Source organism: Hyposmocoma kahamanoa, unplaced genomic scaffold, assembly GCF_003589595.1.
Source record: "Hyposmocoma kahamanoa isolate Upper Pololo Valley unplaced genomic scaffold, ASM358959v1 92, whole genome shotgun sequence".
Lineage (NCBI taxonomy): Eukaryota > Metazoa > Arthropoda > Insecta > Lepidoptera > Cosmopterigidae > Hyposmocoma > Hyposmocoma kahamanoa.
Window position 1 is genome coordinate 5,974,078 of NW_020654748.1, and position 72,089 is coordinate 6,046,166.

Consider the following 72,089-nt stretch of genomic DNA (forward strand, 5'->3'; position numbering starts at 1 on the left):
TTTGTACCTAATATGGACATATTTTTCTTTACGTACTACAGAGAACCTGCTAAATAGTGATTTTGAACTAAAGCCCTATATATCTACTAAATTCATATTTATCCCAAAATTTGCCTATCGCTTAGCGGTTTAACGAGTTGCAGCGCCGCCCGCTGCCCCGTCAGTCGCCATCGGGCCCTTGTCTACGTTGGTTCCGTGTGTTCTTATTTTGTACATAGTAATTTTGCGCGCGGATTGCGAGTCGCGAAGGGCGACCCCCCACACCGTGAATTGATAAGCGTATTGTAAAAATTTGAAACAAATACGTAATTCCGTAAAAGGAAAGCTCTATAAAATATAGGGTTATTGTTTATGAACTCGAAACATCTTAATAGGTTGATTATTACTAATTACATGTTTCTTACTACGTTATGCCTTCTTATTGTTTTCTCGTTATTGCGGAACGGTTACACGATCCATGGTCACTGGTTAACAACCCGTATAAGAAGTCTGAAAGATATATAAGAATTCCTTGAGTCTCAAACATTTCGATTTTTTCAATAACGGCTAACACTTATTTGATATTATGGTAATGATTACTTCGTAGCCTAATTTAAATAAATGAAAAGTAGAAACACGGTTAGGTAAACTATTATCCATTGATTTGTTTTCCAAATAAATACAATTATTGTTTATCTTTATATCTACAAAAGAAATGCGTAAAATTGTATTCAACTCAAACAATTGTAGTTTATTTTTAAATTTGATAGTTTCTACACAAAATGAGATATCATCATTTGTAGCTTACGTCGACTACTCCTCATGAAATATGGAAAAGTTTACCAATTGACCCACTTCGGGTGTAAGTAATTACGTTAATACGCCGTATAGATATGATAATAATTATGATAAAACGACACTAGTCACATTATAACAAATTGATTGGACTATAATTACTCTGACGAACGGCTTGAAAGTGGAAAAATTTTTTTGTTTAAATAATGAGCTACAGAGACCTGCCACACTAGCGTCTTTCTAGCGTACCGTCTTGCCAACGTACGCGCAGTCTTCTCCCGTTCTTTCGATTTTGGCGAATATTACTAATTTGACAGTAATTTTATCACACTCTAAATAGTGCCTAAGTACACATAAACGCGATACGACGTCGCGTCGTGCTACGACGTAATATATGTAAGTGCCCTAAGGGCGTACGCGACGTCGTACCGTCTTTATATGTAAGAGCCCTTAGGGCATGGTACGACGTTGCGTCCTAAGGGCTCTTACATATAAACACGGCACGACGCGACGTTGTAAACCCTTACGTGGAGTATAGTTACAGTCTGTGAAAATATTATTGCATAGCGTTCTTACATGAAAGTATTATAAATAAAACAGTTTTTTATTCTATGACTTTCAAGATTATAATATTTGTGTGGTATACATTTATTTCTCTCATGAGTTTGGGTGTAATTTGTGGTTGTCTATGTGTGCCTCCACGGTACCCGCGATACAGTTTCCCTAGTGCGGGGCTATGTTAGTATATATATAGTATCCCTAGCGATATAGTTTCCCTAGTGTGTCGCGCCACTCGCGCTAGTCGCGCTCAGTCGTGCTTGCCCAACAGAATTCAATCAAGCAATCCAATTAACGCTATACACAACATTTCACTACAAACAGTACTATAATAGAGGGCTGTAGCTCAGGATGCGTTGCGAGAGGTACTTTTAATAATATAAAACCGGGATCATCTTAAAACTTTGGTTTATTTTACCATTTTACATGTTTAGGGTTACAAATCAATAATCTTATTAATATTAATGTCAAGATCTTCTTATTTCATTTCTTCGAAAGCATTCTAAATACAAACTAACTCATTCAGCCAGCAATTCTACTCATAGAGTACAGCCTAGTCTACAGTACACAGTAACACCTAGAAAAATTTTAGTAGCAGTCTACTGCTACCTGGACAAGTACGTGGAAAGACCTGCCACCTTACCTATTTCTGCCGCCAAGCAGTAATGGTCACATTACTGTGTTCCAGTTGTGAAGGGTAATGGTGCCGATGAAATTACAGGCACATAAGACTTGTCAACTTATGTCTCAGGGTGACGGCCGCAGTGGCGGTGCCCCCAGATCTTTATGATTTAAAGCTCTGAGTAACACTGTAACTGTTATGGGCAGGCCTGTGGCTTACTACCAGGCTGACGACTTGTTCGTCCCGTCATTTGGTATTATACAAAAGAGAGTAAACTGCTTATTTAAATATAATTAACAAATAAATAAATAAAAAAGAAAAATAATTAAGCATAACAAAATCAAGAGCGTGGACTGAAATGTAGGAATCTTTTAAAACTGTCATAAGTCTTGTATTATACAGATCATGGTCAGAACAGATAATTATCATTGTAATACCTACGCATTCTGGTTCATCAGGTTAAGAATGTGGAATACTGGATAGCAGCGTTTACTCATAGTTATTACGTACGTACAAATTACATTTTATAGAAATATCTATATTTTCAGTCTTCTAACGCACGTTTAATAACACACGGACTCTAATTACAATACATACGTACAACACGTGAGACGAAACTATGTATCCACAATTACACTTTTTATGATTTATGATTGGGTTGAAATTCGCATTGTATTTATTAACGTTCGCCGATGTTATTTACTCTTAAACTTACAAAAATACCTTTGTATAGCCCGGTGTACTTACTTACCAAAATTAAATTACGGGGAAGTAAACTGTTTAAAAGTTGTTTTTAATATTTCGGACAGTTATTGAACAATAGTAACGCTCTTTGATTTGGATAATTCATAATACACGGAAGCCAGAAGCAGCTTGATAAGTAATTGCTGATTACTGATTCCATTACATTGAATATAGTTGTTATAAGCATTATTTAGACACATACTCGTAAATATTTCTCACGTTGCATTTAGATAATTATGCCATAATGAGTAACACACATACACGAACACAATATACAGTGTGGAAAAAAAATGTATGTAAAGCATGAGCTGAGTTTGATCCTGTTATATAAGCTTTATTTTTCTTGAAGTTGTTTCAAATACAGTAGCAGTAGAGGTCCTTGTGAAAGAGTTCGTCCAGGGAAGTAGTGCCACCTTACCTATTTTTGCCGCCAAGCATTAATGTGAACATTACTACGTTCTGCTTAGGAAGGCTAAGGGTGCTGGTGAGTTTACAGGGAGATGGGACTTGCCAATTTATGTCTCAGGGTGACGAGCGCAGTGGCAGTGCTCTTCAGATCTTTGTGATTTAAAGCTCTGAAAGGCACAACAACTGTCATAGATAGGCGTGTCGATTATCACCAGGCGCACGACTTGTTCGTCCTGTCACGTGGTACACATAAAAGAAGGGTACCCTTATCTGGACTAGATTCTGCAATTAGATAGAAATAACTTCGAGAAGGAAGCTAAAAGGAGGATTTAGCTGGGCAGCTTTTGGTGTTCTCGTCACCCATATCTCAAAGCTTATAAACAAAGATTTTCAATCAGTGCGTTTTGCCCTTTAAGACATACGAAGCCGAGACGTGAGCCCAAAGCCATATCTATCGAAGAACCCATTACTGATGGGGGAAGCGAGTTCTTGAGTGGAGACCATGTCTGGGCAAACGTAGTTTAGGACGCCCTCTGACCAGATGGAGGGTCGATCTTTATTTGTGTCTCAGGGTTCCGGGTGCAGTGGCAGTACCCCTCAGATCTTTGCGATTAAAAAGCTTTAAGTGGCACTGCTAGTGTTATAGACAAGCGTGTCGCTTACCAGTAAGCGTATGAATTGTCAAAAGCTTTTTATTCACGCTATGGTGGAATAAATATAAAAATATGGTGGAAAAGGTTTTTGAAATTCGTTGAATTCACTACGTGTACGCTCAGCAAGCTCTAAATAACGTACAATTATCTTTACTATGTTCTGTATTATACGGTCAATGCAGTGAAAACAAAAAAACTCTTCAGATAGGAATTTTTTGTTGTTTATTTTCTGCACTATAGAAGGTTTGTTATTCTGTGCGATTTGCCCAATGGAGACAATAATTGATAATTGGAATAAATATGTTGAATAGATTTTTAAAGTTTATGGGAACGGTCTACTACTACCCTAAACGTTACCGGGTTAGGTTATAATGTTAAAAAAGTTTTTTTGTATATAATACCAAGTCCATTTCCGATTAAAGCTCTGAGTGGCAGTTGCTGTACCATTGAGCCTGTCACCCTGAGACATAACTTGTCAAGTCCAATGTGCCTGTTATTTTACCCTTATCCTTCAAAATCTGAATACGTTGTTCTCACATTACTATTGTACTAACATAAATTACATTTTCATAAATGTACTGTGAGGCTAATGTAAGAATGTTAATTTCCTTAAACTTATCTCTCAAAGATACTTTGGGGCCCAGATTGTAAATTGCCCTAACTGCACGTTTCTGCAGGACAAAGTTTCTATTGATATGACAGGCGGCATTACCCCAAAGCAAAATGCCGTATGTCATTAGACTGTGAGAGTACTTGTGTGGACAAACTCTATTCAAAAGCAGCTCTACATGTATATCATACGAATAATTTGCAGTAACGTAATCATTATTACATGTCTGAAAGCCCATTTATAGGCTCTGATGAAAGTTCCATTTTTTGAGTTAGCGTAATGTTAATTGCTGGTACAGAAATGTTGAATATAATTAGTGGTTGACAATAAAATTAGGCAGTCTATGTACTGCTCTTAAATTCAAATCTGGTTAAAAAGGGCAACAAAGACTTCTTATTAAAGTAAGTTTGAAGTTTCACGGGAGGATGTCAAAATCAAAATGTTCGATATTCGATTGTTTTTCATTCCATTCAAAATAATGAATGGAAATTTTGTGTAGGCAGTTGAACATTTATTCTGAAATTGAATATGCGAAAAGGCCTCCATAAACATGAGTAGAGTCATCTCATTATTTAACAGCCTGTATAGTGTTTCAAAAACCGATTTCTTAAAATATAATGTTTATTTGCTAGAATACGGTAATTACAATTACATTAAGTAAAATTTTGTACGTTGTATTCAAACTGCCAGCTCGTACGAAAATGTTAAAGGAATTTTCATTAATTTTGTGTAGTTTATAGGATTTCAAAGAAACCTAATTAGTATTTCTAAATTCTAAAATAAATTCTTTATTACTGTAGAAACAGTGCGTTACACGCCATTTTGTAAATTTTTCGTAGCGTATTAATTTTGTTTTGTAAATTATTGAAAATTACTAAAAAATTGAAAATTATTACCATAAAATACATGATAAAATAGTCATTCATTTATTTCGAATATGCAAGCAAGTGGCAAAAGATAAACTTAGAACAGTATTGTTATACTAACCTCTTAAATTTTTTTGGAAACGATGAAAGAAAGAATAAATGAAAGAAATATTCTTTATTGCATTTTAAAACATTTCAATGACGAAGCAGCTAATGTACAAAAGGCGGCTTTATTGCTAAGTAGCAATTTTATCTAGGTACTTTGATTTAAAGTTTTTCATTTAAACTTTCACGATTTTCTCACACTATTTGATTTTTAACTCGGGACTTAATCACGTATAAAACATATTTTAATTACCTCAATGTTTTGCAACGTCCAACGTCAGTCCCTTTGAGACCAAAGATCAATCAATCAAGCAATCAAAGAATGTGTTTAAGGAATTTTTAGTAGCAGTAGAGCTGTCTAAAGTAGTGCCACTTTACCTATTTCTGTCGCCAAGCGGTAATGTGAACATTACTGCGTTCCGGTTTGGAAGGGTAAGGGTGCTGGTGAAATTACAGGCACGTGGGACTTGTCAACTTATATCTCAGGGTGACGGGCGCAGCGGCAGTGTCCCTAAGATCTTTGCGATTTAAAGGTCTAAATGGCACTGTAACTGTTATGATAGACGTGTCACTTACTACCAGGCGCACAACTTATTCGTTCCGTAATAAAAGTTAATGTAATGAAAGTGTTTCCAATGAATACACTACACATTGAATACTATAAATGTGTACATATAGGTAATAATAAAATTTACTTAAATACTCTTGTACGAATATAAATAGTAATAATAATAAGCAAATAAACATAGGAAAATTAAAACATTATGCAAAGAGAGAAAAAAACGGCTTTTGGAGATATGGAAATATTCTTTAATACGTCGTTTGAAGGAATCAGTAAACGGGATCGTCGAATAGGTTCAGATAGAGAATTTCATTCTTCCAATTAAATTAATGTAATTCCAAACAGTATATGTAGAGAAAGTATATACCGTAACGCATACTTCTCTCGGTTAACTGTGGTAATCAATAAAATCAGTCAGAATGACGAAATGTTGACGTAATTGTGTTCTGCGTAAGAGTCAATTAAAGAATCTAAAAACGATAATTTGACACACTTCCACTGAAGATAATCTATCAGAGCTTCATGCATCAATTGTTTTACAAATTAAAGCCAGGGTGCGACTAAAAATGATCTAACATCAATAAAACAACGCGAAATTGTAACTGGAATTATGAAGCGCTGGTTTGTGGTGGAGATCTTATATAAACAGCAAGCATGACCGGCGATCGCGCCATTATTATCTACGGTAGAGTCAGCACCGACGCAGCCGCGGTGCAGCGCGCGAACATAACAGTGTTGTGCCCTGTTTGACTATTGGAGAAGTAGGAATAGCCGTCTGTTGATGTAATAGTGAATTTTGTTTGGAAAATTTCAAGAAGATGTGGCGGCAGATTATCTATGTAAGTTTTTCCAGCCAGTTTATAAGCTATTGAAATTTTATATTAAATATAAATTAAGATAAAATATATATAAATAAAGAGCGACTTGGCGCCGAAATATTAGGAGGCCGGACCTCAAATGAAATGGGAAAAGGGCAGAAAGAATATGAAATATAAATTAATACTTCTATGATTCAATTATAATCGATATCAAGGTCAGTTACTAAATCATAAATACGAACTTTTAACTTATACAATAAGATCACGTACTTTAATGACAAATAAGTAAAAATATTACATTTCATAGAAAATGAAACTATTTTTTCGGATCAAAATAACGTGTATTTGTTTTCTCACGATCATGGGACCTGTAAAGGGGCAAAAAATTTACGCGACATAGATTTGAAAAAAAAATTCCTATGTGTAACAACTCGATAAATACCTATTGCTATTTATTGTAAGAACTTAATAAATATTATTCTCATTAAAAACTATTTTACCGAGTTGGTTTTTAACTTAGTTGGGAGAACGCTTACCTCCTCTGTAGGAGACTGTTAATTACAAAGGAAAATTTCACGTTCTTAAACTCTTCACAAAAATATTTATGAAGTATCCAATCGCAATCGAGCTAGCTACACTATACTATACACGGTATATTTAGCGAAGACCCACTTCCTGGAACGTACATGGATAGATGATGATTTCACTTTTTGTTATTAGGTTCTCATTGTTCATAAAAGGGCATTGCCATACAAAATTTGATTGCAATTTGATATACAAATAGCGTTATTAGTTTCACTTTCATTTCTCTCACCGTTTAACAGGCACAGCGAGAGTTTATTAAAACTTTAATGCTCCGTTAAATAGAATTCTGTACCCAGAACCACCTTGACAATCTGGTAGTAATGTTCCGGGCTTAGAAAGTATCCTTATGTAACCGGAGACAGTAGGTAATAAATAAATAAACAGTAAATAACGCGCACACATTCATAGCTCCGTACTAGTCAAATCCTGCATCGCGGGTGCCATGGACACACACATAGACAACCACAAATTACACCCAAACCCACGAGAGAAATAAAAGTAGGCCACGTACCCGGGACCTCTGCGTGGCAGTTGAGCATGGTAACCGTTCAGCCACAGAGGCAGTTATATTAGACAAAATCGCTTACTTTGTCCTGATCCCAAATTAAGTAACTTAAGCACTTGTGTTATGGAAATCGGAAACAATGACGGTACACAAATACCCAGATTCGAGATAATACAGAAAAGTTAGTATTTTTACATTGATCCCGCCGCGAATAGAACCCGGGACCTCAGAGATAGCGACACCATAAAAACCGTGCAAACCATTGGACAGTGGTAGGTTATATTCGGTTACCTATTAGTAGTCCGAAATGACACCTTCCAGAAATAACGTTTGGTCGAAATTTCATTACCTCGAAAGGAATTTTGAGAGGAAAATGTTTTTTCTTTTAAACCTAACTTAACCTAACCTAACCGAACCTAATCGAGTCTTTATGATAAACATTCAACATATCCTGAAAGAACAACTGCTTCGTTATAATTTGGTTTTCGGTGTAATGAAAAACTATCGTTATTTCGGACAAAAAATGTTCGACTTTGTGATAGGTTACCGTTATATTCCCGTGGGACTTAATTTTGTTTTATTTATGTAACGAAAAAGAAATTGAACTAGACAATGAAATACAATATGACAGCTGTGGAATAGCCTAGCATTATGTTTTACCTCGTTGTATGATTCTTTTGGTCAACTACCTGAACGTATAACGAAAACAATCAAGTTTTGTACGTGTTTCCTTAATCATAAGAGACAAAGTTGCAAAAATTATGATTGGCATCATTGAATGAACTTAGAATAAGAAAATAATTTTCTGCGTCCATACACAGCATTTTGATGTGTTATACTTATAATGTCATATACATTAAACAGATTAATCTTAAGTTCGCCCATTATAGATACCTTTAAACTGATATCGAAAGTAGCCTAACCTAATGAGTAAAATGACATCAATAACTTTTTTTAAATAAAACTAAAAATATACAAAATTTGACGTTAAAGTTTCCCATATGTTTAATATGACTTTCGCAAAGGGGCTTTAGTTTCGGACAACTGCTTTGAATACAAAATTTTGTACTTACTTAAAAATAAAAATCACTTTATTTTATTCAATTGAAAAATAGTTTTATTACTTTATTTATAGCAGTTTCGTTATCTGTAAACTTATTGTTACCTCTATAAGTAGGTCAGCCTCTCTACGAATGTCATATTAAATGTGTGGAAGCTATTAACATTAAAATTGTGGATGTCTAGATTTATTTTTTTAAAGTTATTAATGTCGTTTTACTCATTAGATAACAAACTTTTACCTTTTATATTTACGGAATACTCACATGGGCACACTTAACACTTTTTAAAAATTTATTATTTACAAGCTATATATCGATATTTCAGAAAAGAAAATGAAAATTTAAATATGTTTTCATTTATGGCTTCTTGTATTTATAACTATGTTTACGTAAGAACTTCGTCTTGGTGAATAACAAAACTTTGAGTACACAGATCGATAGAACAACTTTTAACCTAACTTCATCAATAACAAGTTTATGATAAAAAGCTTTTACCCAGTTTCTTTCTCCGATATATGATATCTTTTTTTTTATGAGACCAAGTGACGAGACGGTCAAGTCGTGGGCCTATCATAACAGTTGCAGTGCCATTTAGAGCTTTAAATCACAAAGATCTGAGGCGCGCTGCCACTGCGCTCGTAACCCTGAGACATAAGTTGACAAGTCTCATGTGCCTGTAATGTCACCAGCACATTTATCTTCAATACCGGAACACATCGGTCACATTACTGCTTGGCGGCACAAATAGGTAAGGTGGCAGTATTTCCCTGGATGAACTTTTTCACAAGGAGCTCTAAAGCTTGTAAAATCTGTATGTATGCATTAAATTATATGTATGTATTAAAATTTCAAACGCAAGATCGCTTCAAGGCATAATCAAATTCAAGAAGGAACTCAATTTCTTTTATCTATGTAAAAGGATTCAAATTTAGATAACAATCATTCAAAACAAGTCGTACATTGCGTCATTACTTTTTGTATCGAAAAATATTCTTGACAGAGGTAATAAAAGGTCTCTCCAAGGTCCGGATTAAGTGATATTTATCGTTAAGCCACAAACGCCAGAAGGCCACCTGTGTTTGAGGGCGTACCCTCAGTAATGTTTATTTTCCCCATCGCCTTCAGCTATTTTCAGTGATGTAACTCCACTGGGAGATGGCCCATAGGCTATTAGCATTAAGCTAATATAAAGATATACATCTTATTTGTGCCAGGTAAAGGCTGGCATGCTACTTAAAGACATAAAGATTATATTACTATTCTGTTGTAATGGTTTAAACATGAAAATATGTCATGACATTACTCCGGTTTTTAGAAAAGAAAATGTCAGATACATTCAAAAACCGACGACGTCTGTGGTCGAGCGGTTTGCACACCCGTTTTCATGGTAAGATAGATCCCCGGTCGAGTCAATGTAGAAAACTAACTTCTCTATATTTTCTCGGGTCTGGGTTTTTGTGGTTCCGTCGTTGTATTCGATTTCCACAACGCACTTATTGTAGTTACTTACTTTGGGATCAGAGCAACGTATGTGATGCGATCTAATATTTATTTATTTATTTTCGTACAACGCTTTGAAAACGTGTGAATATTTCAATTGGCCTAGGCACTATCTTTAGTGGAAACCCGTACTCAGAACTACGTCGTTTTGGAGTCGACGCATACCGTACACTCACGTATAGTAGTGCAATTAAAATAAGGCGAACGAGCGTAAGAGCGTACTAAACTTTTGAATGACGCTTCAAAATTAACGTTCGCAAGTTTCCCATTTCCTTGGAATCCTTTCCGTGTCTACGTGTTTCAAGAGGTTCGATGTTCCGATTTTAATGGCGATGGAGTTAAACTTGGAGAGGAATTTCTACGATTGCGAGAAAATTATAACTATGCAGGAAACTCGGATATAGCGATCACTTCCCGGAAACCTTCATAATGTTTCAGAAATTGGGTGTTTTTGGTTCACTTACAGTTATTACAATACGTGGGGCGCACTATAAGTTTCCGGAATGAATAAAAAAAAATACCGTAAATGGTCAGAAATGAATTTATTGTTTCTTAAAATATTCTCCGTTAGCGTTAATGCGCTTTTTCATACGAATGAACCAATTTTGAAAACATTTATGCCACTTCTCCGTGACAATCTCTGAGAAACATATTTTTCATACTTTTCGACAGCCTCTTCAGGTGATGAAAATCGTTGTCCGCGTAACTGGTTCTTAATTTTTGGAAATAAATAAAAGTCATAAGGTGCCAGGTCGGGACTGTACCCGCGATGGCTCATAAGGTCAACGTTGTTCACCTTCAAAAGTTCATTTATCTGTCTGGCCGTGTGAGAACTGGCATAATCGTGGTGCAAGATGATACGGCGTTTACGGTTATTTTTACGGAGTTTGTCAATAACTTCCGGCAAACAAATGGTCGTGTACCAATCACTACTCATGGTACAATGATTCTCCAAAGCTACAGTAGCCACGTGTCCAGTTTTGTTAAAAAAAGAAGCAATCTTCCGCTTAGAGGCACTTTGAGCGCGCGCCACTTTGGATGGTTCAGCTCGTCTCTCAAGACCCATACGCTTGATTGATGCTTTGTTTTGGGATCGTAACTACAAATCCATGTTTCGTCACCTGTTACTATGTCCTATACCAAATTTGATGCCCCTTCGTTGAATCTGGTAAGCATGGCATTGCAACAAGTCACGGGATCCGTTTTTTAAGCCTCAGTCAAATTGTGTGGGATCGAAAGCACAGCTTTTTCACACCCAAATGTTTGTGTAGTGTTGATTGTATTTGACTCATGCCTATGCCTAAAGATGCCCGAATCCCATGGTATGTCACATGCCTGTCCGTTTTAATCATACGGCGCAAAGCATCGATGTTTTTGTTGTTCACAGCAGTGGATGGGTGACCATCACGAAATTCGTCACTGAGATTCACACGAGCGAAGCTCCGCTGAGCTGTTAACTTACGCTTAAAGTGGTAGAAAATCACACTACGAAAATGTTCACGAGTTAAATCCATGGTGATCACTACATCTAAAATGACGCTACAATGTAAAAATAAGTGACAGTCAGATGAAACAAACTGTATTCTACAGCCAAAGAGTTCCATTTTCAAATATTGTAATTATTTTTTAAATATTGTTTATGCAAGTGGCCAGTTTCGGAAACTTATAGTGCTCCCTATGTATTGCATACAATAAATCAAATGTGGTTAAAGATCTTATATTTGCACAACTAATTGAGGTTAACAGCGCAAAAGTGTTTTTAATGATACATAGTGTTAGGACGAACAACAAGTCGTGTGCCTGGTGGTAACCGATACGCCTGTCCATAACAGTTGCAGTGCCACGCATAGCTTTAAATGACAATTATCTGAGGGGCACTACCACTGCGCCCGTCACCCTGAGACATAAGTCCCACGTGCCTGTAATTTCACCAGCACTACTATTTACACCTAAATTCACGGGAGAATCAAATGTAGGCCCGGCAATCGAACCTGGGATCTCTGCGCGGCACTCTGCAGGCATATAATTACAATCTTAAACACAACTGAATAAAACAAAACTGTACAGAAATTATTGTCTACGATATTGTAATTATTATATTAATAGTATTATATAGAGTAACAACTTTCATAGCCCCGCACTAGGTAAACCCTGTATCGCGGGTGCCATGGACACACACTTTGACAACCACAAATTAAACCAAAGTCATGAGAGAAATAAATGTACGGCCTACCATACAAATATTTCTTCCGAGCCAAGAATCGAACCCGGGACTTCAGCGTGGCAGACCAGCATGGTAACCGTTCGGCCACAGAGGTAGTTGTAGAATTTTGAATTGTTTGATGTGAGTTTATTTTGAATTATTAAGAAGTTTACGTGGCAGAAGTTGAGAATCAGTTTAAATTATATAAATTATTCTGTGCTTTATTCTTATGGACATACTTTAATAATTATTATTATAATTTTTATCCAAGCACAATGGCACCGGTCTTAAGAGAGGTCTAAAAATATTATGAATTTTCTTATTATGTGTTAGCCCATCACACTTAAGTCTTGATCGATACATATACTCGTAGATGTAATAGGTAATTGTGGTGCTACTGTATAGTATTTAAAAACCCTAATGAACAAAGTAATAATAATGAATAAGAACTAAAAAAGGTGTGTATATTTGTGTGCTTGAGCGTGCGTACGTCCGTGTTTGCAAGTTTACTTAATTTTATATTAATAAGTATTTATAAAAGAAGAATGGCGAAAGCTGCCCCAATAATGACGTAGAGCCGTTCATGGACTTTGCTAGTATGAGTTTGCGTTTTAGTTTATGCCTAGTTATCAATATAATTTTGTATATTTTTAGAAGTCGGGAATGAAAAATTGTAAAACATTGTAATTTAGAATAGATGCAAGAACACAACGCAATTGATACAGTTCGACCATATATTAACTAACGTTCTTGTACGTACGTTTCATTTTAAAGATGATTGAATGTTTACCTACCTGAAGTATTGGCCTAATCAATAATTAATAGATTCAGGCGTTACTTTGCGGAAGTCCATGTTAATAAAAATGGAAGTAAATTAATTTGCTACTCCGCGAATCCAGTGAAGGTTAAATCGTACAAAATAGCTGCGCTTCTGTTGAATATTTTTTCATGCAGCTAATTTTCCCACCCTCCCTCCGCATAAAATTAATAAAAAAATAACACAAAACACGCTACTAACACAGAGCAGAGCAGTCAACAGCCCCTGAGGATGCCTCGTGGAGAGGCGAAACACGTGTCGGGTATATTTTTGGTGATGATTTATGACTATATTTGAGATTGTGTTATTTATTTTATTAATTTTATGCGGAGGCCTCCCTCCCTCTCTGGGATAATTAACTGCACGAAAAAATATTCAACACAAGCGCAGCTATTTTGCAAAATTTAACCTTCATTGGGTTCGCGGAGTCGCAAATACTTCAATTTTTATTAACATGGACTTTTTTACCTAATCAAATAATCAATTAAACAGTGACATAAAGCAAAAAATGAAACACAATGTGACAAAAATATTTAGACAATAGTTAAATGAGAGATAACGAAAGTTGGGAAGGAACGTTTAGACAAGAGACCTCCAATGCCAATGTGAATGTCACATTATTATTTTTTTTAACTTATTAAGGCTTTGGCAAAGCCATCAGCCTAAACACGAAGTTTACGTTTCTGTAAATATGGCCGCCACAAAGAGAATAGGCAATTTGAGGCGGTGTGGTTGGATTGACTCGGGATTCCTTAAAACGGGCCGCTACGGGTATTCTAGTTCGAGATTCGTATAATTTCGCGTTTTAATCTGCGATTAAGGCACAATAGCACTATCCTATTCCACTTTAAACTAGATTTCACAAAATAATTGAAAGTCAAAATAAAAACGAAACTTTTCCCTCCTGAGAACAGTGTGACCATTTGTGGCAGATTTCTGCTATTTGGGCAGGTTTAATTTTTATTCATTTTCATTGCTGCAGAACATGATAAGTTGTATTAAATGTGGCAGAGTTTGACAGATTTGGGAATATTCGGGAAGTTCTTTATTACTTTTGGGAACAAACTGATAACTTGTTGTTTCTGCTACTACGAACAAACATCTGAAGCGAAATACAGGACAATGTTATATACATAACCTATATCGACTTTATAACACCAGCTTCTACAGGCTGTACTCAATTAGCTTTTTTGATGTTTTGATAATGAATCACAAGTATTTATAGGTCTCCGTAATGGACGTCGTCAAAAACACTGGATCACAAAATACACGAGATGTCGCCATCCTTCTTTAACACAAATACGACAATTTTAGGTACTTTCTTTCAAACCAGGGAGTAACTTGTTAACCTAAATGCGTCTCTATGAACTACACCCAGAGTAACCTGACTATGAATAATTTAGAAAAACCCCTTCCTTGGTTCACCTGATATTCGAACATAATAATAATCGGAGTGCTTAACCGCTGAACCATTGCGGTCGTCACATGGAAATAAATAACACAATAAAGCCATTTCGTCTTATACTTAACCAAACATAAAGCCATACGAAGTGTCCCTCTCTTAAACTGCCAATGTGAACGCTATATGAGTGACGTAAGGTACAGTATTCATTACAGGAGTTTGACAGTTGTATAACTCCAGCTGTTGCCCATTGCACCTATACTTGTTATAGTAGTTATTATTAACAGTTCCAAATCCTTTCTTCCCTAAGTGCTAAGGGAAAGTCGTGGCTATATTTATAACGACAGCATTGTGCCTAGATATTAGCAGTTTGTATTGCAGTTTCACTTAGTAATATCGGCATTGAGTATCGCTGTATCGTAGTTTATAGACGGGTGGGTATCGCGTTACTAGGCTTTCTAGGGCACTCCTAGAAAGTCAATAACGAATATCTGTTCCATTAGCAGAGTACAATGCGATAGCTACACAATACCTGGAGGCTGACAATGCTGGTTTAGACTTTATTAACAGACTACTAGAAACTGGGTAAAGATAATAAAATACCTCTTGTCATAAAAAATAAAGAAAAGGAACATAATTATGTTTACAAATTTTGTAATTTACGGTTTTTTTTATCATAAATCGATAAACATATTAACTGCCTCTGTTTCGAACGGTTACCATGCTGGATCGCCACACAGAGGTCCCGGGTTCGATTCCCGGGCCGGAGAAATATTTGTATGATCTACGTCTATTTATCTCGTGAGTTTGGGTGTAATTTGTAGTTGTAAATGTGTGAGTCTATGGCACCCGCGATACAGGGTTACCCTAGTGCGGCGCTTAAAAAAAAGTCGCTCTCGCGCTAGTCGCGCCGTCGTATTGGCCCCACAGAATATATTTATATACAAAACCTATTGTACTTGTAGAAATATAGACCAGCAATCCAAATAAAGGTATACACAGTACTTCAGTACAAACACGAAACATTAACACCTAGAAGAGTAAACTCACTAACCTAACCTAGAGACCCATTCTACGGAAGCGAGAAATGAGTGTGTGCCTTATTTATTTATTTATTTATTATATAAATAGATAATGATAATAGATAATGTATTTTAGTAAAGTAAGTTAAGCTATGGTGCCCTTAGAGGGTTAATCATGGAGCAAGTAATAACTTTAAGACCTTATTCTGTACAATATAATGCAATAAATGATATGACAAAATGATATGACGTGATTAAAGTACCTTCAGACATCTAGCTTATAATTGATGAGTCATAAAATAGAAAAATAGGTTTCTATTGCTTATGGTTTACTGGCTTCGGACAACAGTGGATTGAAAAGACCACAAAGAACATAATAATTTTCTGCTTTATTATTTAATAGAGTGATTGATAGACTTTATCCTTTGTTTTGTAGTTTGGCTGACTTGTATTAGCCAAATACCTAAGACATCTTTATAGATTGTTATATTTTTGTTGCATTTTTTCTGATCTATTTTCTAATTATTTCTAATTATTTCTATATTTTTGACGAATTGTTTTATGTCATTTGTGACAGAACGCAGTAGTAGAACTCCTTATAAAAGAGTTCGTCCAGGGAAGTACTGCCACTTACCTAATTCTATAATTTATAATAATATCAAGCGACGGGACGAACAAGCCGTGTCCATAGTAGTTGTAGTGCCAGTCATAATTATAAATCACAAAGATCTAAGGGGCACTGCCACTGCGCCCGTCACCCTGAGACATAAGTTGACAAGTACTATGTGCCCAGGGACACAGTATCGAATCAAAAGTATCGATACTGTAGGTACTTATGAGTAGTATCGCATAAAAAAGTATCGTAATCATGAACTATCGATACTTTTGTCCTGCAGATAATAAAACACATGAATTTGTCTTTTTTATTTATGTATGATTTTTAATTAAAACAAATAATAAAATAATTTGATTAATTCAATCAATTGACCAATTCAATCAATCGTCATTTCACAAAATTTGTGTTACTTAAATTTCCAAATTCCCACTCCTCCTCTGTACAATCACTTAAAAACAAAAATCTATTTGGTGACGGTCTGTTTCTCGTTTTAATACTGGATTTCCTGCTTTTAAAAACAAACGTTTTGAAGAAGGGATAAACTTCTTTTAAAGAGGCAAATGGTATATACAGCCAAGTAATTTATGATAAATTAAAAAAATAAATCACTTGGTGGCTTGCGTTATGATATGAGGTGTCGTAAGTAGGACTTATGCAAAACGATACGATACTTATCAAAAAGTACTAATACCTGAAAAGTATCGAATGAAAGTCTCGCGTACAAAAGTATCGGTATCGGAGGGAAAAGTACTCGAAACCAAAAAGTACCGATACTTTTTCCGTGTCCCTATATGTGCCTATAATTCACCAGCACCCTTAACCTTCAAAACCGGAACGGAACGCAGTAGTGCTCACATTAGTTCCTGGCGGCAGAAATAGGTGCGGTGGTGGCAGAACTCTTTTACAAGGGGTTCTATTGTTACTGAATATTTCGTTACGTTGTGTACATCCCCTTAACAAGATGTCGGATAATAAATTAGGACCTAACTTTTTGCTCATCGTAATTTTTTTTTCATGTAAATGAGCTGCCCTTAAAATTTAAACCGAACACCCAGTATTACAGAAGTGAGGACCAAAACGTGCCTCTCGTAACTTTGCTTGTTAGTGATTGATTACGATTACACAACAACGTGGTTCAACTGACAAATAATCGAAATATATAATAAGCTTAGTTTGGAATCAAAGCCCGTCTAACCAACAATGGTAGTGTTGCACAAGTATCGATAATTTCGCTATCAATAATTTCACGATAGTTGCTATTTCCATCAGTCGAAGCAATGATATTACTCAATGGCTAGTATTTGGATGTTCAGATAAAGTTGGTAAATTCGGAATTATCAGCAATACCAGGAGACAATAATGATAGGATAGCTCCGTTGGTATTGTTGTTTATTTATCGTATTGCTCTTTATCGATACTTTCTCCAGTTGAGTGTACGGAAAGATTCGATAGAATTGTTAATAATAATGTAATTATTAACGATATCATTATCAATAGAACATTCTGTGTTAATATCAGATCTGATGGAATTCATTTAAATTAATAACGATGGAATTTATAAGTAATTATATTGGTACTATTAGAATGTAATATATCTATTCCTACAAATACTATTATGGTGTATTATTTACTATATAATATATTATATTATTGTATCTTGTCACTTGTTTTTTATTTGTCCCTGTGTTTTGTTAATGGGTGCAAAAAAATTATTTGTATTTCGCGGAAATTGTGAACGTTTATATTTTAAGTTGCTTTCAAATTAATATCTTTTAACAACATCGACTTAGTATAACCTTATTCAACATTAATTGAAAAAAATCGAAATTAAAGAAATAACATTTCCTTTCAGAGTTAGTGCCCAAACAGAAACAGTTGAAAATTTAAAAATTGTAACAGTTTAACATGGATTAAATCAAAGTTTAATATATATATATATTTTTAACTCAAACGCTCGAAAAACATGTGTTAACAGGAAACTAAAACAAATCAATGAAAATAAATGACAGTCGGGTAATTTATTTAAATTAAGTCTTTTGAAAAAATGTTTATTATTTTGGGCTATTTACTAATGTTCCGCTAAATGTATGTGTGTGTGTATATTATCGATATTATTTTCAAAGTTGTTACAATGGCATCTTTTCATCGATATTTTAACTAATATTGTGATGCACTACTTTGTGGTAAATCAATTATAGATACGAACTTAACACTCGCTATGCTATATTTTGACGAATTTAACTAACGTTAGGTGGACGTTTGGTGTATGCTAGAATTTAAGTCACATTTTAAATCAAAAATTAAAGTGACGCATTATTTATAAATGTCCTCGTCCTTGTATTATAGTCAACAGCACATTTTTTCAGTTGTACATACTTTGAACTTTGTTCCGTTCTCATCAAAGAATACATTTGCTTAGAATCACAAGTAGCATACTTATTAAAAAAAAATTAGTACGGTTGTGCTGTTCTGTACACAGTCAGGCAATACATACCGAGTTTGACGGCAGCATACTGTGTAGAATTAATTAAATAAAAAAAAACCTCTGATTTTATTTACTGTAAGTAGTGGAGGAATTGGATAGTCTGCAGACTGTCTTGGTTGTAGTACCAGATCAAGTTTGTCATATTTTGAGAACGTTACAATTTAAACCTGGTTGTATTTTTTTAAAGCGTACAGTCAAATATAATAAGTATTTAAAAAAAAAACCGACGTGCAAAGTTCTTGGAATTACATCTATTTGCCAAGTTTTATTGCAATTGTTTACCGAAAAGTCCGCGAAATCGGATTCATCCCTTAATTTGCCATTTTTAGAGGCGAAATTATTTTCTTCAAATTGAAATGGGATCAATACTGAGGTACCCTCTTTCCATCAAAAAAGAATCATCAAAATCGGTTCACACATCACTAATCACGTAACAAACTCAAAAAAATGCAGTCGAATTGAGAACCTCCTCCTTTTTTAGGAAGACGGTTAAAAATTGAACTGTAGTTTTGAAAATAATGGCCAAAAATAAAGATACAGCGAAGAATGTTACTGTACAGGTCGCCAACACACTCGGTTCATCATAATATTTTATACTTATACGCCCTTCTGGCGGAATAATTCGGTAGCGTCCTGAGTCTAGTTGCGTGCCCACCTGGGCTTAATTCATTATATGGGTTAAGTGGTTTATTCGTCCTAAGTTAAGAGCCTTTAATTTATCCTTTTGTCCGATGGCGCAGTCAAGACCATCAGTGGCTATCTGGTAAATGTCGTTTAAAAAAAAGGATCAACTGTGGCATTTTAGTTCCCTCAAAAGACTCTAGATGGCATTGATTGGTTTTACGTTAAATCGCAAATCACGGCTTAAGATGTTCCTTCGAGCAGTCGCTAAGGTACTCTGACTTAATTTTGTTGTGACTTCCGAGGGTAGCGTTATTGGATCGGATTCATGGAACTTCTCTGATAACAAATTTGGTACACAACATTGTATATTACGTTATCGTGGATACTACATCTCCACTATCGTCCTATATGGAAAGATTGTGTGAGATTTAACCTGGCATCTTGAAATATACTAAATAAAGCAACCGATATTGGACTTTGATTGGATTTGGTGATGTCATCGAACCGCGCTTACACACTTCACATATTGGGTCGAGTAGCTACTATAAAATAGTTGATTATTTTTTCGTAGTTTGAAAGGGGTCCTTGTAGTAAAAGTTGTTTGGTTTCACTTACTGAACATGTCCTTAACAGTATGTCAGCTAATAAAACAAGACCTTTTTCAGCTAAAAATATGACATTATCATTTTAAATTACGAGGACTGTTTATTAAATGCGATGACTTTAAAGGTTAAGTTAAAAACTTTTCGAGTTCTTAGGTTTTAGCGATTGCTACACATAGGAAATGAAACTGTTTTTCCGGATTTAAATCGCGTATATTTGTTCTTTTAAACAAACCGACGTTTTGGGCCCTTTACATGTCCCGTGGCCACGGTTGACCGTGTCAACCTTGTAAAGGGCTTAAAAAACTTTTATTTTTTTTATTATTTTTTAATCTAGTACCTCATACTAAGTTCAGCAGCTTTTTTTTGTTTGCTTGCCATTCGACCTCCGATAATATTACTGGGAGAAGTTTTATAGCGAAATGTGTTGTTTATAGTCTTTTTTTTTCACAACTTTACTCTATTAAAGTTACCATCTGTATGTATTGATATACATTGGCGACCCTGTCCGTAGTTAGTAACATACACATAGTTAATTTGCATTACTATCTTACTATTCTTACTTATTTACATATTACTTTTTCTTTTTTTTTGCTTATTATTTTTATTGTTTTTGTCGTATTTATTTATTTATGTTTTTTTTTGTTTCTTTTGTTTGCTTACTTATTTATCTATTTTTTTATCTTATATTGCTTCCTTTTTCTTTTTGTATCTTGTGCTTAATGGAAACACATGTATAATATATAACAGTTATATATTGACTTATATATCATTTTCAGGCTACGTTCTTGTTCTGATTATTCACTAATTTCCTACATTTATTACTTTACGTACATTTCCATAATATAAATATAGTATCTTACTATCTTCCAGGTCAGCAGCTTATATACTGCAGCTTATATATAGCTATGTTAGTTTTTTTTAATTGGAGTTAAAATTTAAGAAAGTATGAATGGTTAAGTCAGGTTCGAGGTGGAATTATTTTTGAAGATGAAGGAAATGGAAAGTTAAAATTTCAAAAGATGGAGGACAAACTGAAAAAATATTATGGGAAATCTACCCTCTCTCAAGAGGTAGTACACAAGTGGTTCACTGAATTTTCTTATGGTCTTACCACCACTAATAATGCTGAGTGCCCAGGAATGCCAAATGACGTAACAACCGAAGGTATCGTCAACAACATTCACGATATAGTTTTGGCAGACAGCCGAATGACGATACGCAAGATGTCAATTTTTTTTCATATTTTCACGAAATTTTGGGCGTGAAAAAGCTTTCTACAAGAAGTTGGCCGCGTTTGCTGTTAGTAAAACAAAAAGTTGTATAACAACTCCAACAAAAATATTTAGCCTTGTTTAAGCGCAACCCAACTGAATTTTTGCATCATATGGAACGTGGCGTGGCGTTGACGAAACATGGCTCTATCCCATACTCAGAAACGACGCAATAGACAAAGCAGTGGCCTTCTAAAGAAGACGAAAACGGCTTGTTGATTAGGTTTATCGGCTTTATGACATCTTCAATTTGTACATGATATATTCGCCTTGGTCGGCCCTTATTAAATCGCTCGCTCACTATCGCACTATAAATCTGTTTCGTCAATCTTCTTTCAGTCATACATTTTATGGAGAAATGTTAGACAAGATCCGAAGCTTACTATTCTGCTTTTTATATCGATTTAATTCAGAGTTATGAAAGAAACGATCTCATCTTGTTAAGAAAAATAGTTATTTGTTATGCAAGCGAAGGAACCTATGATTAGAAACCCAAAAATAGAATCCTGAGCGTAGTGAGGGGTTCAAGTTTTGAGCCACGAGACGCAAAACGACATTGCTGCCGAGCGAAACACAACTTTTAACCTCACTATAGCAAGGAAAATGGTAGATGAAAGAAAAACAGTTATGTAACGTTGCCAATTTAACGTCAACAATAATAAGAATAAAATCTACCAACGGATTTATATTACATATATCTGCCGTCCATTAACTAAAAACGGCTAAGTGACAAAATTTTTTTTTGAGATATAAAAACCCATAACCCAGTTTTAGAATATTGAAATTGTTTAATGATATTTCAGCTATGCATAGTTAGGGTAAGTTCCGATAAGTCGAATTAGTTACCTAAAAGAGAAAGTGCTCTATTTTTCTCTCTATCTCTATCTATTATCTATTTTATTTAAATCGGATATTTGACCATTTGTCACCCAGCTGCGCTTTAGTTAGTGGACGGCTCGGTGAAACAGACGCCTATATTTCAATGTTTGGAAAAAAAAAATGGATGAATTGAGTAAGTTAAAATATCGCTGGTTAAAGTTAATAGAGTGTATAGGGGATTATATAGGAAAATACATAATAATAAAATAAAAGTTTTTTTAACATATAAACAAGAGTTGCTTGTTTATCGGTTGAGAAAATTATACTTAATTTCTTGAGTCAATATCACAAGCATTATTAACGCGGTAGAGTTTTAAATGAGCACATTAATTATTCAATAAGTACTATGTAATTTGGTACATAATTAATTTTACCTTTCTATAGCATGCAACACGATTCTGCTTGCTTAATTGGTTTTGTATCATAGCAGACATCAATCTATCTAAAGGGTGCAATTAGGTTTTGTACTCCTAACTATCTGAAAATATTTGATATAAGAACATTTAAGAATGTTATTTAAAAAAGGAACTTGAATAGTGAAGCTCATTTATTATTTTGCTAATAATATTTCTATTTTCATATTCGTGTGAGTGGCGAGGTGAAACACGAAGTGGTATTTAGTGGGGAACCCACGTTGTCCAAATGTCATAAATTCAAAACTTTCGTATTAAAATATGTATTCTAATATGATTCTAATAGAAATTTATTGAGTGTCAAAGTGGTGTCAAATGACATAAAAAAGATGTACCTAAAGCGACAAATTATGGATGCGGGCAGCGCAGAACCGATCGTCGTGGAGTTCGTTGGGGGAGGCCTATGCCCAGCAGTGGGCGTCTTATGGCTGAAATTAAATATTATATTAAAATTATTGAGTATCACGATGTGTTATTCAATTATTTTTCTGAAGTTACTCCACTAGTCAGCCGTTGATAGCTGTAAGGGTACTGGCTGAGTGAAAAAAAACTTTCATAGATTCCTAACAGATGGCGCTACGGCAAAAAAGTCGTTAAAAACAAAAAAGAAAGATCTGCACATAGAAAAAATCAAAAGATCTGCTGGTTCGTTCCTTAGCTCAGTTGCGAGAGCGTCAGCACGGTATGCTGAAGGCTCAAATCCAACCGGCTCGAAGTAAATTTCCTTTTCGTATTAATCTTTGTATTATAATAAATTAAAGATTAGCAATATGAAATCTGGGTTCAAAGTGTTAATTATCATTGCTGATAATATCGCGATAATTATTTTAAATATATCTAGACGATTATCTTCAATATAATTACGTAAAACCAGCCAACTTAGTTTTATTTTCCTACATGTAAAATAATGAAATTTATTTAACACAACTTTTGTACGAAAAAGTAATATAAATCTTAAAAACAATAATTTGTTATGAAGATACCTATTCAAAGTGCAATAAATAATTCGTAAATTCTTAAATCCCGAAATAAAAATTCTGGGATTTCAGGGAGAGGTATTATCCACTGTATAATATATTACTTTCTCCAAGTTTACCTATACTTATATAAGCTACCTATTCTGATCTTTACGCTTTAAACAAATTTTTAATTCTAAAATTTTCTTTATTTTACATGCCAAAACAATAATTCCTGCATGAAAAATAAAATATCGAATGAGTACATACATACATTTGTGTTTAAATATCTGCCCAAATAATTATTACTTAGTGGGCTTAGTGGTAATGCCGGAAAGGTGGCAACATGAAGCTGATATTCAAGCTATCTATGAGTTATGTAGTATTGTCCTCAGGCTAAGTAAGGTCTTGTGTACAATCAAGAGCACATCAAGCTTGCCACTTTAGACTGGGCCTTTCTGGTACTATTTGTGAAGTTTGATGTACTTTTCTCTCTATAGAGGGTCAAGATATAGAATAATAGTAGCGTTTGTGCACTGTATCCGATCCGTATCAGAGGATCTCTCGTTCTCCGTCTGACATTCGTCCGAAACAATTACTGTCAAATAAGTAATACTCCATTTTTCAAACTAGCTGTCCAACCTGTAGGTTACAACTAAAATAATAATGCCACAACCCTACCCCGAGCGCCACCGCTCAGTGTGTTATTTTACCTTAGTTGCGGACATCCTCGTTGTATGTGGTTTTTAGAAAGATAATATTCAAACAACGTTCCTAGTAATACTCTCCGGGCTGTATCTGTCATAGTTTTAGAGAAACTTAAAAGATCGAGAAAAATCCATAAAAACCATAAAATCTGATTATTTCCTTTCCTGTACATGATTTTTCTTTAAATATTTCATGTTATGATAGAAAACTATGAAAGCGCCAATCACAAGCTACAAAAGTCCAAAAAATAAAAATAGCAAGCTATCCTCGAGCACAATTTTTTTTTTTCTATAGTTTAATCAATTTTTTCCGAAGACTTTGTTCATATTAGCGTGTTTTTTCAACTCGGATTTTTTAATTACAGTAATAAGTACATAAAAAAATTCAGATGCGACAAACACAAGAGACCAGAAATACTGAATTTTTAAATTTTGGGTTAGGGTTGTCACTGAACATTTATCCAGTCTGCAAAGTGCAATATTTTATATTCATTGAGTGTACATTACCAATAGGTATGTTATCGGAACAAGCCGGTGAATCAAGGAACAAGTTTTGACGTTATGATCAAGAGGACCATACACGAAAGTTGGATCGGAAAACGACCATCACAGACTTGTTTCACCGTGCACTGGAATCGTCTGATCTTTATTTATCCTCTTTGACACTTAGTACACGTCACAAACATAAAAAAATTCTACGTATACCTGATGAAGTTCTTCGCCTTCTAAGAGTGACCACGGAAAATGTTCGTTACCATCATTACCCATCAGCAGACATTTGTATTGAGGCTGCTGATATCACGCTAGCAACAGACGAAATCATTCTGCAATTCGATAATGAGGAAAATGTGTGAGCTTTCAGCATTTGCCAGGATAATTTATCTTTATTCACACAACGTAGTGCACATACGTGAATATTATAACAAAATATGCCAATACTATGTAACGTACATTGCTTTAAATTATTTTTGACATAATTACTTCAATTTAATTTATTTCACTTGATTTTAAATTTAACTAACGTAACTTAAAAAACAAATTATACACTTTGTGAGAGGGTTCTCAAATAGGGTTATTTTCATGGAAATCTAAAAAATCTTAGAAATGCTCCTACTCCGTATCTCCGAGATCTACCGAGATAAACGTTTACTTTTTCTTTATTCGATAGATACATTAATGTAGTATATTTTGAAGGTAAAAAAAATGCTAATTTAGTACGGTTAATTTTATATAAATATATTTGTAAAATTAACAAAATATTTTCAAAAACTTTTTGTGCGCTTTAGGAATTACGATTTTCACATTTAATAAAATTGAAATAGACAGACAAAACAAACCCTTTCAATTTATTTTTGTCTATATTAAAGATTTTTTTTAGGTGCCTAATAATACTTATAATGTGTGAACCAAAAAAATGGGACAGGTTAGTATCACTTATGCCATTAATGGTATAACTGGTCCTTCGGCAGAATCTCTTGTACATCACATACATGTACGAGTCGTAATCTAGAACTCTACTAAATGCTCAAGTCAGGATTAGGGTCGTATTTCCAGTGCTTGAAATCATACTCAAGTCTGCTCAAATCCTGACTTGAGCATCGAGTATAATACGGAATACGACCCTAAGGGTCGTATTCTAGAACTCGAGGACTCAGGACTTGAGTATTGCAGTGAGCACTGAAAATCATACTTAAGTCCTTGCCATTAGGGTCGTATTTCCAGTGCTTGAAATCATACTCAAGTCTGCTCAAATCCTGATTGAGGATTGAGTAGAGTTCCGGAATACGAATACGAGTATACTCGTATATCTCATTGCTAGATTTCCATTACACCTTTCTGTTACACCGTGTGTAGTATATAATTTCAATGTCAAGACAGTAACCCTTCAGCAACTATATGTAATTATTTAACATAATCTTATATCTACCCTACTATGAATTTACAGTGATAGTTATCGTAAGTGACAGGATTGAGCCGGGTATTCACTAGCGAGCTGTAAGCGCACAGTTGCACGACGCGAACGTTTCCGCGCGGTGTCCGCCCGGTTACCACGCTTTCACGTACATTACTGGCGAATCAGAATTCTATTTTCTAGGCAACAGCATTTAAATTCCTCGGAAGAATACAACCGTGCGGACGTCACTCATCCGCCCGCCGCGTAGACCCAGCCAGTTTCGCCCGCACGCCCGAGACGCTCATTTAAGTTAAAACGTAAAAGCTAAACAAATAGAGCGTGTTTTGCCATGACAGTTTGATGCACGCGGTCTCCGTGCGGTCGCGGCGTGAGTGCGATTAAATTCGTGTCGAATAAACGCGCCCTAGCCGTAACGTGACAGATATAGTAACAGGGCGAGGTTCTGGTGTGTATGCGTGAAACAGTCTTCAGTCACTGTCGAAACGAACGAAAGGGCTAGTTTCGTGCACAGTAACGGTGTTTACCGTAAAATAAAATATTCGAATAATGACAGTACAGATTATCCCGTTAATCTTAAAAAACATTGTCCCTTGCGACTTTGTCAAGACTATTGTCAGTAACAGCTAGTTTTATTTTGTTCCTCGTATTAATGTCATAACATTAATAAGAGGAACATAATAAAACAGTACAAAATGTAATTAATCTTTCACTATTTTTCATTAAAAAAAAATTACTTTTCTTAACATGAATAATATTTTAATAATGTTATTTGTAAGAATGTTAATATTATCTCTTTAAACTTAAGTCTCAAAGACGCTCTAGGGCCCAGATTGTAAATTGTCCTAACCGTAAGTTTATGCAAGACAAAGATTCTATGAATATCGGCGGCGGACCGTGAGCGCAACCCGCGCAGGGCAACTCGAGTGCACCATAAGATTATATGAATGTGTGCATACGTACTAGCGCTTGGCGGACGTGCACCTAAACAAACCGCGCTGTTATGTTTGCATGGAGTTACTTGTCTTATACTATGGTTCTATACAATAGGGAATTAGACTACTTTCGAAAGTATTTCAAATTGACCTTATCTAATGGATATACAGCCAAGACAAATATTTGTTCATTTACATAAATTTTTAGAAAACCCTAAAACTATGTTTTGAATGTAATAAAAAAAATTACCGCTACAACATCACAACGTTGATACTCAGAACGCGTGACGTCATTGGTAGCCAAACAAATTTGGCAATTTACGCTTACGGTTAGCGAGAATTTTATGTATTGATTGAGGACTGTCCCCAAACCAAAATTGTTCCGGGTTTTTAGTTTAAAAATGATTAAAAGTAGAAAAAATACAAGATAATACGCCAATGGTAAATAAGGTGACGTTTCTTTGCTTCGACGTCACGTGGTGTTTGATGTTTGCCTAACAGATTTAAAATATTACAATTTACTGCTTTAATGCACTGATTTAAAATACAAATCAGTATTATTTCACGTCAATATTGATTGAATTATCGTTCTTATTGTACAAATATTCTTTCTTACTTCATTTTAGATTTTTGTATGTAATTGTCCGATAATAAAAAACGCACTTTCTTCTATATAGTGACTATTATTAGTAGACATACTAGTGCAGCAACACATAAAGCCAAACAAAATACGCCTATGGAGTGTAAGGTAGTAGTACCTTAACCTATATTTCATTATCATGTTTAGGGTCTCAAGTTCTTATACAAAGAACACGTAATGAGACTCTCTGTCTAAAACTAGCCCCAGTGTATGGATTCCTATTAACAATATTTTGGGATATTTTCTATAAACTTAAACTGGTAATATTTGTACGCTTCAAGGTGGCAGAGAGAGAAAAAGAGAGAGAGGGAGAAAAAGAGAGGGAGAGTATAAAACAAGCTTAAAAAGCTATCAGTGGTCCCCTAAAAATCCCCTATCTAGTAGGTATCAGTGGTCCTCTAAAAAGGCCATACCGACTACGCATACTGCATTACTTCATGAAGTCTGAGGAGATAGTAGAATATAGGTACATCAAGCTAAAAGCTAAATACGCCCTGAGAGTCAAGCGGTTGGCGTCCCGCCATAACGTCAATTTTAATTCGTTTGTGGTGAAAGTACTGACCACAGTGCCGACCGAACATCTGTCGATATACATGAAGGAGTTTTGGCCGATGGGGAGAGGGAGGGGAGTTGATCGGTGTATCCGTATTACCTGATACCAAATTGCGCCGCAGCCGCCGACTAGTGCAATTCGTGTAGATTAGTTATTTCGTTTTTATATTATCATATTTATGTTACTTCTAAAGTTATATATTATATGGGCCAGAAGTTGCCTATCTCAAATAAATAAATAAATAAAAATACCAAACATCGAAACAGTAAGAAAAAAACAGTTGATCCGGCTGGATTTTAACCAGCACCCTCAGGCAATCCGTGCGAACAAGGTCTGCAACAAACATCGAAAAGTTCGAAAGGTCTGCTGGTTAGAATAGAATAGAATAGAAAACATTTATTCCTTAAGTAGACAACACAGTACACATGCATTTTGTAATAATAACAATAAAAATAGTACTAACTACAAATATATAGAAGAGTACAACGCGTGTGTGCTGTGCTGCCAAGGAATCCGTGACCCACTCAGCTTATTGTCGTCTCACTTATGGTGCTACGACGCTGATTTTCAGGTTTTCAGGAGGTTGATTTTCAGGATTTCAGATCGGATCCGGCAACAGAACACACGTGACACGGAACATAGTAGCCGTGACAGATTGACAATTATGTCCTTAAAAACGCACAAAATATGTCTGAACGAACAGATTATTGACACAGTACAAGAAGTAATGACGTTACTTACATAATATATACGTTAAAATGTGAAATTAATTTCATAAAACATGTATAAATATTAGAGTTAGTCATTTTGTGATATTAGTTAGAAATAATATCACAAAATGAATATAAATGTAGACAGTTATGTATTTTTTTTTTTCGTTCCGTGGCTTAATTGGCAGAGCATCTGACACGGATTGCTTTAGGGTGTTGGTCCGAATCCAGCCCGATCGAATGAATATTTCTTAGTGTTTCAATGTTTGTTCAAATTAATTATTTCTTTTCGCTGTCTCAACACACTAGCCTCGCTGAACTTGAATAGACCTTAAAACCATATAATTATAGGTCAAGATTATTAAAATGAAAAAAATATCATGTTTTTGTCTCGACGGCTTGCGGCATCGGTTGGGAGACAGAAAAACAAGCAAAAATGACCGCTTCCGTAGTACACGCTTCATTTCCTCACAATACTGAACCAGTTTTCTTTTTGCTCAATGTCTTTATATAAAAAAATATTGGATGTTGCGCAATTTTTTGTTGTACGTACATAAGGTACGTTTTGGCCTGGGAAAGTGAATTAATTACTTCGACAAACTTACAAGTTAGGTAACTAGAGTTAGCCTAATACTATGTACCTACATTAAACTGTTGACATCCATACACGCTACAGTAGAAAGTATTTTGTATTTTTTTAAATTTTGACTAAAATTCCGTGGTCGTTACCCATAAATAAGCTCGTTTAAACGAATACTAAGCAAAGGATAAAGGCAACATTAGGGTTTCAATGAGTTTCGTGTCACAGAATTTTCCAGAATCAGAAACTAGAAGAATTATACTATACTGTAAGCACTGAATCTTAATCAGATCTGCTTTCTTTGTCATTAACTCATTTAAGTACGACTCAGAACTTGGTACTGGCAAAAAAATCGACCTCAAAAGTTCGTAGAATTACATCTATTTGCGAAGTTTTATTGAAATCGGTTACCGGAAAGTGCGCGAAACCGGATTAATCCCCTAGTTTGCCACCCTTAGAGGTGAAATATATTCTTCAAACTTTAAATGGAACTACTGCTAAGGTACCGTCTTTCCAACAAAAAAAGAATAATCGAAATCTGGTCACAAATCCGGAGTTATCGTGTAACATAGATACGTACAAAAAAACATTCAGTCGAATTGCGAACCTCCTCCTTCTTGAAGTCGGTTAAAAAGTAATAACACAAGAAAACGATGAACACCTACTTAGAATTACTACAGCTATACTTCATTTTGATTTGTTTGTTGCGTTCCAATACAGTAGATTTAAAACCTAGGTTTAAATGAAACGGTTTTATTATAACTAGAACTAGAGCGTTTTATGAACGTGGTCTCCCAAATTGACAATAGAAATATAGTAAATTAAAGCCGTGACTATTAATTTTGCTTTATATTTTGACATCTATAGAAATCTTACTGTAAGCGTGACAATGTTGATTCGTTCAATGAGTATTGTGTTATCCAGTTTTGAATTCAATAAAAGTACTTTGCGGCATGCAGCCGATGCCGAATTGTTGTAGCCGCGGTTTATGAAACGTTATACCTACGCAACCAAATATTTGTAACTTTTACAAAGCAAACCAAATTGAAAATTTCGCTCGAAAGTGTTATGGTTACATGTAGAGAACTCATAAGAAAAACACTGCCGTTTTTATTGTTTTATTGGCTACGCACGATTAACTACCGCGTAAAGTTAATAATATGGTCACTACGTAATCTTTTAAACGTAAGTTACATCGGTACGCAAAAAAAAATATTTGGCTCGGTAATCCGCACTTAGCGCGGATATTACTAAACAAGGTATTTAAAGCAGCTTTCGTTTATGATGAAACTAGATTCGCACTTTAGTTGCCTTATGTCGTTTGTTCACTTTTGTTTCCTTATAAAAATTGTAAAATAATCTTTACCGCAGAACAGACAAATTTATGTACTCGTCCGTTTGTTAACTGTACGGCGATGTATGTACCTATCTGAGCAAAAAATTATTCAAATAAAATGTTACCGCATCAGAAATTTCATGTTTCGTTAAATGTACCTCGTCTGTTCGTTGTCTACGTTAGCGTTATAATTTTTTGCTCCCTTTGGTTACTCTTTTTCTATTATTGTGGCACAGTTTGCTTTAATTGAAGATTACGTGGGTTGATGTAATAGAAACGCATTTTTTTCTTTTTGTAGACACGTCATTTAACGACTGGTTAAGCAATAGCTATTGTTGTGAACAGTTTTTATTAGCTGTCGGCAAATATCGGAAACTTAGCGATGTGTGTCGCTTTTTATTATCGCGACATGTTCTTTGTAATTGATGTACATTTTTATCAAAAAGTATTCATTTATTCCAGGTACTGCCGCTGGCACTTTCTACTTTGGCAATAAAAGTACCAGTCAACGGGAATGACCAAAAAGAAACGGAAACTTCAACAAAGTTACTAGTTACACCTAGTGAATCACCGGTCGCCGAAAAAAAGCAGGACGTTTTGTACGTTACAGATCAACCAAATATTGATAGCTATTTAATTCCCCCTGATCCTCACAGACTTGAGGAAGTTCTGCCAGATTTTATCATTACGCCGGCGACGCATTTTCTGCCACCGTCTCCAGAAAAACAAATCGATTATTATGCCCCTGAGGAAGAGGGTAAACAAACTGACTGGTATCCAATAGCTCCAGTTCCGGTCCAGAGCTTGCAGGTCAATTTGCTTCCTAAGGCACCAAATGACGTAATGCCCGTTGTACTTACGGATAACCAAACATTCGAGATACCACAAAATCCAAGAGGCGGAAAAACGTACTCAGGTGATCCATATATTGTTCCCGTTCCGTCAAGACAACTGGAACCTCCATTGGAGAATGCACCCAATGATTACATAGTTAATACGCTGCCTGAAGAGTTAGAGGTGCCATCTGCGGAAATAGATGAACAATTCTATATTCCTGCGCCCGTAAAACTTGAAGTTCCTATTCGTAAGAGTCCTAAGAAGCCAGTCATTAAAATCAAACCCTTCGGGGAACCCACACCGGCCCTACATCTAATGCCTCCGATACTCAGTCAACAGAAGTTCAAGAAGCCAACTAAAATATATCCTAAAAAGGTTACTAAAGGTTTCCACCCAATACTGATCCCGATTTCACAGTTCGTAGAAGATTCGCCTCCCGACGTTCCTCGAGCTAAGCCAGAAAGGCCGCTTAAGCCTATTCCGAGCGATGAAAGTGAATATTTTACACCTTCCGATGAGAAAAAGCGTTACCTTTACGAACAAATAGAGCAGAAACGCAAATCGAAGGGTGAAAATGAGGTCAAGGTTAGTGTATATATAATAATATAGGGTATATATATATATATATAGTGAAATTACAGGCACATGGGACTTGTCAACTTGTCTCAGGATGACGGACGCAGTGGCAGTGCCCCTCGGATCTTTGCGATTCAAAGGTCTGAGTGGCACTGCAACTGTTATGGACAGGCGTGTAGCTTTCCATCAGGCGCACGACTTGTTCGTCCCGTCACACTTGATATTATAATATATATATATTTACTCCTACATAGGTATGTTTCAGTGTTGTAAGAGTGCACATAAATTGTTTTTCAACAGCAGCCTGCTATTGCGGCAGAGGACGCACATGGCATTATTGCGCCGGCAGAGCAAGAAACTTCGGAAACAAACTACGGACATTCTGGTAGTATGTACCTCACGTATGTTGAAAATGTTTTAGTCACAGTTGAATCACACAAACCGAGACCAGTTACAAGACTTCGTATTATTTTAGTCTTCTCGATTTAAAATAAAAAAAACGTACTTGCTTTCGAGAAAACTTTCGATCAATGACAATTATGTTTTTCAGTTAACGCGTTGCATGTGCCTGTACGGCACGTTTACCCGCACCAAGTGACACATGGACACCCAGTGCGGCTAAGAGTAGCCAAATTCCGACGTCCAGCTTCTCTACCGGAACAGGAACAGCACAGTGCAGAAACCGACATTTCAGCACCTCCAGCTCCTGGCGATCGAACAGAGTTCCGTATGCATGGCATGAAGGGACCTCACAGTTACCAGTTCGGATTTGATACAGGCAAAGGGTAAGATAAATATTTGAATTAAAATAAAATTATAAATAGATTTAAACGAAATGGTAACATGATTACGTTATCCACGAGACTGGCTTCTTTAATCTACAATAAAAAATCTGAAGAGAATAAATAAGACCATAACTTTTTATGCTTAAATAGGCGAGTTTACAGGTGAAAATAAGAGGTGGTAGTGAAATTATAGGTACATGGAACTTGTCAATTTCAGTACCCCTCAGGGTTCTATACTCAGTGGTAAATGCGGAAATAAAAATGGTTTACAAAAGATGTTACACATAATAATATATGTATAATAGGATTATCCTCATACTTAACCTTAAATTGGCATACAAATAATATAATATGGTCATCTGCATTTTATAATTTAACCATTTTAAAGCAATTCTAATAGTAGAACAGAGTTATTAACGTTTATTATAATTGTTATTGGTATTGGTGCAATGGGCTGGTTTCCGCAATTCGACGTCGAGGCGCCTATTTTGCGTTTATTATAATACTAAGTTATTGGTATGTCATGAAGACATAAATAAAAATTAGTAAGCAAATGATTTTTTTTTCTTTCGGATCAAATAGATTTAATTAAATATCAACATATTACTATCATAGCAAGCCATTATCATGTCACGTCATGAAGATGTAAAAAAAAATTAATGAATAAGTAAAGTTTTCTTTCTCTTTGGTCAAAACAAATTAAATTAAAATATAATTAAAATTAAAGTACGTAGTCAGATTTGTTGAAATTTGTATGAAAATAAGTCTTTATTGGAGTAAAAATTTTTGTCGCTTAGCCATGACATTAGCTTACGTATGAACATATTTAACAACATTATTATTTATCAATTTTAAGTTTACCGGTAAGGCGTATGGGTGTTATATATCTTTACATGTTGTTTACACACATAGCCCCGCATTTTTTCTAGTAATAACTTCATTTGCTAATACTACACTAACCTGTCTAGATTTCTGCTATTTCTATTATGAATATCCCGAGTCTTTTTAAAGAGATAATTATTGTACTTTGGAATAAATATTACATGTTTTTTAACGCACATATTCATAACCACAAATTACACCCAAACTCACGTGTGAAATAAATGGAGACATACAAATATTTCTCCCAGCCCGGGAATCGAACCCGGGACGTCTGCGTGGCAGTCCAGCATGGTGACCGTTCGGCCACGGAAGCAGTAAATGTTATTTATTATAACACAAACAAGATTTGAGTACAATTTGTTACACCCTGTCAGTCTGTGATATTATTATTTACTTATAACAACTGTATAATACTATGGTTTCAATAAATTAATATTATATTCTATTCTAAACGAACTTGTCACATTGGGTCTGGTCTGGTTATTCTCAAAAGTGCCCCGGAACTGGTACTCATAGTGTAAGGAATTGCCTTGTTTGAAACGTACAGATATGTTTAGAAAGATAATTTAAAGTATCAAAATAGTCTGCCAACACTGAGTAATTTCACAGGAAAAACCGTCAGTTCAGATACGAGGAACGGGACAACGATGGTCACGTAAAAGGACACTACGGATACATGGACAAGTACGGGAAACTCCGAGTGGTGAACTATGGCGCTGATCCACAGACAGGATTCCATGCTGATGCACCCATTGAGAAAGAATGATGAATAAACTGGTGTCTTCAAGGCCATAAATATAGCAAGTGAATTAGGTGCGAGATCGCCTTAGTATTGAGTTTGTTAAAAAATATACGAAACTTACGTGCTAATAATAATTATTAGTAAGTAAAAATAAATCAAGTTTTTAGGTTTTCACGATTGTTACGTGATTTTTTCGGACCAAATCGCATATTTTTGTTTTTTCAAACAAGGCAACTTTCGGCCGTGGCCGTGAGACTTGTAAAGGGCCCGAAACATTGGTTTGTTTGAAAAAACAAATATACGCGACTTACATCCGAAAAAGTAGTTTCATTTTCAAGAATAAGTACCTAGTTACTGTATTGGCAACCTCAAAATCCCACTGAATTAAGAACTGGAGAGAACTTTATATATATATATAATAACTTCTATAACACTGCTATCATCATAATGTGGTAACGTCATTATAATGCTCTTAAAAATAAGCAGATCTCCTTAATTTCATGCATTATTAAACAAAAGTTCAAATATGGCGGCGCGTGCTTGCTATAATAGGTTCAATATGTTTAGAAGCGTTCAATGTACATACATACATACATAGTAATTTAGTTTTCATTTGTAAATACGTTTTCCATTGTTTACCACGAACTGTATAACATGATTTTAAGATAAGTGGGCCGGTAGGCAGGGTTCGAAGTGATAATTATCTTTGATAATTGTCATGATTTTATCACGATAACTATCTTGAATATACCTTGTTAATTATCTTCATATTTATACAATTAAATGGAGCAACAAAGTAATACCACTTGCAATGTCGTGCGATGTGTGTGTTTCTGAGACGTATCGCAACGCGTCAAATGTTAATCTCAAAAAAGTAAAACCAAATCATTTTCCTAATGATTATTTTTCGTATCTATTTAGTTTTCTCACTGTTGCACCATTTTTAGCCAAAAATTAAAGAGACAAAAGTATGAATCATCGAATATTTATCGGTTAATTATCATGATAATTATCAAAGAAATTAATGGCTTCATAATTTCGAACGGAAGGAAAATGTAACACCTCATTGAGCATTATCATACATATTATCCCATTAAAAAGTGTACATGTTGGTCATGAGAATATCGCAAATTAAATTGATTTTCCATGTCGAATTTCTGATTGTGATATTTTTGTTTACGAATTTAGAATCGATGTTTACTGTGCGATGGGGCAGTGTGCTATGTCAAAGGATTTATGGGAACGAAAAATTGAAAAATTGTTGAAGAAAAGAATGTATTAGACATTAAGTATTTTATTAATAAAATCGAAGATTTAAATGTTTTAGCGACTGTGTCGTTAGAATATTTTTATAATTATATGAAACTAGGAATGTATTTGTTTTGGTAACAGTGTCATACTTATGAATAAGATTTTTTATATTTTTTTACACGTTACGTCGTTCACACACACATATATATATATGTCTGTTTCATGAAATAAGTTTGTTTTAAGAAAAATACAGGTGAAAGTGCTTATAATTTAACGACAGTATTAATTAAAATAAAATATAAAATAGCTTTTGGTTTTTATTTTAAAAGTTTATAAAAAATATTAATGATTATGAATGATTAATTGGTCTATAAAATTAATAAACAAAACATTGGTATATTGTACGACTAATTTATAAGAACAGATACTCGAAACGAAAAACATAAAAAGGTTACATAATTATTTTATATTTACGCAATAAGTGATAAAGTGATATTGCGTTGAACGATCAATCATGGTATAAAAATAGTAAGTATTTTTTTTAACTGACTATATTTATAAAACTTTTAAATAAGAAAAAAATAGATCTGTCAAAATGGTTTGTTGAAATTTGCAGTGAAAAAAAGTGACAGTATGGTATGTGGTTCACCACGTAACTTTTTTTTAAATGTTACATATACAATTATTATAGAAATATATATTAGCTACTTGTAGAATAACAATATCAATGCATTTTCGACAATTATTTTATCGATTAAATTCCTGTTTGTGAATTAAATTTATTCACTGATCTATTACTTTACGTATAACCAAAATACACAACAAAATATGCCTTAACTATTCATTGCTGTTTTTCTAAACGAGCTTAGTGTCATTTTTGAGCAAATGATCTTCAATTACATCGAGTAAACTGGAAGCACCGATGCGGAATAACTTTGGAGAGAGCCACTCAGGACCCAGTTCGCTGTGAACGAGAATCAGCCAGTTGACGGCGTCTTGAGCTGTCTTTATACCGCCTGCTGGTTTTAGCCCCACCTGTTCACCAAAATTCGATACATTAACACACGATTTTGAGACTCAATTCTTAACAATTAAGGTACATTTTAAATATGTTATAAAATGCGTTGAGGGGCTATACTAGTTGATCAAAGTACAGTAATTGGTTACGGTAAGTATAGTAAAAAAAACATGCTTAAGAAAGCGATCACGTGAACGAAAGTGATTACAAAATAAAAACCCTAGGCTGTATATTATGCGTGCCTTTGCATTGTACATTGCCGCCAAATCAGCTGTCAGATTGACATAACTGCGTGTCTTGGATTTAATAGAATTTTTTAATCCGTCGAAGAGACTCATCTAAAAATAAATACCTTGCCGCTACCGAAACTTTTGACGTTATTGAACAATATTAACTGACAACGTTAATCGAAACTGAAACTGGCCCAAGCCTATTGGCAGCCATTAAGGAAATAGAATAGAATTTTATTAAAAAAAAAAAACGTTTTATGAGGTAACAATAAAACCAGTTCTATGCGTTTTATTTTCTTCTAAATTTCCTATTAAAAAAAATTACAAACATAGAGCTATACATCTTCACTAATACGTACATAGCAGTCGAACTTCTTGTGAAAGAGTTAGTCCAGGGAAGTACTGTCATGTTACCTGTATCTGCCATCAACCAGTAATGTGAGCATTACTGCGGTCCCGTTTTGATAGTTAAGGTACTATGAAATACAGGCACATGGGATTTGTCAACATACTCGTATGTCTCAGGGTGACGGGTGCAGTGGCAGTGCCCCTTAGTCTTTGAGATTTAAAGCTCTGAGTGGCACTGCAGTAGTCATGGGTAGTCATGTCATGTCGGGCGGACCATTTGTTCGTTTTGTCGTTTAATATTATACAAAAATACTTTCTGCTTATTATGTTTGTAGTGGCTAATTGGTCCATTATCTATGAAATCGGAACAGGATGACATTTTTCAGCAACGGTAGCAACTATCACTGCGGCTGTTTATTTTGTTATTTGAAGCAGCGACACGGAGATGTAAAAATAACGAAGTACTATAGTTGCGTTACCTATAGGTTGCTTGTCAAACTTTTAAATGACAACACTGGAGCTGAAAAAACATAATTAATTTAGCTCTTTCTAGCTCTGTTTCGGATAAAAATGATACTTACCTAGTAAAATATCAATGCTGGTAACTCTAAATGAAATATTGGATTAAATATTTGCCACAGATTTTCTTTTCTTGTGTTACCCAGTATACTGACTTCGCCAATGTTCATAAATAATGATGCGTATACATTTTATAGTCAATTCGTGTTGACAAGTTGAATTGAAAATTTGTTTAAAGAATCGTCAACGAAATAAAGAGATCTCTTAATTTTATGTCACTCTTGTACCAATTCTGCATTCCTCAGACAAACATTGCATTTTTTTATCTTTTTTACTTTATTATTAATTTTTCATTCGTTTTTCAATTATTATAAAGTACAGTGTATTTTTTTAACTGGGGCAGTATGGGGAATACCCACAGCGTAGGAGATGCATTATAATCCAAGAACTTAATAATGGAGGAATACGATTATTTTCCTGTTGTATGAGAAAACATTTTATTAAATTTGACCCACTTCTGCTGTCCCGATGTTTTTTCCGATAGGTACAATGAAACGATCCTTATAAGAAACTCAGTCGATCAGCATTTAAAAAAGGCAATATTATACAGTTTTATGGGTAAATCACGCTTGACCAAAAAATGTAGTTCCTTTTCACTAAAAAGATCAATGCTTTCTAGAAAGTTTTTCTGTACCTCCTATGGTTTCGGGTATCTCCATATTGTCCCAGATAAAAAATCACACTGTATATTAGTTTTACATTATCGTATTACATCTATTTATAGACTAAGGCCGAATGTGTGGGGGAAGAGGGGGGTCGGAGTACCGTAACAAAGGGTACCCTACCACAGGTTCAGCTCTCTCACAATGGCGTAACATATGGTAAGTAAACTTACATAGACCTTATAGACCTACCTTAAAATCAATGACATTGTGATTGGAAACGAATGACAAATGAAATGACCTACATAGACAAAATTGTAATAGTAGTCAATACGATAATGCAGGTCATCCAAAAAATCTCGTGACGGTGTGATTGAAGTACAAACATCAATACCCCTTTATTTCTTGATTTACTTACTTTGAAACCAGTCATCTGATAGTATTTTCTAATGGCTCTGCACATGACGAGCCCGATCGGCAACGTAGCGTTGACTGCTTCTTTCCCTGTCGAAGTCTTGATGAAATCAGCTCCCGCTAACATTGACACCATTGACGCTTTGTACACCTGACAACAGATTTTACTTTTAACGTTTGTCTATGAAACTATGTTGCAGGCATCGGTTACTTTCCCGGGCGGCGTCGTGGTGAATGTTCACTGATCCCACGGCGCCGACTCAACCGGTGAGAGGGAAACCCGGGGCGGTTTTAGTGGGCTAGGCCCTCCAGTCTGGAGGGAGAGTCCCCACATAATAAAACATAAAAGGTATCCATAAAGATTTCCCCCCGTAAAAAAAAAAAAAAAAAAAAAGCATCGGTTACTACACCGTAATATGTGTACTGTATTAATTTAAAAGCTACGATTGAAAAGGTTGTTTAGATTTCCCTTGGCATAACAACACACCAACAATATCAATCAAATCAAAATTTCAAAAAATCAAATTTTCGGATAAATGTGAATTTAATAACTATAGGCTTTCTTCAGCTGAAACACAAAATTTAGCAGGTTATCTGTAGTCCTTAAGAGAAATTATTTGCAAAGTGCATTTTTTGTACAACAGTAAGGTAATCGTTCTTAAATAATTCATTTTAGTCTGTTTTCGGGATTTTATATGATCGGGTAAAGTACTTCCTATCATGTAACAAATTAGAACATTCTTTAGACAATATTCTTAGGTGTATCGTATATTTTTCGTAAGGCCTTTATTTAATAGTAAATTCCTAAACCATTTGATCTAGCAAAACAAGTTTTTCCCGCTTCTCCTCGGGTCCCGATTTTTTTCGTCATATACAATGAAATGATCCTTATATGAAGTTGAGTCGATCAGTACTAAACAAAATTTGATCAATTTTGTTAATGTGTATAGACAACACTTGACCAAATAATTGACTATGCTATTATATTTTCATTCAATTAAAAGACAGTTTTATTACTTTAATTGTGTCAGTTTTGTCATCTTTTAATTTAATGTTACCTCTTACAGTAGGAAAAGTAAAGCTTCTCTACGAATGTCATATCAAATGTATGGGAGCGTTTGATGTTAAAATTTTGTATATTTCTAGTTTTATTTTTACAAAGTTATTGATGTCGATTTATTCTTTAGATAACGTACTTTCAATATCAGTTTAAGCTTTTTGATATCTCTTATATTTATGGAATAATCGCCTGGGCACACTTAACGGTTACATCCTGTATATCTGCCAACTTGTACAACAACGGCCTCAAATCAAGTGACACAAAATTGTTCGAAGTTAATAATAACGCACACACTCAACATAGTTAAGTTAAAGTACTGGTTGCTTGGCTTGACTTACGATTCATTTAATTGTTTGCATGTTATAGCAGCATGGTGAACTTATTGTTATAAAACGATTAGTTTGTCGGGTTCTTGGATGTGAATTAAAGAACTCCGATCTTATAGTAATCTGTATATTCACTAAAAATTCGCAAAATTGTTTTACAAGTTTGAACACCAAATTTTTCACACACGGAGCCTTCATGACCTTCTATATTTTTTACCTCTCTTCTCTTATTGGTCAGCGGGGCTCGCAGGCGACGTCTCACAATGGAATGAACTTGAGGGCGTGCGAATTTAAATGTGGTTCGCCACACCACCCCCCATGAAGTAAATGAACCCCACCGAAAAGAAACTGAAAGAATCACACAGGGCAGGCTAAAGGTCGAAGGGAGTCTTAAATCGTACTTTTCGACCGGAACGCGTAGTGTGTTAGGTTTTTTAGCAAGAAAATCGGAAGGTATCGAAGCGGGAGTCACAACTTGAGAACGCGCCGAAGAATTAACCAGCAGATTGGTAGTAGCTGGACCGCCAACAGTTGATGGCTTCGGAGCTTCAGCATCGATATAAGCTGGTTTAACTCGGTCCAAGCTCACGCAAACTTCTCGATTACCCACGGCGATTGTGATAGTTTTATCTTTTCTGACAATCACCTTATACGGTCCGGTATAGGGTGGCTTCAAAAACGTTCTAACTGTGTCGTCGCGTAAAAAAACATGGGAAGACGAATTCAAGTCTTTAAAAACGAACGTGGAACGTTGACCGTGACGCAAAGCCGGAGTAAGTCGTAATTGAGCCATGTAATGTCTCAGCTGGGTAGCCAAGCTAGTGACATCTTCGGCGATAGAGCTAGGTGAAGGGTTCGCAGTGAACTCACCGGGTAAGCACAGGGGTTCCCCGTACACCATCTCGGCGGATGAAGTCTGCAAATCCTCTTTCAAAGCTGCACGCATGGCAAGGAGTACGGTAAGACCTTGTGCTAGGCATCTTGATGGCACATCAGAGCAGCTTTGAGCTGTCGATGCATTCGCTCGACTAGGCAATTCGCACGCGGATGGTAGCTCGTGGTGCGGATACGTTTGGCAGAGCAAAGTTTCATGAGGGTCTGGAAAAGAGCTGCTTCAATTTGTCGGCCCTGGTCGGTCGTCACCAGAGACGGTACACCAAAACGGGCTATCCATTCTCTGAAGAAAGTCTCAGCAACTTCTTCCGCCGTTATACCCACCATAGGCCAGGCTTCAGGCCACCGTGTAAAGAGGTCCACAGCAGTAAGGCAGTACTGGTAACCTTTGCTGTGCGGGAGAGGGCCAATAATGTCCAAGTGGATATGACGAAAATGTTTTGTAGGACTGGGGAAATGACCGAGAGGAAAGCCGCGTGCCGTATGACCTTGCATCGTTGTCAAGCCATACACGTACAGGCCCAGATGCGACAATCTTTTTGAATGCCTGGTCACACAAATCGTTCAGACACTCGCGCGCCTGAGTGACTGAGATTGTGTAATCTCTCGAAAACAGCGCGGCGAAATGACGGTGTTAAATACGGGCGTGCTTTACCAGTGGAAAAATCACAGAAAATGTTGACGTCAGTGCCAGGTAAGTTAAGTTTTTGCAATTTTAATGACGAGTCGGACATCATTTTCTGGAGTTCCTGATCGTTTGCTTGCTCTTCTTGCAAGATCAGCGTACTGTTCTTCAATGCGGATGGCCTCCACGCGTGACATCCCGTCAGCCACGACATTATCATTGCCTTGGACATGCACGACATCAGTAGTAAACTGCGAGATAAACGACAGCTGATTGAGCTGTACAGGAGGCAGTTTTTCACGCCGCTGAGAAAACGCGTAGATTAATGGCTTATGATCCATAAAGATTGTTACACGCTGAGCTTCGAGTATATGTCGGAAATGTTGGACAGATTCGTACACCGCCAGAAGCTCTCTGTAATAAGCCGGCCAGATGGTTTTGGCGGGGAGTAAGTTTTTTACTAAAGAAAGCAAGGGGCTGCCAGTGGTTGTCACAAAGTTGTTGTAAGCATGCATCGACATGACTGGACGAAGCATCTGTGAATAACCCAAGTTTCGCGTCGGGCACCGGGTGGGCTAGAGATGTTGCATCAGCGAGTTGCTCTTTGCAGCTCTGAAAGGCAAGAGTCGATTCAGGGGTCCACGGAACCGGTTTGGCGCCTTGGAGCTGCGATGAGGCCAGAATGTCATTCAGTGGGGCCTGTTGTTTTACAGCCTTGGGGATGAAGCGGCGATAAACAATTACCATGCCCAGAAATCTTCGAAGGCCTTCGATGGTCTTGGGCAATGGGAACTCGCGCAGCGCTGAAATTCTCTCCGGTGGTGGGCAGGTACCGTTTTTGGAAATACGGTAGCCCAGGAAGGTTACTTCTTCCAATCCAAGGACGCATATGGATGGGTTCACAACCACGTCATAATCGGACAAACGCTGGAAGAGGGCACGCAAATGTTGGGCGTGCTCTTCTGGAGTCCGGGAAAACACCAGGATATCGTCCACGTAGGGATACCAGAATTCGAGTCCGTTCACGACCTCATCCATGTAACGCTGGAACGTCTGTCCAGCGTTTCGGAGCCCGAAAGTCATGAAAGCAAACTCAGACAGTCCGAAAGGTGTCGTGATTGCCGTTTTGCAAATATCACCTTCGTGGACGGGTATCTGTTGGTACGCTTTCACTAAGTCGATAGTACTGAAAATGGTGTAACCTGCGAGGCTGTGGGAAAAATCTGCAATATGATGGGATGGATCGGACGGGACATCGATCAGGAATAGTTCTGGCGTTCAGGGCGCGGTAGTCCCCGCAAGGGCGCCAGCCATTTTCTCCTTTCCTTGCCATGTGCAAAGGCGAAGCCCAATGGCTGCTTGAGGGCCGTGCAGTCCCAGACTGAATCATATCAGTAAACTCCTTTTTCGCAGCTAGCAACTTTTGTGGTGCGAGACGGCGAGGGCGACAAGATACAGGAGGACCATCTGTAGTGATAATGTAAAACATTACATTACCATCTAGGGAAGTAAAACATTCGACAGAACACTGTCGAATGTTTTATTTCCCTAGAAACACCAGGTGGTCTCGTCAGCACAGGAAACTCCTGGAGAATTTTTGTCCAAGGTGAGTCGCAATCAGATAATATAGTCTTGACGCTGACTTGGTCTATATTAGCCAAAGTAGCATGCACAGACAGTTTTGTACTGCCGTCTACCAAACGTTGCTGGTGACAATCGGGTAAGAGGTGAAAATGGGCCAAGAAGTCGGATCCAATTATAGCAGAAGCTACATCCGCAATGACAAAATTCCGCCTGAGTTCCCGGCGTAAACCTAAATTAAGGCAAAGTGTGTTAGTGCCATACGTTTTTATAGCACTTCCATTAGCGGCGCGAAGGTCAAATTCCGTAGAACTGTAAGAGCCCTTGAGGAGGCGTCGCGAGAAGTAGCAAATATCTGAGCCAGTGTCAATCAAAAATCGACGGCCGGTTGTAGTCTGTAACAAACAAATGCGGTCCCCCGGCCGTGCAACCCCTTGCTGCAATCAGATGCCGCCTTCACTGATCGTTCTTCCCGTTTCCCTGCTGGTCGGGTTTCCAATCACATGGGCTGTTTCAATGGCTCGCATTACTGGCAAACCTCTTATGATATCAACATAGCCGCGGCCCAGAGCGAGGGCGGAATGTTGACCTCGACGAGGATCTAGACTGGGAACGCCTGTTAGGCGTAGAAGAGCGTGCGCGGTCGTTGCTGAGGGCGTCGACTTTTTATTTTGCTCTTCACTGGAGTGCAATATAGCAGACAAATCCGTTGACGGCCTAGCTTTAGTTTCGTTCACCACAAAGGGTGTAGATGATGGGAGGGTGTCCACTATAGTGTCGGCAATTTCGGCCACCTTCTGTAAAGGTAAGTTCCATTTGTGCCATTACAATCCGTTGCACTTCAGTAGGGAGCCGGCGCATTCAAAGTTCGGGCAATATCATCACCAACGTCAGTACCAGCCAAGAAACGCAGGTGTCGATGAAAAACAGAAGGTTTCCGATCGTCCAACTGCTCATCACTCAACATCTGCCAGACAAGCTGTTCCCTTGTAGTCGAAAAACACTTAATAAGCTCCGTATTTAGGTACAAATATTTATCTTTTTCAGGTGGTTTGGCAATGATGTCTCCGACTTCATCAGCCATACAGGCATCTATTTTTGACAAAATATATCCATATTTAGTAGCATCCTGTGTAATATTTGCAATCTCAAATTGTGCCTCTGCTTGCGCAAACCAAATTGTTGGTTTGTCGCGCCAAAACTCAGACAACTTAACGGAGACCCCCAGAACATGGAAGTCATGATTACCATTCCGATTTTGATTTCTTTTAGATAACACGTCAATTTGCAATTGCAATTGCGCTAATAGATTCTGTAATTCTTCCATTTTCAATAAAAAAATATTCAACCAATACTTAAAAGGAATAAAATTGGAGTGACTTATAAGTGAGAACCAACAGTAGCCAACAAAAGATTTCCACTGTGTTAAGTGATAACACAAAATAATTAATTAAACTTAACACTAACTAATAAACGCCTTGACTAATCTAATATGCACAAATTAATGTCCAATTATTATTAATATTTAACTATTATTAAACAATTATTAACAAAGTCCGTAAAACTAAAGACAGTGAATTGTAAAATGATGTTGTATGCAATATACACAATCAAACAGGCAAATGGAACACCAGTTTTAAACTTACATAAACAAAAAAAAAAATTAAGTAGACATGTAATTCTCCAAGCAGTGGGAATATTGTCCAAACAGAAGAATAGGCAGAAAATTCACTAATTTAAGTAGTTTGTAAAATATAATTTATCTTAGCTGTTACTCTGGCGACGATATTCGCGCGGCGGCATCACAGCGGCGCGCCGCGCTCGGGTGGCGTCGCAATGAAAGCAACAGGGGCCTTTGCAGTAGCGGGCCTGCGTGCTGGATCTCACAAGGGCCAAGTCTCAGTGGCACAACCAGAAGCAGAGACACCTGAACAGTCGCCTATGTCACTCTTCACAATGCACTTTGCCAAAATATCTTCTTTGACTTTGATGCAATTCAAAACTTTACAGTAACGTTGAAAATCACAGTAGAAAATTGCTCGTATTGCTTCTGTCACTAGCAACGTCGATTTATTATAACTGTTCAACAAAATCAACCACAGTGTTGTCTAAAGCCACAAGAATCACAAGAGAACTCCAAGAAGTTATATACTGCCAATTCTTTTTCAACTTTTTAAACTCGAAACTCCATTTGTAACAAAACCACCATTTTTTTTATAACTTGAGCGTCGGGGTCACCAATGTCGGGTTCTTGGATGTGAATTAAAGAACACCGATCTTATAGTAATCTGTATATTCACTAAAAATGACGCAAAGTTGTTTTACAAGTTTGAACACCAAGTTTTTCACACACAAAGCCGCCATGACCTTCTATATTTTTCACCTCTCTTCTCTTATTGGTCAGCGGCGCTCGCAGGCGTCGTCTCACAATGGAATTAGAGGTGGGTGATAAATAACGTCACGATGATCCGCCGAAAAACAGTATCACCGAGACTCGTTCCGAAGGAACGACGTTCCAAAATCACGTAGGTGTTCCTCCGTTCCAATAGCTATCCCCGTCACTCACATCACGACATACGTATTTGATACAATGCGCGATCTCCGTTCCGTGGTGACTGAGCGCGCCACTCTCTTCAAAGCGGGCCATTTCGGCGATGGGAGTGAATGAAATAGGATGACTTTCTTTGCTCACTCACAAGGGTCGTAGGTGCTTATTATTACTAGAAAGGGCGGATGAAAAAAATCTGCAGCAGTTATTATAAACCTATTTATGAACAAAGTAAAATATTTTTGTATATTTGTTTTATTATAGGAAGAGTTGGTATTTTATGTATAATCTACTTTGTGTATTCTACTAGAAATATAATTACATCACACTTCCCCACGATACAGGCTTGCCTAATATGCGGACCGCTGTAATCATAAAATTGTTGCTATCAATCTTTGGCAGATTTAAATTTTATTTTATTGTTTATACAGCTATTAAGATACAATTATTATCATATATACTTCTACCACGAGGTCGGTGACCTTTAAATAACGATACAAAACTTACATTATCATATGTTCCCAGTTCACCAACGCCTAAAATGACTTTCATATGAGCACCATCACAAGCCCTTCGCATTTGAAGAACTTCATCAAATAGGACATCCCATTTGCCAGAGAGCACTAAACTACGGTCTAGCACTACGTCAATTTCATTGGCCCCGTCTGCTATAGCCAGTTTGATCTCTAGAAGTCTCGAGGAGAGAGGATATAGGCCAGATGGAAAGCCTGTCGCAACTGGAAACATAAAGAAAAAGGCTCGATTAGGGAAAAGGTTTAAAAAAAATTATAACGGACCCTGTAACAATAAATAATAATAATAACGTACACACTCAACATAGCCCCGCACTAGGGAAACCCTGTGTCGCGGGTGCCATGGACACACACGTAGACAACCACAAATTACACCCAAACTCACGAAAGAAATAAATGTAGGCCATACAAATATTTCTCCCGCCCCGGGGATCGAACCTGGGACCTCTGCGTGACAGTCCGGCATGGTAACCGTTCGGCCACGGAGGCAGTTAAAATGTTTCTACGCCTTCAAATAATGGCACTAGTGTTGACTTCTCACATCAAAGTTCACGTTGTCAGCGAAGAAAGAAATGCTTTATTTTGTTACATGACCTGGTTACAATCTCCTAAGTCTTTTTTTGTAATACTTATTCTCGATTTTCAAATCGAGAAACAACAATTTTCCTGAGAATGGCTAGCACAGCTGTTTTTTTTTTCAGAGGTTTTTTTTTTCAGATTTCAGATTTGGTCAGAGTAATAGTGAATTCTTTTTAAAGCTATTTAATCGACAAACAGTGAGACTATTCACCAGATGCAAAGTGACTTTCGCAGCCTACATACGATTGATATCACGCTTTCATCATATTTTAATAATACCAAGTGACGGGACGAACAAGTCGTGTGCCTGGTGGTAAGCGACACTCCAAGCCATAACAGTTGTAATGCCACTCAGAGCTTCAAAAATCTTAGGGGCACTGCCGCTGCGCCCGTCACCCTGAGAAATAAGTTGACAAGTTCCATGTGCCTGTAACTTCATCAGCACTGTACTTCCTATGGTACCTATTGGCATGGTAATACGACTGTACTTCCTTGGACGAACTCTTTTACAAGGCGCTCTATTGCTTCTAAAAATCTTTACACGTGTACCTGTTTACGTTGCGTTTGCTAGCAGTGATGGTCATTTTGTTCTGCGCGGCAAGACCATGGGCCTAGTATCTTTATATTAAACTTTAGAGTAACGCTCTAAGCATGGACCAATAAGTCAAAAGGACTACAAATCTCTGTACTACAGATCGTAACTCTGAAAAAGTAAAAATTCCGTCTTTTACCTGGATGGCGCTGATCAATAGCCAGGATGTAGTTTATATTATGTAAATGACCGTGGATACAAGTTAATTCCTTTTTAATATGAATTATATAATAATTTAATGGTATAAGTCAGTTTTTTTACTCGTAATATTATTCAAATATTCCTCATGAATTAAAATTATTTTCTAAATTTGACAAATATTCATGTCAATAGATGGCATTGTGAGTTACAAACCATATAATTCAAACAAATTAACGTTTCGAAATGTGGATAGATGGCGTTAATCCCAAATAAAATAAAATAACCGGCAGTATCCATAAAAATCTGTGCAATAAGCGCCATCTAGTAGTGGTAGATTTGTTTGTTGTCACTAGAAATTTGAGTAGCTTTGATAAATTGCAGCTTGTCAATGTAAAACAACAAATTAAAACAAATATAATGACTAATGACTACGCCATCTTGTATCGCAATTACCAGTCATCTTGAGTTATTAGTCCATGCTCTAAGTACTAGCCAGGTGGCAAATTGGACGGAATATCGTTTGTATTTGTTGTGCCAAGAAGATTAGACTTTTTCTACTACTTTGACTATTTCACGCGCATTTCACAGAACGAGAACATGATAGCAAATTACTTGCAAGATACTTTGCCAGGATAACAGCAAGACGCTTGTGCCCATATGTTAGACTGTTTTATCCAAAGCCTTATGAGAACTTGAGTCAGAAGCGTCTCTTCTTAACACCAACATCACTAACCTGAAGCAATTTGAATTTCCTTCACAACGCCCATTCGCTGAATGACACCATGTGCATCTGCAACTCTGCTGGGGTAGACACATACTGCAGCAGTTCTCACTTTGCCTTTTTGTAGTCCCAGCTTTTGTAAAACTTCAGGTGACAGAGGATTTGCTGCCTGAAACATAGTATTTATTTTAGAAATTGTACTCAAGAAACAAATCATGTGAAGTAAAAATGAAATGAAAGATGATATCTCTTGCTGTAGTGATAAAGGAAAATTTATAATGAAGGTAAGCAAGTAAAACTTAAATGAAAGATGATATCTCTTGCTGTAGCACTAAAGGAAAATATATAATGAAGGTAAGCTAGCAGTTGTCAGAAAAACACTTCAAATTCTACAACCCAAAATACCCAGACTATTACAAAAAGATTGTTTCTAAAGTTCCTTATCAGACCTAAATGGAGACGGTACACCCTCCCCAACCATATAGTGTTTTACAGTGTTTCACTGTTATAGCTAGAAAGGGTCTTTAAATTTTTACCTTTACACATAGTCTTGTAACGTTTGACCTAGTGTCATCACCCGCAAGTGTGGTGAGGTCAATGACCATAACAGTCTTCACCAACCAGCTGGCCAATGTTTTCGGTTTATACACTGGATTATTGGCAATTATTGCCTGCACCTGAGCGTCTACAGCGTTTTTGTGTACATAGACATTTTTTATAATAGATTCATCTGTAAATAGCAAACAAGCATGTTCATAATCCACAGGTCTCGGAAACAATTGGGGACGTTGACGCACTCCAGGCGGCGCTACCACATTTGAAAGACAAAAAAACATGAATTATTTATACAGGGTGATTTTCTTTTCACTAGCCAAATTTTAATATTGTGGTCGTTGATGAAACTATAACATACATCCTTTTTTACTTTAGTATCACCCAGTACTAAAATATTGAGATATGACTTCACAAACTTATCCAAAAGCAGCCACGATTTTAGGCACACTACACAATACTCAGCTCCGCCCATCACATCAGTGAGTGGCGGGCACTATCAGTCAAAAGAAGTTAATCTATACATTGTAATTTCCTTGAAGTTTAGTTAAATATACTCTGTCTAATTCCAATCTCTGATAACGAGGCTTCCTTCATCTGAGGCACGACATTTACCAATAATAACATGTTCTTTTAAATGGTTATTATTCTTGGGTACAATGCAATAAAAACAATCATATACATGGTGATGTGTAATATACCAACAACCTCACAGGACTATATTATTAACATCATAAACAACAACTTGTTGTTCCATGACTTTAATAATTCATCAGATTTTACTTTCGGTCAAAATATAATATCTTTTTAATAGATCTCTACGTAGAGCGTTAACTCTGTGCAGTAACAAAAGAAAGTGAATGCCAGTCCAATGCAACATGAATTATCTGGGGTGGTTTAGTCATTATTGTTAGTAACTACTTACAACAATGAGGTTAAGGTTTTGACCTTGTTAGTAGGTAAATAGGAAGTTATTTTCTATAGGCAATGTACTCAACAATTATAACTTGTAATGTTTAGAGCTGTTAAGCCTAAAACTAACTTTTTCATGGCGCATCTAGTATTATATTGTAGGTCAGAACCTACAGTATGAATTATTATCAGTTTATTACTTACCGTCAACTTGACAAAATAATATAACATTTTTATACCCAATTCAAAGCCAAATAATTCCAATATTGTCTCTTCAATATTTTGTAGGTTAGGTTAGCTTTTATATCAACAAAATTACTAAGGAGTACGTAGATAATGTAGTTTATTAAATCATAATTTGAGTAAGCAATAAAAGTTATAGCGTAAACTTACCAAAAGTTTTCGAAACAACACGAACCATAGTGGAAACTAATGAGAATGTGTATTGTGTAAGAGAACACTAATAGTTTTGATAAGGCGGGTGATTATCTTAATGTATTTTTATCTGTAATCACAACAAACTTTGCCGGAACTTTTTGACAATACGACAGACGGTATGGTTTTAAAATTTGTTATGGCTTTGGCACTTTGCGAATTGAAACTATGAAACAGGAATAAAAGTTTTACCAGTCGTTATAAATAATCAGCAAGATTAGATGGCGTCTGCGCATTGACTTACAATTATATGGACGTCGGGTCCGCGCTAAAAAGTGTCCGCACTTGTAAGGCGCTAAAATCGTATACAGAGCGCCAAACTCCGCTTTAGTCTTTATTTGTTCGACTGACAGCGCGATATTGCGATGACATTACAATTTAAATTTCGAATAGGTTGACTTGGGACATTTTTTTCGTGGTTTTTGTATTAGACCCGTCGTCCATTTATTTGTAAGTCAATGCGTCTGCGTCTTTAGATTAAGACAGTGTTGGAACATGGAAAAATTCCCATTTTGAAAAATTCACAATTTTCAGAAAAAGAAATATTTTTTCCTATATTCTTTGTATATTTTTCCAGATTTTTCAGTTGACAACTGTCAAAAGTTGAAGATACTAAACGAAAACGATGGGGCAATTTAGATAAAGGTTTTTGATGGGTAATTTTCCGAAAAATTTCAAATAGTGGAAATTTTTTCGGAAAAAATTCCGAATAATTGGAAAAATATAATTTAAAAGGCTCATATTATGTTCTACGTATAGAAATATCTTTTGAAATTTAGCGTGAACTAATTAATAAACTTGTTCAGCTAAGAGCCACTTATAGTAAAACGAGATAAAACGAAATAAAATGATTTCACAACAGCGAAAAAAACCTTTTTCGAAAAAAAGCCATCGTTTTCGTTCAGTAAATGCAACTTTTGACAGCAGGCTTAGAAAATCTCGAGAAAATTGACAGTTCCAGAAACAGAGATAACTTTTGTCTTCGGGCTCATGCTAAGCCTGCTGGTGTCAACGTCAAATGTGAAAATGTACAGGAAAAATATCCGGATAATATTTATTTTTCGGAAAAACGATTGTTTCAAAATGGAAAGTTTTCCATGATCCAGGACTACCTATACCTGCGATTTGTTTTTGCTGTTGTGCAATTATTTTATATCTCGTTTTACTCTAACTTATAATTCACGCTAAATAAAACTTTATAAAATATCTAAAAAAATCAATATTAATTCCAATAAATAAAATTCAGGAAAAATTCCTTTATATGAAATTTTTCTGTAGTCATAAGTAACACATTTGCATTTCGGTAACTTTTGAGATATTGGTTCTTATACTTTTATTATCACTATCAATAAAATTGAAAGTAATTATGATATTAAAAAACCGATTAGAAGGGGTTGTAGGTCTCGTTTCGCTGATCCTAGAATATGTTAATAGCTCAATTTCGCTAAACACGTCGAATAAGTTATTTATTCAGTTAAGGAGTTTATAAGGAAGAAATGTTTTACCAATAGGGCTAGCGCAATAGGGCGCGACTAGAGAGCGACAACAAGCGCGAGACCTATATAGATCTATACAGCAGTATCTCGAGCAGTACCAAAACTATATGGCGTCTGTGGCTCTAGGATTAGGACTATCATGACGACACAGTCATTCATATGCGAACGTGTTAGTCGTGTTGGTCTTGTTAGCTAACATTTCCCCTGTAGTATTCAAACTAATACGATGTAGACAACATTTTATTTTACTATTAACCTCCCAACATTGTCGGCATCATAATACTCGGAATTTAACTTAGAGGATAGAAAGAAATAAATTAATTTGTGATATATTATGAAAAGAAAGAACTGACACTGTCAAAGTGTAACTGACACTGTCAAACCTGTATTCATATTATGGGTAAATATCATTGACTTACAATTATATGGACGTCGGGTCCGCGCTAAAAAGTGTCCGCACTTGTAAGGCGCTAAAATCGTATACAGAGCGCGACACTCCGCTTTAGTCTTCATTTGTTCTACTGACAGCGCGATACTGCGATGACATTACAATTTAAATTTCGAATAGGTTGACTTGGGACATTTTTTTCGTGGTTTTTGTATTAGACCCGTCGTCCATTTATTTGTAAGTCAATGGTAAATATGTTTATTTAGTGGGATCGGGCGAATTGGCGCACGCGCCTATGTCCAGCAGTGGACTGCGATAAGCTAATGATGATGATAGTTATTATATTATATATATATTTTAGTTTATATATCTAATTATTTGTTAATAAAATTCTCTTGCAAGTCATTCATGGGCGGATTCAAAACATGTAAACAAAAAGAGCAACCGAAGATTATGTATTTCCGAAAATTGCCATTAAGATATAAAATATAAGCAGCAGACTCACATTTTACGAGCTCGTGTTATTAAATGGGCTGTTTAAGGGAAATAACGTTGATAATACTTTGGTACATGCACACAATTTAAAGATATAAAAATCGTGCATTTTTTTGATTTTTTCACATTTAAACGACCCTTAAAATAGTTCTCACTTCTCTTGTTTTAAAAGTACGTCACCATAGCTTTATGTGGCGCGAAATAAAGGGCATCATTTAATCCTTAAAGAGTGAAACAATATTTTTACAACCAAAACAACACTTAAAAATAATTACAAATGTTACTTTGTATTATTTCATCAAAGTATCTAAATAAACCTCAAGTTTTACAGAGATGGCTGCGCTGTGGAAATTCAGTTAAAAAAAAGTGCACTGTGTGTGGATCATTTTCATTACGAAACCATGCTTGGTTTTAGTTCCGTGCTTGTTTCGCATAGGCAGTGGCGCCACATTATTTTCCAGCGTTATTGCGCTTGTTTAGGGAATGGACCATTTTAGTGACGCGACGTAGCACTTAAATCGTACGAAAGACGCTCATGATTGCCAAAGACAGTTAATCGTGGCATTTTGTTGCGGTTTTTGTGCCTGTGTCTGGTTGGAAAAAAATACTGCGAATACTAGAATTTTGGTCCGTGATTTTGTTGTGACGCGCAAACAATTGAAATTTTTTTTCTCGCAATCGAAGTGAAAGTAAAGTTGAAAACTCAAGACTAAAAGCCAATATAGTATAAACCCACGGAGTAATAGATATCATCATATATCGGTTCTATGATTGAAATGCGTAGTTTGTTAAAAAAAATTGTCTCCACTAATTCAGCCATTAATCAGCTGTCTAACATTTTGTATAGAATTTTTTTTCAAGTTACTAAATTGGTCCATTTTTGTACATTTGTTCAGCTTCGTATATGTAACATTCAAAATTCGATTAGGCTGCGATTCCACCAGAAATTTGCGAGGTAGCAAGGCGCCCGTGCGACTGCCTCTGAGAGCCCGCGGAGGCCAGGAGTGCCCGCGAGTGCCTTTGAGTGCCCGCGAGTGCCTTTGAGAGCCCGTGAGAGCCAGGAGTGTCTTTGAGTGCGTTGAAGTGTCTTGAGTGTCTTTGAGTGCGTTTGAGTGCCTTTGAGTGTTTTTAGAGCCCGCGAGTGTTCTAGAATACTTTTGAGTGCGTTTGAGTGCCCGCGTGTGCCTTTGAGTGCCAGCGCGTGCCTTTGAAAGCCCGCGAGTGCCAAGGGTAATCGCTGGCACTCAATGACACTCAAAAGCATTGAAAGGCACTCGCTGGCGCTCAAAGGCACTCGCGGGCACTCGCAGGCACCTAATTTAAGTAAAGACTTGAACATTTCCGCCATATATGGTGGAGTTGCAGCCTTACAATATGAACAGGTTGTTACATTACAGACGAATGTTTCCGGTGAACGAGGCTACCCAATGTTATGCAGCGAATGCTCGGCTCACCTCCCTCACCGCCTGTAATGCTCGCTTTTGAACGTTAGATTACAAGAGCATGTTCGTGCAGTTAGTGAGATGTTATCGACTCGAAGAACATGGGTTTTAAAACAGTATTGTTACTTAAAAAATGTCAAAATGAGAAGTAATCGTATAGGTAATTATTTCGTAAAAAATGAATTTTAATGAGTTTTATTATAAAAAATACAAAAAATAATTAACCATGTTTTAAGATAAATACTCAGTAAAAACGGATATTTATTGGATATTTATGCTTTGACGGATATTTATCGGGCAAAAACCCATCTCTAGCTCGATCTAATTATCAAAAACATTGAGTAATCACATTTTTTTTATTAAATTGATTTAATTAGAGAAAGTATTGAACAAAAAAAGTCAATTTCCTACATGATAGTAACTCAATGACATCGAATTTCCACTGCACCATATATATAACATGTATACAGCACAAATACCTACATATTAACAAATATTTTACAAACAAACACAACATGCGAAAGAAACATAAAAAAATTCGCCAATCACAATATTTACAGAGATGAACAAAATAATAAATAGACCTATTTCGTGCTAAAATGGCGCCGACTCAACATGGTTGCTATAAAACTTGACGGTCTACAGGGCTGTTATTTTGCCAGTGTCACATATGTACGTACATCGATTCATTTTAGTATCTTCCAAATAAGCCAAGACTAGTTTGCTGTAGTCTATTTTTTAAAGGAATCGAGGAAAATATTAAAGTTGACTGCAGTGAAGTCGTAATCGACGACGACTCTTAAATATTTTATCATTATCAAAAAGCTTATTATTCACAGTATTCTCGTGCTATAATTAAATAACCTTTGTTAAATACTGGGTCACAAAATACACAGGATGTCGCCATCCTTCTTTATGTTTACTTATTTTAGTGATGTATTGACTTCTATCTAATTATCAATAACATTGAATAATCACAATTTGCTAGATAATTATCGATAGTTTTGTACCAGCATCACGAATTGGTATCTCAATTATGGGAGTATGATTATGAAACCGAAAAAAGATGCGAGTTTGTACAGTCGGTGCCACTTAAGCATCCACTATTTGTATAGTATTTATAACAAATACTGAATACCCCAGTGAGGGCACCGACTGTACATATACATCGATTAATCTACGTATAAATAAAAAAGTATAAATGTGACAGAAAAATATTTTAAACACCAAGGGTACGTTTGAATTCTACATTGAATGGCGTGTGCGAAACCCGCGTACTGCAACGCGGGTGCACCGCGGGTGCACCGCGAGATTATGCGAATGTTTGCGACCGTATACGGTGCGCAGCGGGCGTGCACACATACAAGCCGCACCGCTTTGTTTGTATGGAGTTACACTACTTGTCTCATTGTTATACTATGGCAACAGTTCAGAGTTGTTATCATCTTTGGTGGCACGTATTCCTCTTTGCCAAGTCAATAAAAATAGATAGATCCATAATTCGTAAAAATGTATAATCCATATAGAGGTTCTGAGACTGACGCGATAGCTACACGATTAGAATCGCGTTTGCTTGTATTTTTTTCAAACAAATCAAGTTTTCGGGCCCTTTACTGATCTCATGGTCACGGCTGACTGAGACGGTAAAACCATCAATCAGTTATGTCTAATATTATCTGTCTAATGTAAATTACCCTATTCTGAATTATAGTTACATACACGTTATTTTAAAAAAAAAAACAACCGTGGCCATGGGCCGGGCAAAAAGCCCGAAACGTTGGTTTGTTACAAAAAGCAAATATACACGATTTAAATCCGGAAAAATTGTTTCATTTTGTTATTTTTGTATTATTTGAAATAATAAATAATTATACGTGATTGAAATCCCCAAAAATTGTTTCATTTCTCAAATATTTAATAAGTACAATTCAGGGGGCATACCGGGGCCGCGAGGCACAACGGTGTCACTCACAGATCTAAGTAGCTAAATATGCTAGCAGTATACTGCTTTGCGAATAAGCGATCATCGCGAAAGTGACTGGAAGGGAGACTGCACGCGTTCGTTTTTACGAGAAATAACCATTTTTGGTTACGTTTCATCTCATATTGTGTTACCACAAATACCTACACATAAAAAAAGGAAGTACTCATGTTGACACTTTTGTGTTTTGTAGTTATGGTCCATCTTGATATATACTGATTAAAATTAATGTATATATTACGATTTGCTTCTGGTATTATAAAATTAAAACAATACTGGCGTGGCGTGGCGTGGCATAACGGAGATAGGGCTACGGGGCATTATGGGGTACCCCATCGTGTCCCGTAGCTCTGTCCCCCTTATGTTCCGGTATAATTGAAAAAAAAAAAAAAAAAATGCTAGTTGATTAATTTGTTACCCGAAGAATATGCCAAATTATATTTGAATATGTAGCCAAAGAGTTGTGACTAGTTTTAATATTAAAACGCACATTTTTTATACCTTATTGGAGTTTTACCCTTAACGTCCCCGTTATGACCCCTTAAACATTTGCAGTCTTACCACAAAAACGTTTAAGCAGTTGTTCACCAGATGTTTAGAAAAAGTTGTACCATAAATTCGCGCCTAACCATTGTTTTGGGATGGACAGCGGTTGGACATTGTTTAAATTTAAACCACTGCCAGATATTAGTTTAACGCGTGTTTTAGCCATTGCTACAGATCACCAATACTCAAGGGTCATTGCAAGCTACCGTTTACTGTTGTGTTTTATTTCTCTTTTCGTTTATTTGTGGTGATTATTATGGATGTCTTCAATTTTATTGATTCTATTGACATGGGCGACGTGCATTATATGGATATGTTTCGAGACAGAATACATCGTGAGCGAATTAATCCATTTGAGTATTACGATGAAAAGAAATTTCGGAAAAGGTATAGTTCAATCTTCGGACCATAACATAGTGATTGTAAAGAAAGAAAGAAAGTGAACATGGAAGAAAGTTTCGATTTTGTAGAATATAGACGTCCACGAATGCAGAGTTGACAGGTGCCTTCTACATTAATAGGAAATATTGCAAGAAGAAATTTCATACAATAACATTTTTGATATAACAAATTTATTAATAAAATTTGGTCAAAATTATGCCATTTTTTCATCATTCAACAATAATATTTCAAATTCCTTTTTCTCCAACTTTTTTTCTTTATTTCTTTTTCGATCATCAATACTTCAGTTAGTAGCTTGTGTCTTACATCCTAGTGACACAATTCTTTAGTTTGGTATTTTATTTTCAATTTGTACTCCTTCTCCCATAATTTCGGTGTTTTCGGTTCTTTAACTTCATTGTTTGTTTGTAAAATAGTACTTTTTGGGTTAATCTGAAATAAATAGGCAGAGCTTTTTTAAGTATAGTAAATTATGTGCAAACATAAAATAAGATATTTACGAATTACTCTCTCAACTTTGCGTTTTTTACTTCCTCCTTTCTATGGCATGCTTTGTTTTTGTGCTATATTGTTAATAAGACGTTTGGGTAGTAGTTTACGTGCCATTCCGGAATATTTACGAATTATTATTTTAAATGCCGAAATAAAAATCTGTAGCTAAAAAATAGTACAACTGCATTACCTCCTCATCATTTATTTAGTAACAAATACTTATTCAACAAATGCTGGTTTATCTATTTGTTCAACTGAGTCCTAATTGAACAAAAGAGAACCGAGAGCTAATTACAACTTACTAGAATCCGTAGCAATATTTAACTATTTATGATGTCGTCTTAGAGTGCATTGATATGCAATTTCCATGTATTTCATCAGGGCGAAAATTGCCAAAAGGGAACTTACTTTCATAATTTCGTGGTATTTAATTCCCATGTGTAGGATGACACTACAAAATTTTTCGTCTTGAATCGAGTTATCACCACACTCGCGTTTTTATCCAGTTTTGATACTATTTACCGATTTAAATACGAAACGCACGAGAAAAGGCGAAAGTTTTTTAAAAGAAACCAACGATCACTAACATTACTCGCACTATCAGTCCTCTCTTAGGTTCAGGTAAAAACTACGTTCCGTTACGCTTTACCCATTAACAAAACAGGCTATAAGGTAAATAAAAAAAATACATTTTAACAAATTCTTGCATTGTATTGTACAACTTGCAAATTATTTTATATTATTTTATGACAAAACATTGCTAGTTATTTTAAAATTATTAATAAACCACTGTTGGATCTGCGTAAAATAGAAAAGATGGGGACAAACGGCGAATGACTGAATGAATGAATTCTAGTGCTGCCATAGATGAATATTATTTCTGTGTTTATACTTTGTCTACAAAGACTGGCGTTAAACATGGTTTTGTGGTACGACACGTTAAACACTGTTTTAAACAATGTTTAAAGACTTAGTCACTGACTAAGTAAACGCATGTTAAAACGGTGATTATTAAATCTTTTGTAGTAAGACTGTTGGTGTTTTAAGACCCAAAGATATAATTAGTCAAATTGTCACTTTTTTCAAGGCGTTACATAAAACTTATTCTCATAATCATGGTACCTAATAATCCGTAATGACGATATATTATAATGTAGAGATATTTTTTTAAGTAAAGATTTCGAAGGAAAACGATAGTTTATCCTTGTTCTGAATACACTGCTGCGATAACTTTGAAATCTTCACAGTAACCATTGCTGAAATTAAAAGACAAGCAATTTCCGCAATCATTTGAAACTTTTCTGACATTTGCCGAGATTGCTGTTAACAAATTTCTACAATTCGGAAAATATTGACAATTTGCCATTATGAAAGATTATTCTCAAAATATTATGGAACAAACGAAACATAAAAAATACAAATTAAACTTTTTTTTAATTGATAATGAAAATAGGGTATACCATAGGTGAACTATAAGGCCAGAAACACAATTGATAAAATTTCGTTCGATAAAAAACTACAAAGTTCTACAAAATGTTAATTTTCCTATCTACCGACTCGAACGAGCCAGATGTTCTCCGATTCCTCCAGATGCGTAGGTTTCTGGGAATTGGAGAGACGCTTCGGCGTCGGTAGGTGAGCGGGCCTACAGCACCTTCAGTAAAGAGGAGATTTGGTAGTGGACTTTAGATGCAACGGCTTAGTGGTGGCAACCGTTAGTTATGCAACGCGCAACGGGAAATGGGCGTGCTTACAACTCCTATCCGGAAAACAGGGAGGGTACTGTACGTGTACCCGGGGCAGCTCATACAAGGCACTAGCCTTTTGAGAAGCGGATCAAGTCCGCGCAAACGGGCTGATCTGGGGTGAGGACCTGCTTGCACAGGTTATAGTGTCCTTCATGTATAACCATGAGGTTTATAGGGAGGGTCATTATCAGGGATCGGAATAGATAGAGTTTTTTACCTAAACCTAGTGGAACATAGAAAGAAAACGGAGGCTGCCTCACGTCAATACTTTTTAGGTCTTGGACCTTTTCGGGAGAATCACTTAAGAACATTAAAAATTGACGTAATTGGGGACAGGAAGGTCCATTAACTTTGCGCGCGTTTAGTGTGCAAATTTATAGGTCTAATAATACGTCTGTAGTGATTCCAAGACTGGATCGACTAAGACTTTGTAACGATGGGGCACTAAAGTTGTGGTCCCATACAAAAAATATAAATTTTATTTTTTTCCTATTAAACTATTAGATATATATGATATGAGATGGCAAAATGTGATATGACAATATTTAATTGGGACAATAGGATCTCTCGATTGGAATTTTTTTAGAGAGGTATCGTAAAAAAAGTCCAATGTCCATTGCGGACATTGGACTTTTTTCAACGCTTTTTATTTTTCATCGCTGATCCCGACCCACTGTGTCGCAAAGTTAACGCACTGTCCCCAATTACGTCAATTTTTAATGCACTTAAGTGATTTCCCGAATCCCGAACAGGTTCAGGACCTAAAAATATTGTCGTAAGGCAGTCTCCGTTTTCTGTCTATGTTCCGCAAAGTTTAGGTAAAAAACTCTACCTATTCCGATCCCTGGTCATTATAAACAAAACTTATGTAAAAAACATATGGCACTATTCATATATGGGAGCACCATTCGATGGTTATTAGAAATATATCAATGACATTTTCTTTCCAGTTTCCCATAAATATACTTCATAGGACTATAAGCCTATTTCGCAGTAAGAGAGTATTTTATTTCAAAAAGGCGAATGTTTGAATATCTTGCACTGAATTCCTCTGCGTCTACCTCACACGCTTCAAAATCTACGTAACCACTATTCCATTTCGTCTTAACAACATTTAACACACCTACAATCTATAATTTGATAGGTGTTGGAGATTTCTTATTGCCAGTGGACCAGTGGGGTATTTCAGGACAATAATAATAATAACAACAGAAAAACAGACAGAGAAAACTTATTCTCCTGAGATTTTATTACCAAAATATTTTTAATGTACAGTTTTACCACATGTATAAGTACTTATTATACATATATTGCGATCAGCTATAAATTCATAGGAAATGTAACTATTTTTCGGCCGTTGTACTTATTATACATATATTGCGATCAGCTATATATTCATAGGAAATGTAACTATTTTTCGGGATTTAAATCGCGTATATTTGTTTTTTCAAACAAACCGACTTTTAGGGGCCCTTTACAGGTCCCATGGTCACAGTTGACTGATATAAATTCATGTTTTTAGTCTTCTGAAAATTTTATTGCATTTCGATTTCGTATTGTTGCTGACAACCCCAAACATAATTATTAAGGTTGGCACTAATATGAACACAACAACCGCGTAGCTATAAGTATACATTTACTAAGGATGGCTATACGCGTGTGCGCTATTACATGATTGCAAAATATAATATTTTTCAAATTCACTATGTCACTTTTCAGTGTTGAAGACTACCAGCCAGAAACCAAGCCTCTACAAACTGTGATATCCACAGACCATGTAAATACTAGTAATAGACTAGAGTTAGTGGGCGGGTCACGTGTTCACGTGTCACCTAGTTAATGAGTAGACGCTCCCATGAGCGTCAACAGCGCGTCAGTTGTCTTTCGAATGTACAAGATTCTTTTTTGAAAAGAAAAAAAATAATAATAATAGAAACATACCATTATATCATGTCGCGAAAGAAGGCAAAGTTTAAAAAATACTTTGGGAGTGATTTCATTTCATGTGTGTGTAAGTACTGAAACTCTGTATTTCCTAATATTTTTAACGACGAAAAAAAGGAGGAGGGTCTCAATTCGATTGTATGTTTTTTTATATGTATGTTATGTTGTCCATTTAAATTTGAAGAAAATATTCCACCTCTAAGGGTGGCAAACTAGGGGATGAATGACTTTTGAGGTCGGTTTTTTATGAATAATGCCATATTAATATTTCAAAATAAGAATGTGTTGTGGCAAATCCAGTAGTGATAATATACATTGGTCACTAGCCATCGCCGCTGTCAAAAGAACAATTCGAATAGCTCTACTCGCACTAGGTACTGGGTCCGCGTGTTGTAATAAAATTATCGATAAGTAAAACTCTGTATTTAAAAACCCGGTTTTGGTTTAGTTAGACTTTTTTTACATCGTTTGTAAAAATTAATTTAAGTTTTATTTTTTAATTTAAGTAAAAACCATGTACTATTAATAGATAAAAGGAAATATAGCTAGGAGAGGTACAGTGTCGATAATTTTATCATGCACGTAAGCTCGTCAAGTTTTAAAACTTTAAGATACTCGGCCAGCAGCGCCCTTCTCAAATCAGTTTATTTAGCCCTTTGTCAATCACTGTTACTTTGCTGCGTTACATCCTGGGGCGGTGCACATAAGACCGCTCTGATACACCTGGAAAGAGCGCAGAGAGCTGTTCTTAAAGTGATCAACTTTCGTCCTTTCGATTACCCAACCCACAAATTACTAAACGAGTGCGATGTTCTATCTGTTCGGCAACTGTTTATCCTGCAAATAATTTTGAAAAAGCACTCAATTACTCCATATGATTACATGACTGTAACTAAGCAAAGACGACACGATCCCTTTTCATCTCGTACACAACTCCGCACAGCACACTCACATAGATTCTTCTGCTTCCTTGCCACATTCCTTTATTTTAAAATAAATTCTACTTTGCATTATTTTCATATGAATAAAACTGAATGTAAAAAGACCGTCAAATTTTGGCTTAAGAGTAAAACCTACAATGATACCGAGGACTTGTTGGAAGTTATTTCATAATTTATATTTATATAATAAGTAATGTTTAACTACTTATCTTTTATAAAATCTTTATTTTTTTTAAGCTTTGTTATGAAAAATGCACTATTATGCCTAAAATACAGGTACACATGTACTTAGTTTAGGCATCGCAATTGCACTATTAGGCACTAAGATTAAAATGTTTAATTTTTACTATGATTATTTTATATAATTTAGATTTTTTTTTGTTTTGTTTATTACTGTTTATTTTAACATTTTATCTTCAATTACATTGTTTTCATTATAATTGTATTAGATTAAGTCATATTGAAATAAATTTATCTTATCTTATCTTATCTAAGTATCAAATAAAGACTTTATGAGAATGGTCATTTTCTTTACCCTCGTCTATATTATATCTATTTTCCTACTTGCTTATTATGCGTCACCTTCATCCGCTTTTGTATTGATTTTTTAGTTTTCTGCCGGATCCATTTTAAAGGAGAAATGGGCTGAAGCAACAGGCAGAAAAAGCTGGGTACTACTACTAAATGTAGCACCATTTGCTATAGGCGTTTTATAACATTAGATTATATACCTATGAATAACAACAGCAGGAGCAAATCCCACGCAAGAAATAAATCATTTGGTTAATCAGGTAATATATGACATGAAACTCAGAGTCGCCTTTGCAATTTATAGACCACATCTAAATGTGAAAACATTTCTGAAGCATTGTCAGTGATTTTTCACCAAGTTTTCTTGAAACAAACGATTCGCTTCTTCGCCTTCGGAAATAAGTGCCTTCATTTTCTTGACAAGCTCGTCGACGCTGCTCAGTTCAGAAAGAGGTAATTGTTAAACAAATATTATCATATTTCAGGGAGAATAAAGATTTTTATGATGACTGTGTTTTAATATTCAACCCTTCCAGTATTTGGATAGACTTAAAATCTAGTATATTAATTAAAGTATGATGACAGTACAATAAATCATTAATACTGTGATTGTAACGTGTAGTAATTGTATACGCCTGCGCTGTGTAGCTAATATTAATTAATATTTATATATAGTAAAACCTTATATGTATTTGGTAACAAATGTGTGCGTGTAAAAGTCAGCTACGCTAGTTCTCGAAGAAATTGCTTTAAATGCCGTTTCCATATATTCCGTGGTTAACCCTATTATAGTAAGTATAAAGCAATGTTTAGTTCAATATTCCGCTAGTTATGATACATAATGTCGATGTGAATTGAATGTCACATCCCTGTCTGTAGATTGTCAACTTTTTGCTTTTGTCCCAAGAAGTTGATGTTCATAGGATTTTTAACTTTTTAAGACTAGTGATAATAAAATGTTATTGGATTCAAATAAGTTTCAATTTCTATTCCAAAACTTTTAATATTGTCTAATTTCGTTTGATAATTTATAACCAATCAAAATTATGATATCTTAGTACTAATCTAAGGATCGTATTCTAGAACTTTACTCAATGCTTAAGTCAGGACTTGAGTATGATTCAAAGCACTAGAAGTCATACTCAAGTCCCTGCCGTTAGGGTCGTATTTCCAGTGCTTGTGTTGCCAGTGCAATCCTGACTTGAGCATTGAATAAAGTTCTAGAATACGACCCTAAGACTACGTTTTCAAATGTGTGCGTCTAGCGACACCAGTTTTGATACAAATATCGCTAATAATATAAATAATAAAATACTAAAAAAAGAAAGGAATGGTGTCAGCTATTTCCTCTCTTTTTTTTACTTCCGTGGTGATATCTAACATCTTATTATTGCCACTAAGTTTTAGGGTACAAAAATAACTTGTTAATCTTTACCGCATCTAAAATTTTATCTCAGATCCTATTGGTAGATACCTGCTCTATTTTACAATTTTCTGTAAGTGCCAAGGTACGTACCTGGTTAAAATTCATTTAAAAGAGAATTGCGAAGGATGCAGCTTTTCTGAAAACCAAACGTAATAGCCGCTAGCTGATTAAACATAAACATCGGCGGCGGTCCGCAGGAAAACAGAGTGTGTGTCCTACCTAGTTCAACATCGGGATTTGCCTAGATTGCTTTTCAAGGTTTCCTAGATTGAGTCAAGAAGCCCACTTTTTCGCTTAAACTTCTTTAGAGGTTTGCAAATGCGCTTACGGTTCCGTCTCGCGTTGCTTGCCACAGTTTGTTTTGGACGGAGTTGTTAGAACGAACATAATACATGTCCGTACCTACTAACGAATTACAAACTTTAGGTACCCGGTTCGAATATGGCCACCTTAAGGTTTGAAGTCATAATTTACGGTCAGTTTGTATGCGAGGTCAATCGTTACTATTTACTTTTACAGAGTATTTACCTAAGTTTCATATTTTAGTATAAAAAATGGCAAATGCATGTAACTTAAAAGCAATTTATTAGCCATATTTCCAAACCTGTATGTAAATATGGTCATACAAGTGGCCATATTTACTATATGGAAAGTATTACTCTTTTCTATTATAATTTAACATGATATTATGGTTCTATGAATGATAGAGGAAACAATCAACACTAACATGAACATAGCCACTCAGGCCTTTAAATCGCAAACATCTGAGGGGTACTGCCACTGCGCCTGTCACTCTGACAGGCACTTAAGTTGACAAGTCCCATGACCCAGCACCATTACCCTTCAAAACCGGAACACAGTAATGCTGACATTACTGCTTGGCAGCAGAAATAGGTAAGGTGGCACTACTTCCCTGGACGAACTCTTTCACAAGGAGCTCTACTGCTACTAAATTTTAGCAGATACTTTTATGGAAAATGAATGAAATCAATACCTTACGAATTAAAATACACGCTAATTTCATATTGTCCTCAGTCCAGTTACCCCGAATCCCTTTACAATTGTACCAATGACCTACAAAAAATAAAACAAATTTGCCACCAAATCAACCAACATCAACAACAAAAAAAAAACCAAACATAGCCAAAAATTATCGCTTTGACACAAATCGAACTGCATTGAAATCGGATCATCCCTTACTTACTTAAGCAAACAGACACACTGTGGCCTTAAACTTATATCATCACTCTCTAGTCGTTAAAAACAATATATGCTAGGTTCCACAAATCATAAGGTAAATTTGGCCAACATCTCCTGCAGGCAAATATGGACAGTGGCCATATTATAAGACTTCTTTCTTTTGTTTTCTTTCACTCATACTTTGAAAACCAGACGATACATTGGAAGAAAATCACACGCAAATGTCATCTACTTTTACTAAACCAGCAAAAAATTACAAATTGAACACCACACAATTGATATAAACTGAAACATTAGACAAAAATTATTTAAGGTTTTTTAACGGCGATGGGTCCTCCGGGTTTTACACTTCTGGGCAAATGGCGTATGCGCGGAAAGGCAGTGTGTAGGTCGCTGTTATGCGAACCCCATAACCGAACATATACGAGCTTGTTCGGTTTTGTACGCTACACATTTTTAGAGATATTGGTATGTGGCTATATTAATCGGTTGGCCATATTCGACCCAGGCATTGTAATACTTAATGTTTAATATGGTCCACTTTATATACTTACGTCTATATGTATTCAGGTAATTCAAAGCAAATACACATGTAATACCTACAGTAGGTAATGAAGTATTTTAAACGAACTTAGGCAAAACTTTTGTTAAACGTAGCCCTTAGTTAAAAAAGTCATTTAATCGTGTATATCGTATTATTTATTTATAGTAGTATTATTGGTTGTATATTTTGAACGTATATCCCGTGAATAGAGTCAGGCTAATCAAAGAATAAATCTCTGAGTCCGTAAGATTTATAGCGATCTGCGATTTCTCTCGCACGACTCGAATAGCGCCATAAACATTTCTGCACGCCATTACAGTGGCCCCAGAGAAAATGCGTCTTAGTTTAGCCTTTAAAACTTTTAAAAGAATCACTGTTGTTCCTTTGTTCCTTCGAAACAAGTAACAACAGATTAAATAAACACCCACCGCATTTCCTTTAAACAGTGTCTAACAGCGTTTTTAACATTATGTTTGTAACGTTATTTCGATTTACACGTCGACGGTTTTCTTTTGAAACTATAACTTAGTAATATGTTCAAGTACGGCTTGGTACAGATATAAAAAATACATGTATTTTCCATTTCCATACATGAATAGTGCCGATGGAAAACCGACATATTTACTTACAGGTACCGACACTCAATAGCTGTTTCCTCAGCTTGCTACCGGTATATAAATACATGTATTATGCTGGTATTTTCCATTTCACTAACTGAATACTGGTAGCAATAGAAAACTGTAATACTTACCCAAAAGTACGCCACTCAATAAGTTGCCAGTTTGCTGCGTTAGGCTGCAGTCATAATTATCATGTTGATTATTTAATTGCATTTAAATACTTGAATATAAAACAGAAGAAAGAAAGATACATTTATTATTATTAAATAGTTTAATTAGTACCGGAATAATATACCTTTTATTAATAATATACCGTTAATTAGTACCGAATAGTATAGAGTTGTAACAAAAAACTGTATAATACGCGATATATTTTTTGCAGGTAGCATCTAAATACTGGTACTGTAGCAAGTTTAGTGGCGTCGGTTCCTCAAAATACCAAGCTCCATTCCAAGTTCTGGTTTCAAGTAACTTTGTGGTTTCAGATTGACCGATCTATTTTCGTGAGGGGTGACAATAATTTTGTTGTAATACATATACATATACAAATCTATTTCTGTTGTTTACGTGTACGTGTTATAAAATAAGCTACAAAAAAATGTAAATATCTACATACGTTCGAATGATAATTAATCTTTGGGGCACATAAAATAAAAAAAATAAAATAAAAATAAAAGCTATTTATTTCTCTAACTTTCAGTAATCATGTTATCAACCTGCTTAAGTTTCTAAATGTTCTTATAAACACATCCAAAATTACCCGTTACGCTCAATTAATCTAGTTAGCAACTTACTTTCACTTAGAATAACATTTTGTGTAAGCGGAATCTGTGTCTGTTCTTGACTTGCGACATAACGAATGTGCAAAGGCGACACGTCCAAGTGATATATTTCCCGGTCTGTGTCGTGTAGCGCGCTGGTCTGTTGGGGCCATATTATTAATTTCACCAAGCACCTCCCAGCCTGATTGCCAATAAATTCCACGTGAAATGGATTGAATGACACAATGACACTTCCTTTGCACGTGCAATTAAATGGCATCAATTGAACGTGACATTTCCAATATTTGAAAAACGTAATTTCTTCTTTATTCTTGATTTAAGCTTGTTCTTCTGTCGAGGCACCAATGAAATGCCTGTATATAACATTATTCATAATTTAATTTCAACCGACGTTAATTTTGCTATATTTTGTCTGTTAGGCGTTCGCTGTTTACTCAAAATAAGTAATGTAGAAATTCTAAGTAGGTATTCTGTTATTTTATTTTTATACAAAATGTTATTCGTTAATTTAATTTTACTTAAAAACTCTTTAATCGAAGAAATAAAATGTCAATTCAAGGAAACTATCCAACACCGACTAGGTGTTGATGGCTACAAAATTTTGTATAAACTGTATCTCTACTTTCAGTTTGAAAATAGTTAGCTATTATGCTGCCCTAAACATAATGTAAATGATGTGGAACAACGGACTATTACGTCGTTTAGTTTGTCTTATTTAACCGAAAAATGTAAGGGAATGGACGGTATTTGGCAAACAAAATCTTAATAGTGACGTTATTGCTCTACAACATATCAAAATATTTCATGTTAGAGACACGCAGTATCGAAATTTCACAGAATAATTAAACACTACTCTTTAACCAATGATCGCTGGCATACACACGCAACGTCAGCGGGCGGTTTATAGACGACAACGTTTAGTGACGTCTATACGATATTTGATTTGTTACATTAATTTAATAGTCTGCAAAAGAAATTTGCATTAATGTATGAAGAAAATATCTGCCACAGCGCGTCAACCGGCGAACGCACGACCCTCGTGCGTATGTGTTAAATTAAATAAATAAACAAGATGTGACGTCTCAAATTTTCCCCAAAAATACCTAATTTCTTTACACTGTGCTACGGCAGCCGCGGCCGCAATGCTGTGATGTCACAGCGACTTGGCTGCGGAATGCCGGTTGATTGCTCTTTATAAATATCGCGTAATTTATATTCTAAGTTTCTTACAACAACTGGACTTTCATATTTTCATGGACTTTCGGTACCGTCAAAATATATATCGATTATTGTTAAAAACAGGAACAAAATGTTATTTACAATAAATACCCATTATAGTATTTACGCATGTTTAAAAAAATATAAATCAATTTATGTATACAACAAAATTCAAAGAAACAATTTAAATAATTAGTTTGTTATTATTATTTTGACAAATGGATGCAAATTATTTAGCGACATCTTTTGTCGGTCTCTGGTAGGTATAAAGGTACCTGGCTGAATGATAAAACTTGAACGAAGAAAGTTTCTAAACTTAGGATTTGCGATAAACATATAGAGATATACGCGAGATCTGCTAATTCAGTTGGTAAGAACGATAGCCACGGTTAAGCAACAGACGCTGGTTCCAGTCCAGTCGGATCGAAGGAATCATTCTTTGTGTTTGTTCGATCTTTGTGCCAATAATAAATAATAATAAAAATATGTAAATATTGTTGAAAGTGTAGTCGATAGCGCTGTATAATTATGGAGTCTTGCACGATCAGTAACAATAGCCCCCTTTATTTAGGTACTCTATCGCGCGTGATCAGGAGCGTATACAGGATTGTGCGCGGGAAAACCTGCACGCGCAATCGTGCGATTACCTGTTTGAAAAGGAAAGGAAAGAGCGTCCGTGTAAATGCTCAGGATAGACCGCGTGAAACTGGCGCATGTTAAAGTACACGATTGCGCGTGCGACTGGTGAGCGCAATCGAGCGGACTTTTCTTTTCCTTCCTACATACACATTTTACAACGACAAATACATTAAAAATGTTTGCCCTTAGTTCGACACGATTTACAATTTGATTAACTTTTGCTACACGCAAGCAAGAAATCAGTGAAAAACCCTTCGAATTGTCAACTTTTGGGGTGCTAGACAGGGATGCTCTCTACGTTATAGATGTTTTGAGCTTTAAAAAGGCTCGCACCTTTCGCGATTACTTTCACGATTGTATCACATTTTGGCGCTCATGAGACGTAATAAGATATTGTCGATGACGGATGCGAACGAATACATACGAAACGCACAGCGTTTTCGCGTCATCTCACTAAAAAACATCGCGATAAAACTTCGAACTAGGTTCACAGCCCTTGTAAGGGTATCAACACACTTATCGAAGTGGAATCGCATTAAGTTGGTCAGAAAAACTTTACGTTCATGTAATAAGAGTTCTCTTTCGCTCGTTGTGCGTTTCGTGTCAGCATCGGCAGTCTGAGTGGAAACGAAACGTACAAAATCTTTTTCATTCTTATTGCATGGAAATATAGCTTTTTCTGATCGGTTCTCGTCGCTCATATTTATAAGTGTGTTGGCTCCCTAAGAGCGATGCCACATGGATACTGGCGGTTCATTGTGTTATCGCAACACTATGATTTCAACGCATCGAGTACCACACGAGCAAAGCGGTGTCGCAACGTAACGCCGCTTACTTATGCGTACCGCAGTACCACGTACGTAATTCTTATTTCATATATGGGCTATAATAATGATTAGGACACTTTCAACAGTGATACAGATTCATAGGAAAAATAGTGTTTTTTGTCAGCCTGTATAAACATAATTAATTATCATAGTGCTCGGAGTGAATCCCCAGCCCTAATTTTTACGATATCTATAACTTTTAACTTGTAACGACCGTTGGATGACCGGGTATTGTCTTGTAAAACATATTGGATGCCCACAGAAGATATAGTAGGGGTAAAGCCAAAAAATGTTTATTTTGCAAACATGACTAATAAAAAGGGTGAGCCGGGTTGTTCCATAAATCCTGAAACTCAGTGATAGAGATTTATATTTCTGTTAGTGAATCATTCAGCGACTGGCTTTGGTCTTTGGTGCTAAGTGACATGGACTACCCTCAGGATATCGTGACTCCACAATGAATTATAATAGTCTATAGTCCTTGTAATTGGCACAACACTGTTATTTAAGTCATATTATGATTAGCCACTGGTGTGAGTTCTTCAACGTGAGCTTGAATTTTCTAACGGATGTAAATTCTTTCTTTTCGAATATTAATATAAATAGAAACCAACTGCCTCCGTGGCCGAACGGTTACAATGTCGGACTACCACGCAGAGGTCCCAGGTTCGATTCCCGCGCCGGGAGAAATATTTGTATGGCCTACATTTATTGCTCTCGTGAGTTTGGGTGTAATTTGAATAAAATGAACTTGGGCAGATACTTTGAATCCATGGCCAAAAATGCAGCCAAGAAGCTTGGCATCCTTTCCAATGTGAGGCGTTACTTCACACCAAGACAGTTGTTTCAGATGTACCTAGATGTAACAAGTCCGGTCGTGTATGGAGTACTGCTACCACTTATGGGATGGCTCTGCTAAATATCAACTGGCCACCTTGGATTCAATAGACAAGCGTGCTAAGAGGCTTATAGGTGACTCGGAATTAGTAGAAGCGAAGCTGCAGAGCCTTGAACACCGCCGCAGAGTTGCCAGCTGATCGGTATTCTACAGGACAGGATATATCACGGAGAGTGTGCGATGGAATTGCATAATTTGATTCCGGCTTCCCCTTTCCATCATCGGGAGACTAGACGTGGGCGGTTCCACCCCTATGTTGATTCCTCTAAGAAGACGAGGTTAAGTAAAAAATAGAATTTAAAATATAGTATAGTTCACAATATTTTACTTTTTGTCCTCTCCGCTGTGGCACTTGGAACTAGTTACTTCTTTTTTACTTTATTTTTTAGCAAAGCGACCAGCGCTACGGCGGCTCATTAATTTGAGACTTAAAAGGTGGTGTGGTTGATTAAAAAATATTTCCATGTTTAATGAAACGTTTTATTTTTCGCAGTAGTTGGTTTCAAAATTTACTTACTAATTTTAGTTTAATGTCTTTAGTTAAGTAGGTACTTTTAAACGCATCTACATTCTTTATTGTTATACATAATCCGTACGGAATGATTTGAATCCACAATTCTGAGTATAATAACTATTTCCTAAGTTAAGTCAATAAAATCAAGTTCTCACAAGTTTTTTCCATCTCTACGTAATGAGTTGTTCAAATTACGGTACATGTTTCTGACAGAT

General features: G+C 35.9%; 2 protein-coding genes across 3 annotated transcripts; one reads left to right on the plus strand and one right to left on the minus strand.

Annotated features, from left to right (window-relative positions):
- Nucleotides 1–6,574: 6,574 nt before the first annotated feature.
- LOC113236800 (cell surface glycoprotein 1-like) lies at nucleotides 6,575–35,831 on the plus strand. Of its 2 annotated transcripts, none has more exons than XM_026472990.1 (5): nucleotides 6,575–6,741; nucleotides 31,500–32,459; nucleotides 32,754–32,838; nucleotides 33,001–33,235; nucleotides 34,727–35,831. In XM_026472990.1, the coding sequence occupies exons 1-5, from the start codon at nucleotides 6,721–6,723 to the stop codon at nucleotides 34,881–34,883; spliced, it is 1,458 nt and encodes a 485-aa protein (XP_026328775.1). In that variant the 5' UTR covers nucleotides 6,575–6,720; the 3' UTR covers nucleotides 34,884–35,831. The 2 variants fall into 2 exon arrangements, with proteins under 2 accessions (XP_026328775.1, XP_026328774.1); XM_026472989.1 differs by having other exon boundaries at nucleotides 32,751–32,838; nucleotides 34,727–35,829.
- Nucleotides 35,832–36,629: 798 nt separating this feature from the next.
- On the minus strand, nucleotides 36,630–50,851 carry LOC113236504 (deoxyribose-phosphate aldolase). The gene is made up of 6 exons (XM_026472610.1): nucleotides 50,759–50,851; nucleotides 49,438–49,631; nucleotides 48,914–49,070; nucleotides 46,843–47,072; nucleotides 39,306–39,452; nucleotides 36,630–37,145 (listed from the first exon to the last, which is right to left on the minus strand). Exons 1-6 carry the CDS (start codon nucleotides 50,784–50,786, stop codon nucleotides 36,966–36,968), a joined length of 936 nt encoding a protein of 311 aa, XP_026328395.1. The 5' UTR covers nucleotides 50,787–50,851; the 3' UTR covers nucleotides 36,630–36,965.
- Nucleotides 50,852–72,089: the final 21,238 nt, after the last annotated feature.

Excerpts from the sequence above, each read along its gene's own strand:
- LOC113236800 (XM_026472989.1), top strand. The coding sequence starts at position 6,721 with ATGTGGCGGCAGATTATCTAT. Across the intron at positions 6,742-31,499 it reads TGTGGCGGCAGATTATCTAT|GTACTGCCGCTGGCACTTTC; the intron begins GTAAGTTTTTCC and ends CATTTATTCCAG. Across the intron at positions 33,236-34,726 it reads GGATTTGATACAGGCAAAGG|GAAAAACCGTCAGTTCAGAT; the intron begins GTAAGATAAATA and ends GTAATTTCACAG.
- LOC113236504 (XM_026472610.1), bottom strand. The coding sequence starts at position 50,786 with ATGGTTCGTGTTGTTTCGAAAACTTTTG. Across the intron at positions 47,073-48,913 it reads GGAAATTCAAATTGCTTCAG|TTGCGACAGGCTTTCCATCT; the intron begins GTTAGTGATGTT and ends TTATGTTTCCAG. Across the intron at positions 39,453-46,842 it reads AACTGGGAACATATGATAAT|GTGTACAAAGCGTCAATGGT; the intron begins GTAAGTTTTGTA and ends ATCTGTTGTCAG.